Raw genomic sequence first — 60,948 nt, 5'->3', positions numbered from 1 at the left:
TGATGGAGACACTTCGAAATTATTTTTAAATAATGAAAGACCTAATAAGGTGAATGTTTCGGAATCTACTGATGGTGTTAATCAGTCATCTAGTAAAACTGTTACTACAAAAGACAATTTAGATCTTGTTCAGAATGAGGATCCATCGGCAATTGAGATTCCAGAATCTGAGAGTGTTAAGAAGAACAGTACTCGCAAAAGAAATAAGAATCGTAGAAGAAAGAAGAAAAGGGTGGATAATGTGACGGAATCCTCAAAAAATGTTAGTGTCTTGGAAAAACTAGATGATGTTAGTCCTTCGGGAGTGAATTGTTCGTCGAACGACAATGAACGTAAGGATGCGGTGTTAAACCATAGTAGTGGTTCCGAAGCGTCTGACGTTGACCTAGAACAGTCTGAAAATTTCCATAAATTAATTCAGCGGAATCGGAAGTTTCAGCCTCCTGACCTTTCATCTAATCAACGGGTAATGGCTCAGAATAACACACGGGTGAAGAATCAACCTAACATACAGGTGAAAAATCAGAATTTAGTGCAAGACTCGTGGAAGTTCGATAACCCTGAGATTGTTGCTTTCATCGACTCAATGAAAACTAAATATTCCGATGTAATTTCCGATAGGGTTGGATGTGTAAAAGGGTTCGTTGGTCGACTCCATTTAAAGGAGAATAAACCTTTCAAGGATACCCCCTTTCCAGTTCCTAAAAATAAGGAGAAAATTTTTTATGATCAAATTGAAGAACTTGTTAAGGAGGGGATTTTAGAAGAGGTTGACCATGCTAACTATGGCAGTAGTTGTTTTCTAGTGAAAAATAAGAACAATACATATCGAATAGTAGGGAATTACATTAAGGCTAATAGCTTAATTGTGAATGACGTATATCCATCCCCGAATTTAGAAGCGTGTCTGACAGGCCTTGCGAATAAGAAACTGTACTCTAAATTTGATTTAAAGCGGGCCTACAACCAAATCTACCTTGATAAATCATCACGTGAGATTACTACCTTGGTTACTCCCAAGGGATGTTATCAGTACACCCGAGTTCCGGTCGGAATAAAAACTGGGAGCAACATTTTGTCAAGGGCGATGGAAAAGGTATTAGGTGATCTAACAGATAAGGGTGTCAAAATTTATTTTGACGACGTCCTGGTAGCTAGCGATACAATTGAAGAACACATGTTAATGGTTGAAAAGGTGTTACAGAGGTTCAAAGATTATAACATAACTGTATCTCCTGACAAATGTTTCATGTTTTATAAAAAGATCAATTATCTGGGGTATATTATTCAAGGAGACCAGATGGAAATTGACCCAGGCAGAGTATCTGCTATACGAAATATTCCTCCACCTCGTAATAGGCGTGGATTGTTGAAAATACTAGGAGTATTTAGTTATTATTCTAAGTTTGCGTCGGAGCTCCAACAGCTAATGGCTCCGCTTAGTGCCTTGAAATCTCCTAAGATTAAATTTGTTTGGACTCAAGAACATCAACAAATTCTAGATAAATTAAAAAATATTTTGATAGATAACGTAGTTTTAAAGACTCCAGACCTTAGCAAACGTTTTGTAGTCCACGTAGACGGCAGTGGAAAAAGTATTGCCGGATGTATTTCCCAAAGGAATGCGAATGGGGACCTTCAACCTGTGTGCTTCTATAGCAAGAAACTCTCAGAGGCGGATAAACACCGCAGTATTTATGAGATAGAATTTATAAGTCTTGTAAAAACAATATCTCGTTATAGACACTACTTGGTTAATGAGTTTGACGTGTTAACAGACAATAAAGCCTTGTCCTGGATACTTAACAACAGTAAAAGGCTCTTAAAGTACGGTCCTTTCGTCGAAACGCTTTGTCAGTTTAATTTTAAGATACGCCATATAAAGTCAGCGGAGAATATAGTAGCGGATTTCTTGACACGAATCTACGATCCGTTTGAATTCAGTATATTGGATGGACCGGTAGGATTAGCTGCATTTAGAAGAAATATGAATATAGTGCATCTTTGGAATTTGCCATTAATTAAGGATCCTATCGATAAATTACAACGAGAAGATCCAGATTTAGATAATATTATCAGAAGAATTGAGAACGGTGAGGATGTTCAAGGGTATCTCCTTAATAAGAATATTCTGCTAAAAAGAACTAATTCGGCGATTAACCCATATAAGATAGTAATCCCGAAAGATTTAAGGAAGGTGCTTATTGAATATCATCATGAAGATGCGTTGATTGGTGGTCATGCTGGTGTGTCAAGAACATTAGCTAAACTGATGAAGAAATTTACCTGGGAAGGATTGAAAGAAGACGTCAAAAATTTCGTAAGTACGTGTGATGTGTGCCAAAAGGTTAAGGAATCGAATCAAAAGAAAATGGGACATTTAATTTCTGATTTCAGTAAGAGAGTTAATTCTCACTGGATGTTTGACATAGTAGGTGCATTACCAAATTCGAATGGATTTAAATTTATACTTATAGGTGTTGATAACGCCAGCCGATTTGTGGTTTTGGAGCGTTTGAGAACCATAAGTTCCAGTGTGGTTGCTAACAAGATGATGGAAATATTCAGTCGACTAGGTTTTCCGGAGGCCCTGTCCACTGACAATGCTTCAATTTTTGTTTCCGAACACTTCAAGAAATTCCTGTTTAGTTTGGGTATCAAGCACATACGGCTGAGCCCCTATCACCCTGGTGGTAATGCGGCTGAAAGATTTATAAAAACCCTGAAGGCATCCCTTAGAGCTTACATCTCGACGAAGCAACATCTGTGGTCAACTCTTGTGCCGGAGCTCCAATTCACCTTAAATATAAGCGAGCACTCAGGATTAAAGATGTCGCCCATCGAAGTATATTTTGGACGTCCATATAATACACCGTTAGGAAACCGATGGAGCATCAATGATTCTGATTTTGGTGGAAAATCATCTGCTCAGATATGGAAAGAAGCTATTCAGAATATGGAGAAAAGTTGGGCAACAAGGCGTAAGTTGATGTTAAGAAGAAGAAATCCCGTTAATTTAGACATAGGACAAAGTGTCCTCTTAAAGGCACACGTTAAATCATCATTAAGAGATAAGGTAGCGAAATCTTTAAGCGACAAGTGGTATGGTCCATTTGTGATTAGGAAATTTTTGACACCGAATACCGTCTTAGTTTCTGATGAGAATGACACGCCAGACTCATATCGCCGTTCGCATGTCTCAGAATTGAAGGTCTATAGGAGTAGGAGAGATTAAGATTAATATTGTCAGAACTTAGTTGTCCTGGTCTTGAAAAATAGTGTTGATTTGTTTGTATATATAGTTATGATATAAGAACATTTTGACTGAATTAACTGTGATATTTGTCGAGCATTTGCTAGTATTGTTGTTTGTTATATACTTATTTATTCATTATGGCCATAATGAACAAAAAATGTAAATAATTGAGTATTTATTGTTGTTTTAGCATTTGCTATTATCATTTATTTTGCATTTGTTGCTGTCTATATTGTTATGAACGTTACTTATGATATTTATATATTCCGTAGCTATCCAGTGCTGTAGACGAAAAATTTCTTGATGGAGAATTTTTCTTTTTTCGACGAAGGCCAGCCTGTAACGATCCCGTTACTATGAGTTGGAGACGAAGAAATAATGGAAAAACTATGTAAAAAAAGAAGAAAATGTTTATAATTATGTAATATCGATGATTAACTTTTCTCTGATTTGTAAAAACTAACTAGAATTAGTAACCTTTCCTCGTTTGCTTCTTTTTTTAAAAAAAAAATGCAAAAAAAATAATGTGAATCTACGATTGTGGTGAGTGAGAGAGAGAGAAATACATTCCTTTTCTGTTTGGTCAATTCAAGGTCGCTTGCGCGGTAGGTGACGTGCCTTATCGCGATCGTAGCGCCGCTGTCCTTCGTGGGAGCTCGCAGCCTTTCCGGCTGCGAACTGACGTATTAATTTGGAAGGAAGGAGGACGTTTTCCTGCAGTCTCCTAGCAGGCGGATAATTTATCGTCGATGAGCTCCCTCGTAGCTAAGCGGTTAGCGTACGCGCCTTTGGCGTGGGAGACCCGGGTTCGATTCCTGGCGGGAGCTCATGTGGTTCGGAGTCCACGTTAATCAGTAGGTCCACGTCTCATATAGCCTCGCTGCTGAACGGGACGCTAAACTAAAATCAACTCAACAATTTATCGTCGATGTTAGAATATGGGACGCGTGTCTTGTTCGTTTGACTTAGTTTGTAGTGTCTGCTATTTTTTGCATTAGTTATATCTGGAAGGAGTTGATTCAATATACAAGAATAAAAGTGCAAGTTGTGTTGTGTTTCGTAATTTTCTTTCTTCTTGAAAAGAAAGGAAGAAAAATAGTGATACGAAAAGTTGCAAACGGAAGGTTGGTGTTTGACCATGTGCATTGGTGCTGTCTGAGTAAAATTGAAGAGGTTAGATTATGCTCTGTGATTATCCAGTGTCTAAATGGTGCTCGAAGTATTGAGTGAAATTTGTATTTGTTCATATTTCCATACTTTTAAGTCAGACAAGTTTGTTTCGTGTTCAGGTGTGCAGGGGCATTTGATGAATTCAATTAGTAACGTAGAAATCTGTATAGTTGACCTAAGTCTTGGTCAATAAGTCGCTATTTCTTTCCTCGCCAAAATCTATCGTATTTTATCGAGAGTGTTAAATGGTGTATTTCTATGTGGGTTCCTTTCGGCAGGAAGATTAGATGTGCTAGTGAGTAAAATAAATCTGTTCTTGGCTGTTGCCTTAAAAATAGCATGTTATGCATGCATTAATACTCGTAATATCCAGAATCTGAGGTGGTTTTTCTTTTGTTGGTGGAATGATAAAGTGGGATATTTCGAGTGAGAACAGAGGTTTGCTCCCCATTGCACGTTGGAACGTATAGTCTTGCATTATAATAATATTCCCTGCAATCGTAGCAACGACCACTCTCTGGGTTCAATTGTCTGACGGATTGGTGGAATGATAATGTGGAAAACGAGGGAGAGCATTTCAATTTGTTGAAACCAGACCTAAGTTTGGTCATAGTGGTTTTAGCGAATCTGGAAACAGAGCGTGACTTTCGATCTTTGAATGGAAATTAGTTTGGCGGAATGGGGGAATGAGAATGTTGAAGATTGAGGTGAGAGTAGTGGTGAATGTCGTTTGGTAAGAGACACTATACCTTATCCTGGGTTTGTCTCGTAGTATCACTGATTACTTTAGTGACTCGCGATGTTTTGTGGTCCGAGAGAGAGCCGACTGAATCAGTGATAGAACTAGTTACATTCGGACGTTTTCGGTTTTCAGACCTAAGCATTGGTCTTTGAGTTACTTTTTCGATCACTGCCTAAGCACGTTTATTCTTGTAATTTGATAAAGAACAGACGACAAGCAGACTGAGAGCGAGGTAGTAAATACCAAAGAAAGGTAAAAAAAAAGAAGAATATAAGAGGTGAGTGTTCATTAATATATATATTATAGTTGATTGTCCTTTGTTTGTGTTCTATGTTTGTGGGTCGTCATTCTTGATTCCAAAATAGTCGATTAATAGATTATTTCTTTGGACCGCGTTAATAATTACGTGAATTTCGATTGATAATTCAGCATTGTATTTTTGGTAAGCGGGCTAAAACCCGATGCATATAGTAATTGTTTATAATCTGCTTTATTTTCAGCATATATTAATGCGATTAGTATTGAAATTGAGCCAGATAGTTTTTGAACAATTTTTTGAGATTTATCCTGTTGCTTGCTATTGTAGGCGAACGGTGCGGTGAGGCACGGCACTCAAAATTTGCTGAAAGATTTTGACATACTTGTTAATTTAATTATTATTGTTGTTTTCAACATAAACCTAACGGATCTCTCGATATTGGAGATTTCCCCCCCCCCAAAAAGGATTTTTCTTGATCTTTTTTCTAGTTTTTTTTTTCTCCTGAGAACTTTGATTTAAGATTCTGAAATTCGATTTAAGGAATTTATTCTCTCTACTCTGGTCAAGTAAATTGAAATTGATAAAAGAAAAAGGAATTATAAATATTATTTACGAAATTCATATTGAGATTAAATTGTTATTGTTCCTGGATAGGCTTATTATTCCGATAAGAGTTGAACTATAATATGATCAATGACTGAATATTATCGTTGAATCTATATTACGAACAGACGTCGAAGGAATAAAGAATCGTTTGTTGCTCAACATTTTTTTTCCCGAAATAATATTGTATATTATTATAATAAATTATATACACTTGAATTGTTGTTGTTGTTATTATTTATTTATATATATATTTACATATATTTATGACTGGTAATTGGTATTTACATTTACTTATTGTTGATTATGCTGAATTATCCATCTGTACCTGCCGTATGACTCGGAATTGCGTTCTTCTTCGTAGATCCCTCTGAGGTCGGACTTGGGTAGTGTTGATTGGTCAACATTGCATGAGCTTTGGTATCCATGAATGTTGTCCTTTTAACATCGGCTCTTGTCCTGATAGCGGATGGGAACGCTACACGTTTCCTTCTACTTTCTTCATTCCACCATTTCATTCATTTCCCATCAACACCGTCTCCTTTACCCTAGCCAGCATAACCGTGAGACGTAGAAGATTTCATTCCATTTTTTTCAACTATCTACCAGCATAAACAGTAAACACTCATAACTTAAAAAAAACTCATAGCATAAACGGGGTACACAATTATATCTAAGAATTCCTCAGTTATATAAACAATATGTACAGTCACATTCAACAACATTAGAACAGTGTAAATAGTGTATACTAAACAGTTACAGTAAAGAATATTCCAATAATACAAGTGTTTACAATTAGATATGAGAATCTATCAACTGTATAAACAATGTATAGAGTTACATCCAGCAATCTTTCAATTGCTTAAACAGTGTATACAGTTACATCCAAGAAATTTCCAGCCAAATAAAGACTGTATATCGATACATATCGATACATCTAAGATCTCCTGACTGTATAAACAGCATATACATTTACATCCAGGAATCTTTCAACCATATAGACAATATATACAGTTACATCCGAGAATCTTCCAACATATGCTATATATGATGTATAGAGCTATGTCAAATAATACTCAAACAGTGTAAATAGTATATACATTTGTTTCCAACAATCCCGCAACAGTATAAACAGTGTACCTAATAAACAGTTTCACCGAAGAATCTCCTAACCGTATAAACAGTACATTTAGGCAAACATTATAATAAGGTTAACAGTTTTCAACAATTTCTCAAATGTATAAAAAGTACATCAAGGTAAACTGTTACATTTAGCAATCTCCTAACAGTACAAATAGTGTATATCTTGCACCCAACACTTTAACACCAAAAGTATAAATAGTTATATCCAACGATATCACAAGAGTACAAACTTATAGTTACTTCTAAGAATGCTCCAATACTATAAGCAACTATACACAGTTACATCCAACAATCCTAACAGCACGAATATTGTGTACAGTTACACCCTACAATTACATCTCCAACAGTATAAATAATGTATTGATATAGTTATACTCAACGTAGATCCAATAGTTAAAATTCCTCTATGAGATCAATACGTTTGATTGAAACGAGATTTGTTATTTTCTATCTCTTTTACATCTGACAACTTTAAGTAATTGTGCAAACGTTATCTTTGTATGCATATTAGTAATTAGTTTCGATTTGTGTCGTTTTAAGCATGGATATATTACTTCTATAGAGAAAACAACAGATGATAAAACAAGGCCAGACAGCAACAAAACAAATGATGTTGACAAATGAGAGATATTAGCTTGAGTAACAGAGCTTAATTCATCTTCATCAAACATACGGATGTTTGCTGTTTCATCCCTTTCCCATTTATAAATAATACCTGCTTCACGAAGTCTTATGATAGCTTCGTTTAAATTCGTTTGCAGAAATGTTCCTTTCTGAAGATAGAAAATTGAATAATATGTTGTAATCACCTGGTCCACTATATGAATTTCTTTCCCTACATCAGGAAACGCTGAATAAATAAAAAAATCCATAGCACATTTGTCTAAAGCAAACGCAAAATCTAGTTGGTTGACTACCCGCCTCAATGAATTCTCAATAAGCAGCGTTGGTTGCCAATGATTAAACATTGTGTAGTCAATCATATCTGTTTGATCCACGAAGAAACCACGAATATTTGGCGGTCCTCCAAAAGATAATTTAGAAGCAATTATTTCCTTAAGTGTGTTAATCTCTGGATAGTAAATAGGGACAGTAAGGAAACTTACAAGAACTCCAACGTAAGCTGAGCACACAATTAAGGAATATACAATAAAAATTACATAAATAAGTCTAAATATACTAGAATTTGGACTTTTCTGAGTGGAGATACCCAGAAAAGAAGACCATATAAAAGATAATGGGAAGTCACTGCTTTTGAACAATTTTCGTTCGCGATCTGGAAACAGTGATTTGAATATTTTGAACACAATAGATACTATTAAAAGCAATGTGCAAATTAGTATCCATATTGGATATCGAAATGGTAGTATCATATTTTTCCAGTGAGGAATTCGTGTTGCTCTCGGCACCGCGTAAACCATATACTGTACAGATATAGGGACTGATGTGTCTAGTACAGCTAAGTGATTAGGAATAGTAAAATAAGCTGCAAACCCAAAATTTGCACGATTATATAGTACATCACCTAGTATACCAGTATATGTTCCATTCTCCAATCCTTGTCCCCATTTTTCATTATCATCTGGAGGTTTTCCAGAGATATTGAAGTTCATTACTTTTGCTGCAGAATTCAGGACGTTTCCTTCTACGCCACTGATCTTAAATTTACCATCAGGTTGTGGCACCAATCTTGAATGAGGTGGAAACGTGAAAGTTGAGGCTCTAAGATCGCATCCATGGAGGTTTCTAGCTTTATCAGGAAATAGATTTGCTCCATACAGAAATCTTTCACCATCCCAAATATCCAGGACATAAGTTTGAAATTCTTGAGCACAATTATTTTCTGAAAATGGAAAGTAAGTGTATAACGTTGCAAAGAATCTGGAATTATCCAATTTTAATATTCCAGTTTTGTTAGTTTGAGGAACAAGAACAACTATATTGATAACGAAATCTGAATACAAATTTCTGAACATCGTTGAACAACCACGGCAATTAGATTCGTCAGTAATCACTACCACGACTCTTGATCGAGGGTTCCAATTAGTTGAACACTTTAATGCCTTTAATGTTCTTGCAGCTTCTGAGGAACTTCTTACAAAGAGCACACACTCTTTATATGCAAGGTCTTGTTTACGTTTCATGTATGATAGTTTTTTGTCGTATATAATTACAGGTGTATCTACTTTTCTAGTAAGCAGCGTATTATAATCAACAAAGTCAGCATCAAACCAGAGAAGTAATCCTTTACTTTCACTGAAATAATAACTCCAAATCGCGTTAGTTACCTCGAATAAAGGATCTTTTGGTAGGCCAATTACAGATTGAAAGTTGGGTATAAGAATATTTCTGTTGCTTATTAATTTACCGTAGATAGACATGATAAGGTTTAGAATTACGAATATATGACACATCTTAAATGATTGGCAGTCACTGAATATCTTCTAGACCAAGGAAGAAATAACCAAATAGTTTCTGTGTCACTAACAGAAGTATTTTTGTTATTAGTAATGTTGCAAGTAATACAAATGATTTTTTCGTATGTGTTAGTAAGAATTATTGAAGTTGTCATAGTATCCGCATCTCAACCGTTCTCTAAATAGATTAAATCAACATAATGTTATTTATTTTTTCTGGTGTTTTTCTTGTCTCTAAGAAGTTATATACTTGGTTAACTGTAATGTACTCAATCACTCGGCAAAACAAATAATGTGAATCAATAGTAATTAATGTAGAGTAAGATGTACGAAATATGTACTGAAACGAATAGGATGAAAGAAATTGTTCAAATCAAGATCTACAAGAAATATATTACTAGACTCTTACTTTTTCCACTTGGAACATAATTCAAATGTACATACTGAGATAATCAATAATTACTTTGATATTTCTTGTACGATACATTAATTAATACAAATATTTGAAGAGAGAGAAAGGAACATAATTAGTGAGGTTACAAAAGTGTTTTTTTACTTTATCATACAATCAGAGCAGTCTAAACAACATTATGAGTTTCTGGGTAAACCAGTACGTTGGGGCCCTACGACTAAATATTAGTCCTAATACAAGTATTCTGGTGGGAGTTCATGTGGTTTGGATCCCACCTTAAGCTGTGACATGAAGACTCGCTGCTCAAAAAGACACTACATCTCAAACAAACAAAAAATACATGTATTCCATACATATAATACTGCTACTGTAGCTCTCTATGCTCTTGTGGCATCTCAGCAAGTGACCACCGGACTTATACGTTAAGACTGCCCCGCATGTAACTAGGCAGATACTCTATCTTTAGTTAAAAGTTTTACTTGTGTCTTTGACTTATGTTCTGAGCGGTTAGTTGAAAACGTGTTCAAATTTTATTCAGCAAATAGTTTCAGAAATTGTTATTGAATAAACTATTCCGTCTAAACTCTATTTTATAGAAATAAAAAGGATGCACAATCATACATTTTGCTGTGTCTTCTTTTACGAAACATAAGGCTTTGACAAACGTAGTAATAATAAGAAAAGATAATAGACATTTTCATTTAAAAAAAACAGTAAGAAAGAATTGATCTTCTCACTGGATCAAAAGAGCGAATATATTTCAAGCAAAAATTTTCTTGTAGGCCTTATATCTGGAGAACTACATATAGTGTAGCTAAACTCAAACTATCACTTAACTCAGTATGATGTGGTTATTCCGTAAAATATACGAAAACTCGATTTAGGGACCGTTCAAAAATGTTGTGGCCCCTGACCCAAAAACTAATTATTGGCAAAGATCGCAATCTTTTTATGCATTTTTGGATCATTCCTAAAATTCTTGTTTAATCATTATTAAGTGCAACAATTTTGAAAGGGTTAATCACAATAACGGTGATGCTGAGTAAACGTAGGTAAATAAAGTACTTTGTTGTAAAGGGAGTTTCTCAATACTTTTTGACACCACCTCGTATATCGAAGAAAAATTGAAATTTTTCTTCTATTTTATTTGGGTATAGTAGTCACACGCAAAAGAAACGTCACTGACACCTCGATAAGTGTAAGAAAATCAACAGTGATATAGTTTTATTATGGACTAAATATTAAATATCTTTGTATACAGTAAAATAATTTCTAGTATGTGTAACTACAGTCTAATCATTATTAACATGATATTGCATATGACAATAAACTCTTTATTTACTGACTACTAAATGTATATGGCCCATTCGAAGGAAAACAAAAATGTCGCTTTCTACTTATATAAATAGATTTTCGAAACCTATAGTAGTAAAGTATCTTTATTCAGCTACAACACTTTATTGTTTAAAAAAAAAGTTGATATAAGTCTTTAAATTTTTAAGTATTTTATATATGTACTTAGGATATTTAATATGCATTGTATTTTACTGTGAGAAACAAGCATAAATATTAACTCATCATTTTAACAAAAGTGAATCGAAATGGATTTGATGGAAAATTAATTTCTATGATAAAAGTCAATGCAAGTCAATACTTAATTAATTTATTATTATTTTTTGTAGAAATTTATTCTATTTTAGTAGTATTCTATCAGTAGTATTCTATTCTATTATATCAGTATTTCAACTCTGACTTTCTGATTAAGAACATGATAATTCAGTATAGGGCACTCGCCTCTGGTGTCAGAAGTACCTGGTTCGATCCCAGACGTGGTGGACAACAGCGTTTCCATGGGTTTCCTCGAGGAACTCCCGTTTCAATTTATTCCACAGTCTCATTTTACCAATCTTCACACAATCCTTCATATTTATTAATCATCCATCTCTATTAGCTACAGGACACAGCCGTGAGACTTTCGGTTTTTTTTTCTTAGTTTTCGTTTATACGAGAGTCGTTCGGAAAGTAACCTCCGATTGGTTAAAAAAAGAAACACCAAAGTAGATAAGAATAATTTATTATATACATCTGAAACCTACTTCTTTTCTCTATTTTTCAACATAGTTTCCATAATTATTCAAGCACTCACCGTGCCTCTGTACTAGTTTAGAAATTCCATCAGCATAAAAATCTCCTGCCTGTGTCTTAAGGCATAGTACTTTCTGTAGCCTAACCTCTGTGTCACTACGCCATATAACACAGTCCTGGAAATTTTGTGGAAATTCGTCGGAAAGCTCGAGATTCTGAGACGTCATTTTCACGAACTTTTCCATCAATTTTCTGAACAATCAACGCCCACTGATGAGCTCCAACTCCTCTCTTCGTCACTTTTAAATGAACGAACTCATTCACGAACAACTCCTTCACTCATCACACTTGGTCCATACACGGCATAAAGTTCCCGATGAAAACCTGGTCTAGAATATTGTTTTGCCGTAAGCAAATGCTTAACAACTCGCGCCTCGCACTTGGCGGAATTTTCTACTGCAGCACACATTTTGAGACTCTACAAAATTGGAACTAATGGTCAGACGACCTTCACTCTACCACTGCTGGATGCAGACTGCTCTACCGCGTACGTCTGTGCAAAGACGGTAGAGCTGCTCCTACTACTTCAAACACAGTGACCAATTGGAGGTTATTTTCCGAGTGTGCCTCGGACATTAGACATTAGAAGACATTAGAAGTGAAAAAATTAATTACGAAAGTTACGAAGTTAAGTAAAGTATATTAAGGAAAAAAATATTTTCTATTTTCAACTTCATCTACCTTCACTATCACTTTTCTAGTGAAAAAACTTACTTGTGCAGTTTTAAGAGGAATAATATACGTATACCGTAGTGCCGAGAGGAAATTCGGCTCCATCCTTCAATATGTGGTCATTATTAAGTATGGACTTCTCAAAATCAAGAAGACAATTATTCCTCATGCCCTTCCCAATCTATACCACTGAGTGCAATACCTCAGAAATACAACTGAACAATACTTTAAATATAATCCAATTCGCGTTTCTACACATATAATTAGTTAGTAATTAGTTCTAAGTAAAATCTACTTTAGCAAACTACGTTGAATCAAGCTATGATATATCAATTCACTGAAAAATACAGTTGTTGACAAAGCTATTCCTGATAAAATTAAAGCAAACACTCCAGACAAATGAGACAGAGAAAATTGTTCTTCCATATAAGATGCAAGCATAATACCTTTTGAATAATGTATTTCAAACGTCTCCCACCTGTCCCATATTTCAATAAATCCACTTTCGAAAATTCTTGTGAACAGTTTGTTTAAAGGATCTTCAAGATAAGATCCCTTTTGCAAATATATAATAGAATGGAAGGTCAGTATTGATTCGGTCATTATATGAATGTTGTTTCTCAGTTTCGGATATTTCACGTACAGGTAATATTGAGCGGAAACCTTATCTAAAGCAAATGCAAAATCTCTTTTGAACGCCACTCTTTTTAAAGAATCTTCAATCAAAAGGGTATTCTGCCAGTTTGAATACATAAATATATCCACTTTGTGAGGATTACCCTCAAAGAAATTGCGTATATTAGGCGGTCCGCCTATAGACAAGTCTGAGCTAACTAATTCTTCTATAGTGTCCATGTCTGGGTAATACGTAGGTACTGTTAGGAAACTAACAAGTGATCCGATATAAACAGAGCATATTGTTAAGGAGTAGAACTGAAATAATGTGTGAAATGCCTTCAGTATTGAAGACGTGGGCAGTTTGTTTACAGCTATTCCCAATAATGATGACCACATATAAAGCCAGGGAAAACCATTTCTGTAAAACTTTTGGTCTGTCTCGGGAACGAATATTTTGACAGCTTGTAAAAGAGTAGGGATTATCAAAATTACCAAGCATACACATATCCAAAGTGGATATTCGAAAGGTAAGATAATGTTCATCCATTGAGGAATCTCTACAGCACTTGGTACGCAGAAAATCATGTTTTGTGTGCTAACAGGAACAGTTACATCCACAACGGATAGATACTGTGGGATAGCAAAGTAATTGGCAAATCCAATGTCTGCACGACCATACACTAAATCACCTAATAACCCTGTGTATGTACCATTATCTAGTCTTCGTCCCCATTTCTCATTGTCGTCAGGAGGTTTTGGTCGTGAAGTAAAATTTAAGATAGCAGACACTGTGTTTATCATGGTTCCTTCCACTCCTTTCATTGTATTGGTTCCGTCTTCAAGAATCACATGAGGAGGAAATGTAAATGTTGACATTCTAAGAGGACAACCATATAAGTTACCCACTTTATCAGGAAATAAATTGACTTTGTGGAGCCACTTATGTTCATTCCATTTATCCAATATAATGGTCTCCAGATCATCACCACAAGAAATTTGTGAAAATGGGAGGTACGTATGAACCGTTATAACATGAGCTAACTTTATCACAATTACATTCAATAACTTATTACGAAAAAATTTTCTGAAAGCTTCTAATATTGTATTTGAACCATTATTTTTCAGTAAAACAAAAATTAATTTTGATTTATTTATGAATTGCCGTAATATGTGCAAAGAATTTATTATAGTTAGAATATTACTCTGTCTACAGATGAATAAATAGACTCTTTTCGATGATACGTCTTTGGGTACTGTCATTGTTGAGACGTTGTAGTGCACAATAACGGGACTACTTAAAGATAAAAATTGAAGTAATTTATTATCATCCAGTTCACTTTTGTCTATGATTACTGACAAAAGATGATCAGGTCTCGAATGTTTGTTTAATATGTCCAATACAAGACATCGTAACTCAGTCGAATCATGTTCATCGTTCAAGTGATTTAAAATGGCAATGTTCTCACCTTCAATAACACGAAATATAATGAGCATCCCTATCACCGTTGTAACATACACTCTGTTCTTGAGCTTCATTATTCATAAGCTGTAAATACATAATAGAGTTATTAAACTTTTATAATATAAACACAATTGTTATTGAAACAAAGCAAATATTAGATATGTTTTATTCATATAATTCGTGCTGCATTAAGCTCTTTGCTAAGATAACTACCATGATTTTCTATTTTAGTGAATGCTATAAACAGAATTTAGAAATTTAGAAAGTGAGCCAAATAACTGCGAGATACTATTATATGAACTAATTAATACCTTTCGTACAATTTATAAATTTGGTTTCAAATAATTATGAAGTCATAAACTGTGTACTCAAATTTCTGGTCTTTAAGGAAATGTTTATGAAACTTACATTACTACTGATATTTTATAACCGAGTATTAGACACAAAGAAATTATAAGATCGTTTTCTAACCCTCCTGGAGAGATTATAGTGCCTAGAGCGTGAGCCTTTGTGCACGAAGTCGTGGGTTCGATTATCGTTGAGAAACAAGGGTGCCGAATCTGGGGGGTCCTAGGGGGCCCGGGACCCCCAAAGGTCATGTGGGCCCCTATTGTATTTCTAAATATACAATATTTGGCATAATTTGACTGCAATTTGTCTTAAAACCTTCTGCATCTGAATTCCCCCCCCCCTATTTTACAGAGAAATCGGCGCCCTTGGTGAGAGCACAATTTACTTTCACTATCATTAACTTTTATTAGTTATCCTTCTCCTTTAGCTTTCTAACAAGTTCCCCAAAGTTTCTAAGTCTTCATCTTTACCTTAGAAAGAGTACATTACACAATATGGTTAGTGATGTGCAGCCAAATATTATAATCAATTGCTAAAAAGTATTTTTCTTCAATTAATTTATGCACTGTATTAATAGTAAAATACACAATTAACTAGAAGATTGTTGTTTGTATTTTCCTATTGAACATGCACACTCCTTTACCCGTACACTACTATTAAAGATATCTTTCAACTTTCGACCCAAAATGATCAGTATGTCATTAGGTATTACTACATGGTCCCTTTACACTATCACTATCTGTACCATAATTGTGAACTAGTTTAATTATATTGTTGGCACTATGCGTTGCACAATAGTGTCGAAATAGCAACAGAGCGTGCAATAAAACCAAGAATTGCTTGTCATAGAAACCTACAAGTTAAATAATTATATATGCCTGACTTACTGCAATTCTAATAATACAAACGTTTTATAGTTTTTTATCTTTCTTTTGGTGAAATATGCATATAAATTCAATCAACATTCAAGTTCTACAGTGAACAGTTACAAATCTATATTCAATCTACTAAAACAAGTTTCCTTGAGAAACATTTGACAATCAATCATGACTATGACTATATATAAGTAATTAACATATATTAATCAAGTGACTTTATTGAAAGACTCGGTATAATTTCAGGCAGTACGACACTTTGTTCATGTCAATAATAAAATTCGAAAAAAAAGTAATATACCAATGAAATGTGTTAAATACATTATAAAAATAATTTTCAATGGCTGAACTTTTCATGCAAATGGCGGCGGTCACCACATTATACATTACAGTAAGAAAATACGAAGCACACTAATCAATCATAATCATAGCTCAATAAAAGTATGTTATTACTGTCATCATGAAAATGTGTAACATTCACAATATATTGTTAAACAATTTAAACATAAATCCATTAAACATTTGTATTTAATATTCATTTTTAGCACACTAGAACGTGATGTCTGGTGCACTGTGTATAACACCGTTAATAGCAAGGATGTTATAAATAGAGGATCTGCCCATTTGTATCTTAATCCTATTAAATCGATGAAGCCAAAAAACAACCGAGCATAGGGACGTCTGATTGGCTACTCACGTTTCCGCTATCGTCTGATTGGCTACTTTCGTTTCCGCCATGCTTGTTGGCTCAAAACATTGCGATCCTATTGTGCAGAGTGGGCAGAGTAGGGGTGGAAAAACTGTGACGTATGGCTTCAAGATTTTGTTGTAAGGGCAGATCTTCTATTTTATAAGATCTTTGGTTAATAGTGAATAAATAAATAAATAAATAAATAAATAATATAGCAGAAGAAGAGTTGATCGTAAGCTACTATTAGATATACTACAATAAAATCTTACTTACTTTTAATATGTAACGTTTATACAATATGTTATATCTTAGAGATTCGAAAGGAAAATCCTTATCCTTCAATATTGTGATTAGGATATAAGGCAATGTTTTCTTCGTTGTGGACTGACCATTATTTAAAGAGAGTGAGATACAGAGAGAAGCAGGTCTTTTAAGTACAACACAAATCGAGTATTCTAGAACAAATGACAATATAATATGCGTTTATTGAACAAAGTTTGTCTACAATGTAATTTTATAAAATGCAACAACTTTTAAGTACGTTCATATAAACTTTCCTTATTAGCCATTCTGATGAGAACATTCATAGAAAAAAAAAAGGAATATTTTCTTCTTCGGATAAATTGTTCCAACAACTGTAATACAAAAAATATGACATCTTTTTTTTTTTCTAACACATTCATCAAGAAAATTAGTTTTTAAAATAGGAGTGAAATCGTCCTTGGCCGTATAATACTTGTATTCTGTCTAATTGTTGTCTCAGTATGTCTTTTCTCACAATACGCACATAGCATTTTTTAAATGCAATTTTCGTTGATGACATTAATGTAATAAGTGTAGTTTAAAAAGTTTGACGAACATCTCAATCCTTCTATAAACATTTACAACAAAAGCCCAAATTGAGGAAATTCCAAACTTTACAATAAGTGAAATATATTTTTAAAAAGTGTATCTGTGTTGACCTGAACTAAACCAAATAAAAATAAGGGTCATTTGCATACACTTCAATAAATAGTTAAATATTGTGCAGAAGAATAGACTGAGAAATTGAACTGTAAAATCTATGATAGTATTAGCGCACCACAAATACCAAATTGTCCGAAGATTGGACACATATCAACAGACAGAAGGCATTTAGCTGAACAAAATGGCATGTGTGAAAGAAAAACTTATACGTAGTTTTTGACGAAATTACCAGAAAAAAAATTTTTATGACTGTAGAAAAACAAGCAGTAGTGTCGCGTGTACGTATATCACATATGAAAAACTGTGGTTTCTTCGATTGGATATTTTCTAAATTAATATTGAAACCCGATTTTGTATAAATCTTCCACCACTTCCTATGTAAGAGACGAAATAAATTCTCCTTGGTCTTAATTCATTCCAGGAAATCACTTCTCGCTATGTATCAACGTTGAAACTGGAAATAAATTACTTGTACCACTTCCGGTTACAAAATCATTTTCCAGCAACGAACCTGATTCCTAACCTTTGACTCTCTACACCCTGGCCAAAATTCATGGTGTTCCAGGAAGTAGCTCTTGAGATCTCTTCTCTCCCGGACGGACCAATAGACATGGTAAGTATACAGGGTGTTTCATTACAACACCGACAACGTTTGGCAGCTGATTCCTGACACCAAGATAAGACAAAAAGTATAGAGCAACCTGGGTGCACAAATGCTTTCTTTCGGAGTTATAGGCTGCCCAAAACATGAGAAAATGAACATTAAAGGCCCATAACTCCAAAACTATGGGACCTACCGTAGTCGATTCAAGAATTCAGTTAGGAACTAGTTTGTGCCCTATTCAAATATCCATGTTTCAGAATCCTGTAGTACTTCCGCAACAATTTTTGTAGAGACTGTTTGGCTACGCGCATATAATGTGAAGTACTTGCCAACTACCTTTATAAAAATTGTTGCAGAAGTATCGCAGAATTCTGAAAAATTGATATTTGGATAGGGCACATACTAGTTCTTAAGTGAAGTCTTGAACCGACTACGGTAGGCCCCATAGTTGTGGAGCTATTGACCTTTAAATTTCATTTTTTCATGTTTTCGGCAGCTTATAGCTCCGAAAGGAAGGCATTCGTGCACCCAGGTTGGTCTATACTTTTTGTTCTATCTTGGTGTCAGGAATCACCTCTCAAACGTTGTCGGTGTTGTTTTGAAAACCCTGTATAAAGGAGTTTTGGTAAACTTAACTTTAAAATATGTCGTTCGTTTAATAATAGGCTGAGGCTCAGTAGTACACCACGTATTAAGATGAGACTGGTACTATAACATGCCATGTCAAGATTTCATTATGACAGTAATAATAGGAAGAAAATGAAGGAATGTGTCACGAAATTCATGATCCGTGACTTGGAAGTCAGACTCATGACAACCAGACCTGTTAACCAGGCCTATGGCCCGGGTTGACCCGTTATCACCCAGAGAAAACGAAACTTCATCACATACATGGGAATGCTTGTGAGGTTAATAATGTAATTTTTACGACTATCACTCCCTCCTGTCTCATTGTCTTCTCACTAACTATAATTTTCTTCCTCGTTTGTTTATATATATATATATATATATATATATATATATATATATATATATATATATATATATGTGTGTGTGTGTGTGTGTGTGTGTGTGTGTGTGTTTGTGTGTGTGTGTGTGAAGGCATTGCACCGAAACATAACTACAAGGTTTATAGTGTATAAATGCAGAATCACTGTAAAGATAAGCTACCTGTGTTTCTTCTGAGGGATTCTCAACGTTTAATCAATCTGCAAACCTTGTAATTTAGAATATAAAATATAAGGCTGTGAAAAACAGTGTTGTATTAAATCTTTTTGTATATCTATGTTTAAAAACCTTGTAAGCGAAGACGAATAGACACGAAATTACACCAATACATGGAATCTTGATTAAGAAAAAACACACGGAGAACCAAACAAATGAATATTTGAGCTTGAGTGGTGAACAACATTAATAAACTATAAAATTATGTAGTAATATGCTGCAGTGCTGATGTTTCGGCTAGTTCTCGGTCGCAGAACTGTTCGGGTAGACTACCATGCACCAGCGCACAAAGAAGTAAGTATGCACTCATAGCATATAATGTATATCACGTGCGCACAACATCCAATGCTGCGTTGCCACATGTTGATTTTTAACAAAAGTACGAGTAGATAAGAAGTTAGATTATTTTTGTTATATAAAAAGCAAATACCAAGAAAAACTAAAATGAAATGAAATCTTTCAGTTTCACGTCCCACTATTATGCTGAATAGGCTACAGGAGACGATCATGATGAGAAATGAGTGGAATGAATAAAGTGGGACTAAAAGTTAGAATCCTGAGAAAACCTATGCACACGGTGTTTCTCCAGCACTAAGTTCACTAGTAGAGAGTTGGGATCGAACCGTGGATATCAAGAAGTATAAAGAGGGGACGTTTATTATAACACAACCAATGCATTTATTTGAAGTTAAATTGTTAACATTAGATAGATATCAAACAACTTTAAGGAATCCAGAAAGTATTGAATAGCTTTCCCCGATGATCTAAATACGAATATCCTTGCATTAATTCTTTCCTTCGGAGATAATTCTTCCTTCTTTCATTCTAACAGAGTTGTTGGAATTTTTCCCGGCCCAAAATTCCCCACTTTTTGAGAAAACCCACAATAAAATCCAAAAACCCCACTTCCAAAAAATATACTTAAAAACTTGGGTTGAAATAATAACCTTAATGTGATTAGGATATATAGTTACTTTCTACAATCGTGTTTATTAGTATATGCCTATATTCAGAATTGGCTTGAACTATGTACTTATCAAGAGAACATCGTCAGAACAGGATACCATTGAAAATATAAATGTTTGTGAATCATAAACTATTCTTGTTTGCGCTAGATCAAATTCGTTGTTAACACTATTCAACTGTAATCTATTATATAAAATGAAAATAGTCTTATTTGTGATCTCACCACGGGAAAACAGTTAAACTGTTAGGAATGAAGTTTTAGATTAGTTATCAGTACTTCGAATTGTGTTTTGAATCATGTTACTTCGATTAAAATGTGCATTCTTACGGGTGAGCGGACAGTCAAAATCTATGCGAAAAATTTAATATTTCACGATTGTCAATTTAGGAAGATGAAACTTGTTTATATAACCTCCTCATTAAGAATAAGTGGAACCCCGTCCCAGCATTTTTGAGAATTTCTGTTTTAACGGAGAAGGGGACATTCTCTATAATTTCTTTCTTCGCACTGAATGCAATGTTGCCTGTTCTTACTGATCGCATCACGTGGAAACGGTTGAATAGTTTCAAATGTATTTTAGATCATGGTTAGTAACTATCATGAGCTGGGTTTGCAATACGCTACTTTGATCAAAGAGCATATCCTAAGAGGGTAAAGAAAGTTCCAGATTTATGCCAAAAATACAGTATCTCACAAGCCAGTCAAGTTAGGAAGATAAAACTGGGAATATAGGTTTTTCAATAAAAATAAAAGGCACATGTCCCAGCGTTTTTCAATATTCGTACTTCAAGGGAGGGGCATTTTCTATAATTCCATTCTTCACACTGCAAGTGATTTTGCCCGTTGTTTGTGACCGTATCATGGAGAAATGGTTGAACAGTTTCAAGTGAAATTTGCAATATAGTTAGTAGCTACTTGAGCTGTTTTCTTACATTGTCATACTTGGTGCATCTTAGGGGAGAAGAGGTTAAAAATTCATGTCAAAAATAGAATATCATTGACATGTGTATGATATGAGTACTTTCATTGATATGCGAATCCTAAGCGGGGCAGGAAACTTCAATATTTTCCTTGAAACCTAATTCTGAGCTCTCTATTAGCTAACTAACGTACATGCCTTTGGTGTGGGAATCCTGTGTCTGATTCCCGACGAGAGCTCATGTGGTTCAAATTTCAGGTTAAGCTGTAACTTAGGTTCATGTCTCATGTAGCCTCGCTGCTGAAAGAGATGCTAAACTGAAAAGCAAACCAAATTAAATTAAACTTAATTCCTCTTGTGAAAAGAACAGGCATTTGAGCAAATCTCAAATAAAAAGTAATGCAACGATATTTCCTCTGTTTTTACAGTGTATATTTGCGTATTGGTATAAAACTAAACTAACTAACTCTATGGCCTATGGAACCCGGAGGTTCAATGCCGCGTTCACAAAAGCTCTCCACGGACTTCTATCCTTAGCTAACTGCATCCAGATTCTACTTTGTATTTCAATCTCTGCGAGATCCATCTTAATATTGTCCTCCCATCTGCGCCTAGGTCTTCCTAATGGTCGTTTTCCGATTGGTTTTCCAGTCAAAACTTTGAAAGCGTTTCTATTTTCTTCCACTCTAGCTACATGACCTGCCCATCTAAGCCTCCTAGACTTGACGACCCTAACAATGTTGGGTAAACCGTATAAATTATGTAGTTCCTCGTTATGAAGTTTCCGCCATTCCCCATTCCCGTTCCTCTTGGGCCGAATATTCGTCTCAGGATCTTGTATTCCTCGACAGAATTCGCGACGACAAGAGATTTTGAACCGAATAGTAACACGAAGTTCCTGTTTTCAGTCGACATTTAATTTCTTCGTGAATATGATTTTCGTATGTTAATATTGATCGTAAATATTTGAAAGTATCCACTTTATCAAAAGCATGCAGACTGTGTTTGTCCACCACAAAGCCCACTTTGCGGGACCTGAGATTGAACAAGCAACCCACGCCAGAAATGAGCCACCGCGGTCACACAAGGGAATCCCGTAGTTACATGTGTGCAATACAAAATTAATTCTTAAATGATATTTTAAGCAAAAATATGGTTTTAAAAGTACGTAAGTACAAAATATAATAAAACCCAATTTTGTCCCATAAAACTCAATTATACCCAAGAAAACCCATTGAGCTGTTTTTATTTTTATTTTTTAAAAAAAAAGACTGGGTTTTTTAGAAACTAGTAGCCCAATGACCTTTCTGGATAGAAATATGTCTATAGGGATTTGTGTGAAACGAGGTTTCGTCTTAAAAATAAGACGACACAAACTTTCTAGAATTCGAGACCAAACAAAAGATGCTTCGTAAAATATATCGTCTTGTCTCCAATGCCTCGAAAACAGAATCTAATTTTTAAAATTATTTCGATGGAAGTATTCACTCAAAAAGAGCTACGTGTCTTGGAATCAATAAACTACCTTATTACTTTGAAAGGGAAGGAAAGATCTGAACTATATAGTTAACGTTTCAAAATCAAGCTTTATTAATTATTATGTAAAAATGATGATGAGGGTGCATTGAGAAATAATACACGTTTAAGTGCTATTATTATTATCGTTATTTAAGAAATTATCGGTCTGAACAAATCATTGATAAAATTGTGAGTACGCCTATGGTATATAGTATAATGTGCAAATACGCTTGAAATTACGTTTACACGTGTGGAAATTGATTAGTTGGTCGTTTTGTGCGTCCCTCTCAGCACCGAGGCTTTGATAGGTGTGGACATACAGTTTAACATCGAATGCAAACCACATGAGCGATCCTGAGAAAAATATAGGTCGTATGCTAACCATACCTCCACTTTCTGTGTCAATGTCAAGTGCGTGCGTGCCAACACACCGAGTGTAGGTCTATCGATTATATGCTGGCGACAACCACTTGTGACATCATAATTGTCTTCGCATCAAACTTATTTGCATAAATCACTCTGAAATCAGTGTCTTCCTAGCAACTTATGATTTATGCATTTGAGCCTCAGGTATTATCAGTATCATCCGCGTTTGTTTTCTAAATAGCTCAGAAATGCAAGAATAATGCTATTATTTCTTTGTGTATAACTGAAACTATGTAACTGTAAACTAGTGGTCGATACATGCACTTATTTCGGAAATCGAAGCCGCCGTGCAGTATTAAAACAAAGCTTTTGGGGTAGACGTTGTCAACGAAGTTGCTATTGGACTTTTTATTAACAAAAGGTTTTTGCACAAAACTCTCACCGTCAGAGCCGAAGAATGACTAGCGTGCCAAGCGTTGGGCACCGAGTAAAGACAAAATGTGGTTTGCCACGATTGGCTAGTTTTTTGCACGTTATTAATATTTCTTTTCTGCTATTACAAAAATTGATCAATGATTGAAGTTGGTTCCCAAAGTTCTGCTGGACCAGGGCCGCCCACAAGGGGGATGTATGGCGCAATCTGCGCCATTGAGAAAAATTTTGGGGGGGATTTTACTCTACTTTCGAACTAGCAATTTTACTGTCGGAATAGCATTAAAACACGATTTTCAGAAGCTAATTTTCAAAAATTTTCCCGGTTGAACCCCCGTACCCCCTGCTTCGATACCCGATGAATGAAGTACCGCGCAAGTAGCCGTATGAAAGGAAAGGTTGGTTGGTTTTAAGAGAGAAGGGCCGCCCACAGGAGGGATGAATGGCGCAAGTTGTGCCATCGAGAAAAAAAATTGGAGGGAATAAAAAAATTGGGGAAGAATTTTACTCTAATGTCGAATAAGTAATTTTGCTGTCGTCAGAATGACATTGGAACACAATGCGATTATTTTTTTAATCTCGAGAATGAATCCCCCTACCCCCTGCTTAGAAACTCTATGAATGAAGTACCGCGCAATTTGCTATATGAAAGAATGGCGCCAAGTTCTGGTGAACAACAGTTACAAACCCTCAAGGAATCACTTTCAAATTTAGATTTGAAACTTGCCTATGTTGTCTGTTGAAAATTATAAAGTAGTTTGACATAATTGTGAGCTAATGGTAACCATACAGACAACAGCCAAGTTTCAAATCTAAATTTGAAAGTGATTCCTTGAGTGTTTGTAACTGTTGTCCACCAGAACTTGGCGCCTATTTTTGTGATTTCAATTCTTTTTAAGGCCACTCGTACTTGGCTCTTTTACAGGAATGTTTTTTGTTGGATATCACTTCTTTTTGTAGGCTAATTTCGAGGACAACATTTTCTTTTGGTATCAAACTCAATAACTTGTAACTTGCGTCTTACTTTTCATGTACAAGGAAATTATATCAATATTTTGTAAAGAAAAAAATAATACTACTAATTGTAAAAAAAGAATACCTGTGCCATACACAGTGTGTAGAAGTTTTTATACCCTTCAATATCCTTATAGAACATATTTAGTATTGTACACTACCAAGACTACTAATAAAAGTAATGCCATTTTTATAATTACTACTGCCCCTACTACTACCACAAGCATTATATAATACTACTACAGGAAATAAAAACAACAAAAATAACAATTACTAGTACTATAAAAACTACTGCTACACTGGGCAATTGTTTTTAGAGGACTTGAGTTTTGAGAAGGAAAGAGATTATTAGTTTTGGGGGGGAGTGCGCCATCAGCTTTGGGGGGGATGGGCACCCCTGTGCTGGACTAAAGCTGAAAGTGCGTGAGAATGCGAATTTTGGCTGAAATGCTGAACAAAATATCCTTTGTTTTCGAGTATAGTAGTATTAGGTTTACCAAAGTTCACCAGTACCAGAAATACTACTTAAGAAACAAAATGTTCACTATAAATTAAGATAAATGTTTCGTGCATGAAGAAAAAAAAATAATTTTGAATGAAATTTTGTAAGTTCTCTGCCGTTGAAAATTTTGAGCTATTGGGTTGTATTAGCACAAGCAATGAAATGTCATCGTACTCCTACTAAAACCTCTTATAATGTTATCCTCGTCGTACTGCAATTGTATTGCAGAACTGAAGAAACGATACTATTTATATCAGTGAGTTGCAGATTAAGTTACATATTCAGTCACACTAGGGAAGAGAAAGAAACTCGATGTACGTACACAACAAGCAAAACAATTATCTATTTTATCTTTTGTTCCTTGAGTATTCCATTAGCTTCGAAATACAAAGTAGCATTTTCGTTTTATATCTAATCTACAGAGCAATTTATGGTTTAATAAACGAGATAACTTTATTTTTTTCGAGAATCAAGACGAGATTAGATTTTTATGATACTTCTCATCTCGAATTCGAGACTAAAACTGTTACGTTTCTCGTCTCGTCTCCGTTTGAAAATGCATTTCTTGCTTCGAATCTCGTTTCGTTTCCTCACAATACTAAAACTTCTCCTTCTGGACTTTTTCATGCAAAGTGATTTATGCTATATTCAAGAGTGGTTAATGGAATATTTATTTGTAAAGTAAGATCTAAGTCAAGTACGCTATTTTTGAGAAAATCGTCCGAAAGAAAAGAAAACTCCAAAGAATAAACTATCCCTTTTGAACTTTTTCATGCAAAATAATTTTTTATGTATTGTAGGATTGAAAATGAATCATCGTATACAACTGAAGAAGTAGAGGAAAACTATGAGAAAATAGAACAGGGAGAAGAGGGAGTGCATGCGTAGTTGTAATGAGAGATTTCAATGTAGTTGTGGAAGAAAAACGGGAAGTTAATGTTGTAGGCAAATATTGTTTAAGCGAAAGAAATGAAAGAGGAGAGGAACTGGTCAATTTCTATAGACAGAATTCACTACTAATTGGGAACACTTGGTTCAATCAACACAAGAGAAGATATACCTGGAAATCCTCAATAGATAACCCAAGATATCAGGTAGACTATGTTATTATGATTCATGACAGGTATCGAAATAGCATGAAGAACGCTAGGAGTTTCCCCAGGGCCGACATTTTCTCTTATTATAACCTTGTTCTGTCAGAAGTGGTTTCAGTGGATATTCAACTGAAAATTGTCGGCAGAAGAAAAGTAGACAACAAGATGTAAACGAGGAAGTAATAAATCTTTTTGTTGAAAAATACGAAGAGAAATACTCAAACGAGGAAAGGATAGGTTTAGGTAGTAACAGACAGTGGGAGTATATTAAACTTAGCATAGGGGGCTGAAGAGGAAGTAGTAGGTTACAGTGAACACAAAATGACTAAGAAATCGTGAGTTACAGAACAGATATGGAAGAAAATGAGAGAAATTAAAATATGGACACATGTTGAAAGAGAAAGGGTGCAAAAAGTTAAACAACGAGTTAAGGAGAAAAAGTCAGACCAAAGGAAGAGTTTTACAAAAGAAAATGCGAGGACATAGAAGAATTAGAAAGATTTGGGAAATATGCGGAAATGAACAAAGAGGTAATATCTGTGAAACTTCGGAAGAAACAAAGGGTATTACGATGGCAGTAGAAAAAAATAATGGGAAGGTAGTCAGTGAAAGAGGTGAAGTCTTAGGAAGATGATAAGGATATGTTGAGGACTTATATGAGAATAGAGATAGATCGTGCGGCCATTGTTGAAGTAGAAAATGAAGTAGGCGACGATTATAAAGGTGTAGTATTTTTCGGGATGAGTTTCATTCCGAGATTAGGAATGAGAAAGCTACCAATCGAATTCATTAAAAATGTGGGAGACAAGGACAAGAAAGCATTGTCCCAACTGTGCAATGAAATATATCAAACAGGAGAATGGCCAGGAGACTTTCTGAAGACGATCATGATACCGATGGCTAAAAAATCGAACCCAGAGAGATGTGAGGACTAAAGAACTATTAGTCTTATATCTCATGCAGCAAAAATTTTGCTTCGGAAACTGAAGAGAATGTTGTTTGGAAGAACAAATGACAAAGTTGGGGAGAAACACTTCGGGTTCAGCAGAGGAAAGGACACAAGAGATATAATTGAATTATTAAGGGTGATCGGTGAAAAATTTATAAAAAATGGAAAAGAGGTGTATGTTGCATTTATTGATCTAGAAAGGGCTTTAGACCACGTGCATTGGAAATTGTTGTTGAAAGTTCCATGGAAAATTGTGTTAGAATGGAAAGATCGAGGACTCATAACAAACTTATATATGGACCGACAAGTAAATGTTAGACTAGGGGTGGAAATGGTAGAGAAGTGTGCAATTGGAAAGGGAATTCGACAAGGATGCTGTCTCTCGCTTATTTATTTAATATCTATCTAGAAGAGATAGTGAAAAATGATGAAGACTGCATTTCGGTGGGAGGTAGAATTATTAGATGTATAGGGTTTATAGATGGTATGTCACTTGTGGCAGAATCTGAAAAGAAAATGAACAAGATGTTAGAAAATTTGAGGAGAGGCTGTGAAGAATATGAGGTGAAAATAAATGTAAGAAAGACGAAAGCCATTGTAATTGGAACGAAGCAATCGATGTCAAATATAGAAATGGGAAGAGAGAAAATAGAACAGATAACTAGTTTTCGATACTGAGTAGTATTATTAGTGATTTTATGAAGTGCAAATGTGAAATAAAAGCAAGGCAATAGAAATAGCGAAAGAAGTCTTTACGAGGAAGAAAAGCCTGTTTTGTGGGACTTTGAACAAAGGGTTTAGAAAAAGACTCATAAAATACTTCGTGTAGAGTATTGCACTGTATGGGGCAGAAACATGGACATTGTGCAAGGATGAAGAAAAACGATTGCAAGCTTTCGAAATATGGGTGTGTGGAAGAGTGGAAAGTATTAGTTGGGTCGAGAGGGAAAAAGTGAGAGGGTTTTAGAAATGGCGGGAGAGAAAAGAACAGTTTTAGATATTATTGAGAAGAAGCGAGAGCGGTTGGGACGTTGACTAAGAAGGACTTATATTATGAGGGACATTTTAGAGAGTATGATGGCAGGAAAAAGAGGGAGAGTGAAGAAGACTACAATTAATGGACGGTATCAAAACAGAAAAATCATACATGAAGTCAAAGAGGTTAGCGGAAGATCGTATGAAGCATGGAAGCTTCTCAGTTGCAGCAAGTGATCTACCAATAATGACAGAATACCTATGTGATTATGGTTTATTTATTAGGCATAAACAAATTTGTCTGAGTCAGTTTCGAAAATTTCTGAGTGCACGCCTGGAACAAACAGAAAGACATCGTAATATAAATTTTCTGTACCATTGAATAAATTTTCAGGGCCATTGAATGTAAATTCAATGAAATCCGAATTCGACTTTTTTTTCTCTCAGAAACGCAATAATTTCTTGTCTTTTAAGGTCTCTCTCTCTAAGGAAAAAGTTACTTGTTGTTTTCAGTACAAAGTTAACATGTTGTTCGACAGAGGGCAGGTAATACCTGGTTTGGTTGGAGTGATGATTCTGCCATCTATTTTTATGCATTTAACTTAAACATCAACCAACAAACACGAGGAAACAAAACGAGACTTTTTTTTCGTTTTCGCGTTCATTATTTTACTCGTCTTATTCCTATATGCATACGACGAAGTTGCGAACTAATTTTCTTCTTTACAAATAACGTTAGCCATATGACACAATTTCCAGAGCGATTGCTTTCACGTGAGGTTTTTTCATGTTTGTTTTTGTTTAAAGAAATAAAAAGAAAAGAAAAGAACATGCTGAGACGAATCACGGCCATCATTTTGAGACGAACAAGTATTACATTTTAATTACTAGCATAATAATATACCAATGGAAAACGTGAAACTTACACCAGAGAACCTTCCCTCTCTATTCTACTCTCCAAGCCAAACTTGAAATAATGCTAGTCAACCGAATAAGGTTTGTATGACAGCACTCGTGTACATATTTTAAATTGTTTTGCGCTTACGTAAATGTCGGCTAACTTAATTTTCCTATTTGAAAATAGAACTTAAATAGCATTAATGAGTGTTTAAAAAGCATTAACTCTTAATGGTCTATGTCAAACCTTCCTGTTACCGCGCGCCACTACATTAACAAAATAGTACGTCGTTTGATACCGTACGCCATTATATTGGTGTAGTCTATAGTGCAGTGGCGGCTAATGTTGGTGTTGCAGCGTTGCGCAACGACCAAAGTATTTCAAGAGATAATATTATTAGCAAGAGTAGTAAAGAACAGAAAAAATAACTTCTAATACTCCCATACATACTTTAAATAACATATTTTTTACTTCTCTAACTGTTCGTTTCGTTAATCCGTTTTACAAAGCGAAAAATAATCCGTCACAGAATCTCTAATTTATATTGTGTTGCAGCGAGCATACAACGACCAAATTCCTTCAGCGCGGCAATTCCAGTGAATGTTAAGTCTCCTTTTCCTTATCTCAGAAGTTAAAGGCTCTGGTCGTTGCAGTGCTTTTGCAACAAAGCATGGTTTCCAGTGAATGAGAAGGTTTTTCGCGCTAAATAAGATTTCCAAATTTTATTTCACTAGCAATTAAGAAATGAAATTTGTTTCTATGCATTCATATTTTTAAATTACGGGACTTATACTGAAGCAAATCAATATAATGACAATTTAAAAAAGTGATAGCAGGATTAGAAAATAAGAAAGAAAATATGTAGTAGGGCAGAAAACAAATGAAAGTAGACCCGCAATTACAAGTTAATTCTTAGCTTTTATGTATAATGAAGACTTCTTCTACAGTAATTTGTGAACCAAATATTAGTAAGTCAATATGTAGAATCCCCTCCCCTCTGTGGATAGTATTTTAGTATATACATATTTGTTTTATAAAATAAGTATATTTTATACTCTTGATAATTTCCACATAAACTGCATGATTGGGAACACCACATTGAATTTGGGACTAGTTAGCAATGCTCAGGAACGTAGCCACGAGGGGAGTCCATGGGTCCGGACCTGCCAACAATTTTGAAGCATTTGTAGACTTTCCTAACGAACTGTACTTGTTTAACAGAGAAATGATTGATGTACGCTAAATATTTTATTCTACGCCTCATCATGTACTCTTTCTTTTCTTATAAAAATAATCCTTCCATCATTTTTTTCTAAAAACATAGGTGACAGTTATTAAGAATTACTTATCATCTTTTCGGGTGTAGTATAAGACAGGTTCGATATCACGTAGACGTATTGGACCTCCCTCAAATACTTTGGACTCCTCCCAGTTAACATGCTGTTCCTACATCTGGCAGGTTTTAAGTAGGGTTGCCAACTGGCCGGTTTTTGACCGACCTGGCCGGAAATATTGCTCTTATTTTGATTAAAGCCGGTGACCGATACAAACTCCTTATCAACCCTTTTATGACCGGTTTTTGTCACATTTGTATCTAATTCGAAACAATTTCATCTAGTTCGAAGTATAGATTTAAAAAATAACTTTCATTCTGAAAATCAAAAACAGTCACCTTTCACCATCTATCAACGATTAATATATTTTGTTCATCTGTTTAGATAATTTTAAAGAAGTGGCAGTTACTACTAAATACAATAAAATGATCAATGCCAATTTCAGTTTCTCATTTATAGCACAATGTATCTACTAAGCTTATTAGTGAATGACCAAGCATATGCAGAATACAGCTGTGCTAATGCACTTTTGCTCAAGATAGTACATGGGTCCGAACAAAGAAACTTCACATTTAGACCTATATCATAGGGAATTTTAAGGGGGGTGCTGGGTTTTTTACTTTTCAATGTTGGCAACCATAGCTTCAAGGTTGCTTTCCAGAACGTATGACATTGATAAACATTGTTTCGCCTTATGTGGAAGTATATTGTGTTCATCGTGCATTGCGTAACAACCAAGAGGGATGATTTAGAATCTAGTTTTTTTTTCTTTTGCGCACATGTGAGTGTGTCTGTTGATGTATGAATACGGTTGCCACCTCTGCAAAATAAAAGAACCGGACCTCCTTAAACTTCCCTATGATATAGGTCTAAGCGTGAAGTATCTCTGTTCGGACCTATTCATGGAAAGGAAATGTACTATCGTCAACAAAAATGCATTAACACATATATTCTATATGTCCTTAGAATATTCACTAATAAGCTTAATAAATATATTGTGCTACAAATGAGAAACTGAAATTGATCAATCGGCATTGATCAATTTATTGTATTTGTCTGTAGCTACCATTTCTTCAAAATTATCGAAATAAATAAACAAAAGTATAATAATCTTTACGTGACAATTTTGGGTTTGGAAAATGAAATTCATTCTTTAAACATATAGTCTCTACTTCTACTATAGGAAATTACTTTAAGAAGTCCTTTTTCACTCTTAATAAATGTATAAAATTCCTTGAAAGTAAATTTCAAATTTTCCCTGATAAAGTCTCTGTCATTTCTCTAAAATTATCTAAACAGGTGAACAAAATATATTAATCGTTGATAGATGGTGAAAGGTAACAGTCTTGGGTTTACAGAATGACAGCTACTTTTCAATATCTATACTTCGAACTAGATACAAATTTGAAAGAAAAACAGTCATAAAAGGGCTGGTGAGAAGTTTGTACCCGTCACCGGCTTTAATCAAAATAACAGCAATTTTCCCGGCCAGGCCGATGAAAAGCCGGCCAGTTGGCAGCCCTATGTATGAATATTTGACATTCGCAATTCATATACCAGTACCTCTCTTTTATCAGCTGTTTTGGTTATTAGTTATTAGATTTAATTTTGTTGTGTGTGCTTTAATTCTGTACATAACCTGCAATTCTGAATAAATTGCATACCATGACTTCTGTAAATAACTTACCAAAAAAAAAAAAATGCCCAGCTTTCAACTGAGGAAAAACTTGCAATTAAGGCTTAGACAAAACAAGCAAAGTGCAATTCAGGAGAATGTTCGAAAAAACCGGTTTAAATTTACAGGACATCTTATGGCAGTAGTATTGTATGCACAAGATACATTTCCACAATTTATTTTAAATTTTTCTAGATAAATTGTGAATAATGCGTGTTCAATATAGATTTTTTATAACACTATTCTGCTACGAACTCTCTTCAGTCTACACTGAAGAGGAATTCGGATCACTCTCAAGGACTGAGTTTGCTAGAATGAATTGTTCGCAATAATCTAGAAAAAATATTTAGTGAACCTACAAAGCTTCTGAAATTAATATTAACTGTAGCTATGGAGTCAGCAAAAGAAGAAAAGTTTCTTCACATCAAAAAGAAAAATGAAATGAAATGAAATCTTTAAGTTTAACGTCCCACGGTTATGCCGGTTAGGCTAAAGGAGACGGTGATAATGAGAGATGAGTGAAATGGTGGAATGAAGAAAGTGGGAGGAAACGGGAGAACCCCGAGAAAACCCATGAGCACGGTGTTTGTCCACCACAAAGTCCACACGACATCAAAAAGAATTGACACTTTCAAGAAATTGAATGTCCCAAGAAAGGTTATCACCATTGGTTATGCTTTCCATCGAAAAAGACCTGACAATAAGAATACTAGATTTCAACCAGCATGTATTAGGCAGATTTATTCCAATCAAAGAGAGACGAATGAACTTACTAATTAAATAAGGTGATTAATCGGATTCAATGTTCTGCATTTTTTATTTTTTAAAACCCAAAATTTTATTTAATTTAACATGTCACATAGCATTTTCATCTAAAGTTATGCTGATTAGTCAATGAGTCCAGTTTATATCTTCTGTCTCCTATCGTTCGTACTGCAACACCCGAAATTACAATCCACCGGCCGCCACTGCTATAGTGTATGAAACAAGAGCGTGTAGCATCACTTCTATTGTGCATAGAGACACGAAGTAAAAAGTATTTTGTTGTCTAGGGTCTCTACTTTAATTTTTGGTGGCATTCATGACATTTTTTTCAAATTCAAGGGGCACTGGGGACAAGAGCCCAAAATTCTAGAAAGAAAGATAAGTTTTGAAGGGAAACACCCCCGTTTTCAATTCGGTTTGTAAATAATTTTATTTGAAATGCAGCTACAACCTTCCCAATGCAAAATCGGTTTGGTTTAGGTGTTTGGATGAAATAGTATTATTACTTTTACAAACCATATTGAAAACGGGGGTGTATCCCCAAAAAACATCCTTTTTTCTAGAGTTTTCGGCTTTTCCCCCCCGTGAATTTGAAAAAAATATCATGAATGCCACAAAAAATTAAACTAGAGGCCCTAGAGAACAAAATATTTTTTACTTCATGTCTCTATGAACAATAGAAGTGATGCTATACGCTTTTGTTTCATACACTATAGACTGTTAAAAATCATTTAAATGGCCCGCGGAATCGCGAAACATACTGGGTGATGGCGGGCGGTAGCAGGAGGATTTCATATGCTACTTCGAAGAAGCACACACAAACATAATCATATAGAAGGCGATGTACTAATCACCCGTCAGCAATGACGACACCAGATTCACCAGATTCTGCAAGCGGAAGGGCAGAGACGTTTGGAGGATAGGCTATTTTTTTCTAACATACCGAAAAGGATAGTTTCATATTGCTTAAATTACATTAAAAAACACATTGGGCCTTACGCATAGTCATTTTGACGTATGATTAGCATCATACTAAAGACCTGACTACTGCAGGAAATACTAAAGGCCTGACTACTGCAGGAAACATAAGTTAGTCAAACTCTTTAGTAGAGCACTAATCACGCGCCAGAACGACTCTGCATAAGGCGCATTATATCTTGGGGAGAGTTAGCTTCAGGGAACTACTTCCTTGCCCTCTCTGCTATCGTCACTCTTTGTCACCGGGTGAAATGTTTGCTGTATGAGCGGCCCAAGTCTTTCATGTATTCTTGCGATTCATTTCAGTACACAGAGATGAAAATGGTTAGAGAAGAGATCTAAAGAAGATACACTCTTTTTAGTTTTCTTCGGTTGCATGGCTTTGAAATACTAATGAAATTAGTTAATAGGTAGAAAGAAGTACTGAACTTCCTCCTTATCTTATAACTCATGAAGAGCTATTGTTACACGTTTCACTGGGTAATGCGTGATCAGGGCATCAGCTCTCAGGTGTCACTATTTCTAACTTTCTGAGCTGGAATTCGTTACTTCTTAATACACATAGTTCGTCAATTACCTCGTGATGTAAAAACTAAATTAAACCGTCAAGTCGTATTTCCCACAATTATGCTTTGCAGGCTAGAAGATACGCCGAATGCTGCTAGGAATGACTGAAAGTACACATAGTAGGAATTCGCAGGTATGTCCCAAATTTCCTACATAAGAAGGTGATTATGGTTGTTAGTGATTCTAACATTCTGACTACGAAACTTACATACATATACAGCCTACAGGTAGAAAGAAAACATACAGTACTCATCTTAACAGTATGTGTAACAATTATGAGTGGCCACACAACCGAGAATGTGCAGATGTTGGACGTAAAAACGCTGAATGTGTATACAGAGCATAGTATCTTATGCTTACTGACGAGGAAACGGTCCCAAGTATAAACAACCGATTTGGCTGGGGTCCGGATATGTGTTACGGGAGACCAAAGTGGGAGACATGTATTTTGTCGTTTGGGCCCATACGCAGAAATTTTCGAAATACGGGGCCACAAAGTGGCCCTACATGCTATAACAAGGAAGTGAATGACGTTACTTGTACACAACCGATTTGGCTGGGGTCCAGATATGTGTTACGGGAGACCATAGTAGGAGACACGTATTTTGAGGTTTGGGCCCATACGCAGAAATTTCCGAAATACGGGGCCCCAAAGTATCCCTACATGCTATAACTAGGAAGCGAATGACGTTACTTGTACACAACCGATTTGGTTGGGGTCCGGATACGTGTTACGGGAGACCAAAGTAGGAGACACGTGTTTTGGCGTTTGGGCCCAAACGCACAAATTTTCGAAATACGGAGCCTCAAAGTGGCCCTACATGCTATAACTAGGAAGCGAATGACGTTACTTGTACACAACCGATTTGGCTGGGGTCCGGATACGGGTTACGGGAGACCAAAGTAGGAGATACGTATTTCGACGTTTGGGCCCATACGCAGAAATTTCCGAAATACGGGACCACAAATTGGCCCTACATGCTAAAACTAGGAAGCGAATGACGTTACTTGTAGGCAACCGATTAGACTTGGGTCCGGATATGTGTTACGGGAGACCAAAGTAGGAGATACTTATTTCAACGTTTGGGCCCATACGCAGAAATTTCTGAAATACGGGGCCCCAAAGCGGCCCTACATGCTATAACTAGGAAGCGAATGACATTACTTGTAGACAACCGATTTGGCTTGGGTCCGGATATGTGTTGCGGGAGACCAAAGTAGAAGACACGTATTTTGAGGTTTGGGCCCACACGCAGAAATTTCCAAAATACGGGGCCCCAACGTAGTCCTATATACCATAACTAGGAAGCTTATGACGTTGCTTGTACAGAATGTTGGCTTGGGTTGGAATATGTTGCAATATATCCGAAAGTATGAGACTTGTGTTTGTTCTTAGGTCCCACAAAAAGGAATGTCAAATATACTGGGTCCCGTATTGCTAGATTTTCAATAAGGCCATGAAGTTGGCGTATGTGCTACAAATACAATTCTGAACAGATTTTCAGCTGGCACGAGCAGTCGAGGGGGGATCTGATGACCATGAGGGTCTCCCGTAACACATATCCGGACCCCAGCCAAAACGGTTGTCTACAAGTAACGTCATTCGCTTCCTAGTTATAGAATGTAGAGCCACTTTGGGGCCCCATATTTCGGAAATTTCTGCGTATGGGCCCAAACGCCAAAATAAGTGTCTCCTACTTTGGTCTCCCGAAACACATATTCGGACCCCAGCCAAATCGGTTGTATACAAGTAACGACGTTCGCTTTTTAGTTATAGCATGTAGGGCCACTTTGGGGCCTCATATTTCGGAAATTTCTGGGTATGGGCCCAAACGCCAAAATACGTGTCTCCTACTTTGGTCTCCCGTAACACATATCTGGACCACAGCCAAATCGGTTGTGTACAAGTAACGTCGTTCGCTTCCTAGTTATAGCATGTAGGGATACTTTGTGGCCCCGTATTTCGAAAATTTCTGCGTATTGACCCAAATGCCAAAATACGTGTCTCCTACTTTGGTCTCCCGTAAAACATATCCGGATCCCAGCCAAATCGATTGTTTACTCTAGGGACCGTTTGCTCGTGGGTCTTGGGGCAGCTGGATGGTAGTCGTTGCTGGCAATCAGCTTGTTTTCATTCGCTGTCGCACCATCCTAGATAAATCTTAGATTTGGGGATTTAGAAGGCAAAGTACAAAGTATATCGAGCAGAGCACGCTGAGTTTCCACGTAGTTTGGAGACTCGAGTTACCTTGGTAGAATATGATGTCCAGATAAATACAGAGATTGATTCAGTTATATTGAACTGAATTTGAATGTGCTTCTTATGTAATAAGTGCCGTATTTCCATCACCAGTTGTATTTGATCTGGAGTGCACTTCTACTGACTATTGCCTGGGTTAGAAGTTTCCATTGCAATAGACTGCGTTGCAGCTGGACTATGGGTATTCCATCTCACTCACCTTGACATGCTTTCCAAAGGCCAGAGATAGTGTAGACTCGGCAATGGGGAAGGCGTCATTTAAGGAGTCCGAAAACACAATAGCCTATTGGGCTGACATTTGGATTTTTGACAGGAAAGTCAGAGATGGGAATTGCCACAATTCCAGTTTTCTGTTCCATACGGTGAAGAATTTCAGTGATATTTTCACCATGTGGCTGAACGCCTTGCCTTTGTGCAGCTCAACCTGGTTCAAGTCTTGTCCGTAGAATGCTGGGATCTCATACTAGTACATTTCAGTCAGGACTTGAGTCTAGTAATAGCAGCATTGATTTTGAAATTTCTCTCAACCTTTCGAAGACACAGTTTGCCCTTGTACGCGAAAAAGTCCACAATCATGAACACTTTTTGGAAACGGTTCTAGCTGCTAGCTTCGGTGTGATGGGCCAAGGACTATGCCACATATTCCCGTATAATATGATTCACAGTGGCACTATCTACACAAAAATTAAATATTTTACTCATTTCTACGATGCGTGAAGCCTGAACATAGCGTCGGAAAGGACTACAATGAACACCTCCCAGAATCTGTTTAGTGTCGGTGACATCAGACTACACTCGACTACGCTGATCTACTGCGTGACTAAAGATATACTGTAGCTTGCCTCGTGGCAATAGCACGGCGATTGGCTGCTCGGTACGATTGCCTATTGAATTTGGCTCAGTATAACTGAATCAATCTTTGTACTCACGTAACAGAATTGGTTATGCCACACACGTGAATGATATATGTGATATGATTCTACATGGCAAGTGGAAACACGTCTGGAACAATCTCTTGTGTTCATGAGTTCGCACGGAAGGCCATGTTGGTTCTGTTGCTACTGGAAGGCGACGTCTTGTTACTTAGAATGGCCCGAACTATCCTTCTTTCCACGGATCTCTTGGTACAATTGGGAGGATAAATTTGCTATCGTAAATCTCTGCCTCCTATCGTATAATCCTCCGATGAATCTGACATGTCATGAGTCAAGCGAGTAGAAATCCAATGGCTCTTACAGCTTCTCTATATACCTCCTGAAGTCGCTTTTCGCACAGTAGACTTCATACTGTCATTGCAGAAATCGATTTAAATCAAGAACCAACTGATTCGTACATAAACTACACTCGTTATGTCTTACTACGACCCGAACTTCTAAGCATATATCCTCTACAAATACTTTGACGAGCATTCCCCTTACAGTGGCTGTTGTACTGGCACCTTCAAACTAAGATCAACATACTCATATAAATAGAGGTTATGTATAATTACATTACATATATGTAGAGATGCAAAAAAAGCCGGCTTTTTTGAATCGATGGTTTTTTCACATAAAAAGCCGGCTTTTTTGGGAAAAAAACGAGAATTTTGGAAATTTTGGCTTTTTTCAACTTCATGATTTTTCTATCTAAATAGCTTTCTTATAGTATATTCTATAGTTAGATAAGAATTCCATGACCTGAATGTGATATTTCGCTCTGAAATTCAACATCAAGATGGATGGAGCACATGTTTTACGAATTAAAGCTAACATGAAGAATGTAGTATTTGAGGGTAATTTTAGAGGCTATTTAACTTTATTTTAACTTTTGAGTTATCGACATCTTTTTTCTTCTCTAGTTTGTCATCCGTGTTTCATTTCTAAGAGCTTTTAGTACTCTAGCTTCTAGCGCAAAAGTTAAATTTGCCCGTTTTTCTATTTATCCGTCAAAGCGTACGTTTTTCAATATATCCGTCAAACCGTACTTCCACATTTCTGTTATACTGTAGCTGTGAAGTGATTTAGCAATAATTTTCCGGACACAACCTTGAATACCAATTTATACAAATAATCAGTAGCGGATTTAGAAAAGTACTTTAGGAGTTTTTTTTTCTGATTGTTTCGTTTCCTAAAAAGTCCTAATTTTATTTGGGAAGTGCTTGAAGTTTATGAGTACAGGCATAACTAATATTTCGTTTCGTTTATATGTTTAGCAATAATCTTCCGGATACAACTTTAAAAATCATTTTATACTGAGAATCAGTGGCGGATTTAGAAAAGTATTTTGGGAAGGATTTCTTACTAATGTTTAGTTTTTTTAAACATTCGTAATTTTTATTTGACGGGAGCTTAAAGTTTATGAGTAAAGGCATAAATAATAGATATTTAGTTTGTTGCAGACATTCCGTAACTTTGGGGAACGGGCTTCAGTCCGAAAGACTGCCCCCCTAACCTTCGCAAAACCGTCACTGCTGGTAATTAGTAATAATAACGATTTAAAAACAATAAAAAAGGAAGTCGCCCAACTCACAGTACACGCACTATTTCTACATTCACAGATGGAATGGAGAAAAGCTTTGTCAGAATGGTCGAATGCTGGTTGAATCCCGGACTTCCCGTTAGAAGCGCAAAAGCTAATCACTCAGTCATGTTTGTTGTGCAGTTGTATTTATCTTAACTTAAATATATTCCGTAGTCTTTTTTGGGGGGGGGAGGGGAGAGTTCCGTAATGATATGTTGAATCCCTCTTGTTAAAAATTCAGAAAACTTGAGGATTGGGTAAACTGTGATGGTGGTTCTATAAAACTTAACTGTAGAATTTCAAGAATATACAGAACCAAAAGCTCTAGATGTGCAGCCTTTAAGTGTATCATATAAATCTAAGTATTTCTCTTATGTTTTATTTTAATTTTATTTTGTTTCAAAAAGAGGGTATGGAATATTTTGAAGTAAAAATACTACATACTATTTTGCTAGTTATTTGTGTATTCTTTAAAAAGAAGTGTTTACTTTTAGGGTTGGCTGGTTTACACCAACTTTTTTTTTAATAACTGGTTTAAACCACAAAAATAAAAAGAATGAAAAATGCGAATCGTGTGAACTTCATGGTAACGTTTCCAGATATCAAACCACCTGCAATAGTTTTATTTCCCTTTCACCTTTTAATCAAGGTGTCCCATGTTCAATTCTCGGTCGAACCACAAACCTTTTTTCATGCGTAACCCAAGTAGCGGTTCGGATGTCAGTTTAAGCGAAAGTCTTCTCCTTGATAACCTCGGTATTTCGTAAGGGTGTTAAGCCTAAATATACGAAACAAACCAAATTGTATATTTTTACATGCCTAAATGCGTGTTGTTTTATAAAGAAGCCAATATTGCTTAAATATATTGATAGAAATTGGCAAAATTTATCGATTGCCTACGTAGCTTCCAACATTAGCTTGGATTGGACTTTCAATGATATCTACGTACCGGTACTAAATTTGTAATTTAATACCTCAGTTTTAGCGTACTGATTATGGTACGTTGACCTTTAAATTTTACATGCAAAGCAATAAGAGGATTTTCCCGTTATTGTCTTGCATTTCAAGTAATGACGGGATTTTCCCAATGGCTAGGGCGGGAGATTCTCAACTTAAGAAATTTACTGACCGCACTTCTTTAAGCTTATGGGAGTTCTTCCGGCATAACCCCGCTGTTGCATAATAACATCAAGGCGAAACAAACTTATTTCTGTGAATATGTAATATAAATACATAAAGCAAAAAATCTAAGTCAAAAAAGCCTGGTTTAAACCAAAAATCCTGGTTTAAACATCCCCCCAAAAACGGGTTTTTGGCATTTTCAAAAACAACCACGGTTCTTGCCAACTCTGCTTACTTTTGTATATAGGAGGTTAAAAAATTCTTATTATATACATTGGTTAATCCTGTGGAATTCATAATGTAAATATATTGAAGAAAAATTGTTTGAAATATTTTTTCGAAATTCATAGTTTATTTTCGATGTTTTATATTATTATCAGCATCAACCACTAATTAAATGATTTTTTGTGTTATAGAGAAGCGATACAAAGTCTGTTTTATCAATTTAAAGCAGTATTTTGAAAAAAAAAAAAAAAGCCCAAAATTTCCGAAGCAAAAAAGCAAAGCAGAAAAAACCGAGTTTTTTTCCAAAAAAGCCGGGTTTTTTTTCGAGCCCTTGCATCTCTATATATATGTGTTTCCTTAAACGCATTTATAGCATTGCTATTAAATAATGCTAGTGAAAAACTATGTTCGTGATTAACATCTTTACAAGTTACACTTTAATCTGTTATTTTTACTCTCTTTTCTGACTACTAAACATTGGTTCACATGTAAGTTTCTTCTGAATTTTCGATCTTCCTGTTCCATCCTATGCTTTAGCACTCCCATCAAAATTACTCAGTCCATGCAATTAAAAGTTCTTTCTAACAAATCCCTGTCTAAAATAACAAATACTACATATAATTTTGTCAAAAAATGCTGCATCTATTACTCGACACAATCTATTGTATTTGTAGTTTTCTTTACCTTTCCAGCAGAGTTGTTGTTCTTCAACTTCATTTCTTCTCCTACATTGACTATATTCTGTCTGTAATCTTAGGTGCAGAAGTTTTCCTCATTCGAAGTCACTCGTCAGATTAAAATAGTTCCAGTGTTTCAAAACGTTTTGCATTCAATTTTCTAGTTAATAGTCCTTAACTATCTCCAGAAAATCTTAGTGACTCTCATGCTTCATGTATTTCATTTAGTGTTGTCCACAAAAGGACCCTCACCCCTTCTTCTTTCATAGTGATAGGAAACAGTGAATATTTCAACTGAGGACCAATTTGTGTTTAGTATTAATACTCTTTGCCTCCTTATTTCGCCAGTATTGAAGATAATAATTGAAATCAAATTAGCATGACAACAAATTATCTGAGAAAGATGGTAATTTCTTGTTATGTTACGTTTTTATATTTCATTTCATCTTTAACTTGTTTTGAATTTAACGTACTTCTCAGTGTTCAAGTTAACGTAGAATCCGAATCAAATGAGCTCCCATTTGAAATCCAACCTGGGTCTTCGACATTGAAAGTGAGAATGCTGATCATTTATGACCTATTATGTTCTTAAAAGTGAACATATAGACTAGAATATTTATCTTTAACAAACACAAATATACAAGGAAAACTGCAAAATTATGAATTTTTACATAAGCATAATGTAATAGTTGGTTAATGATATTTCTGGCGTTATCTTTTAAATTTTATCTCCGTTTATCCTATGGCATATTCCATATAGAAAAGTTTGCTGCTGAGCTAGTCAGACGTCCTACTATAATATGATACCACGATCCAAAACCTGATATGATTCTCAGCTGCTAACTTAAAATTATTCCATGCAATACTTTATGTTTTGTTATACATATATATTTCCGATATATAAAACAAATGTTTTGCTATTATGAAGTTATGTGTGCATACTTTCACATATGTGCGGCTCGGAGAAAGATGTGTGTTACCACTACCGACAAAATTGAGTTATTAGGTGAAATGGCTTGGGGTTGGACCACAGAATGGAAGCTTGTTTGGAATGAGTAATTGCATTGCATTGCATGAGAATGTTGATTATTTTTTAATATAGGAGACTTGTTTTTGTCTGTTACTATGACAATCAGCGACATTTCATTATATTCAAACAAATACACCATCACTTATTAAAACACAAATGAAGGGCGGTCCATCCAAAATTGGCTGTTGTTTTATTTCTATGCATACCTGAGGAATTCTTACTTCAAATCTGATTATTCTTAAACACATGAACGTTCAGTTTCTTGTTTTCTTAATAATCGCAAATAAATTTGAAAAACACAGAAGCCTACTCACTAAAAAATATTTCACATCCAAACCAAAATAGCATTTTTCGGAAATTATATAATCTAGCAGTGGATGTTAGATATTTCACTGTCTTCTGAGCGCAGAAATCTCTAAACTTTCATTAACTTGGTAGCCTTGTCTACCTCAAGTCTATTCCGCATTTTACTCCAAATGAATGCGAAAGAAGAAGAAACACCTTTCTATTGATGTCGATGGTATTGAAACTGAATGAAGGGAAGCGAAGAAATTGCAGAACACACTTTTGGCAAAGGACCCCGCACTTTTCTTATGGAAAGTGGCTTTCGGCTAATGTTGTTGAAATTTCGCTGGTTGATAGTTCTTAACATGTGGATCAAAAGTCTCAATGAGCAAAAAGACCGAAATCCACTCCTCCCCCCCCAAAACCGCCTCCAAGTAGCTGGGGGGATTGAACTGATTTCAGCATGTAAAACAATTTGTTGTTTTAATCAACTCAACAAGAACCCCAAACAACCACATGTTAGACTATCAAACTACCCCACTTGACACCGCCCTTTTCCCCCCACATATCCCCCCCCGCGAATTACCTTACGGATGTTCCATACTACTGTAGTTTATAGTTGCGCGTATCTGTTGAAATACCTACAGTTTTGGTCTCACCGACGATATAATGGGTTTCACGTATCGCTGATTACGAATCTGAGGTGAGAGTTCTAGAATTCAAGATGGAGGATCAATATGGCGGATCAAAAACACGAAACTCCTGAATGTAGCCACAAATAGCTGTTTACTAGGGTATTTTGGGTGGTTGGTTACGAATCTGAGGTCAAAATTCTTGAATTCAAGATTGCAGATCCAATATGGTGGATAAAAACGTCGAAGCCACAAATCGTAGTAGACTAGAGTGTTTTTAGATCGCTGTTTAAGTACGCAACATTCCTTGATACTTCAGCCACCATATAGACTTATTCTGTACCCTTACCCTTTACCAAAACCCACCACAGATATCTTAATGCTGAACGGTGTTAAAATAATTCATCAATTATCTGTTCATTATTTTCATCATTTCGGATTGCAGCATCTAATGTGGTACTTAGCAATGAGTCATCGGGATATCTAATATTCTGTAAATATCGTGCATGGCCTAAATACCACAAGACACTTGCAGCGTGCGCACATGTACCTAATGTACGAGCACCACTTTGACATATACAGTAGTAACCTTGAATAACATTTTGATAATAATCCTGGTCATCTTCATCATTGGCTGCATATGCTATGAAAACTTGATGCTTAGTTGCATTGCGGAACCTTGAGTAGAGACGTATGCGCAGGAATCCCGGTTCAGTTACGTTTTCGTCAAGCTGGAATTGCTCATCCTTATCTCGTATTAGTTTATCTTGGACGTAAGAGGATGAGAGATCTACCTGATATGTGCCTACAGTCAAATCTCGTAAGTAGTTTAAGTTAAGTACAGAGAAATCAATTAGGCTTTGATCATTCAGCGGTACCCATTGACCGTTACTTCTAATAAGATTATCTACCTCCACTCTTGTTTTAACAACGTTCGGCATAATTGACCTATTTCCCATTTCTCTAGCTAATTCAATGGTTGCATCTTGCATGAAAATAACGGGATGGTATCTGTTCAAAATAGCTCCAGCTATGCGATAGAACTATTCAGTTTCTTTGCATGTTGCAGATTCAATCTTTGTGCTAGAAACTTAAAAACAGATCTTAGATGCCTGTTTCTTGCCTCGACTATCCATCGACTTTTAGTAACTAGTCGAGAAGTATTCGCATCTTCTGTTGATAGTTGTCTTTCACGTGGTAGTAGGAGTGCGGGCATTCTATGATCAATTCCTAAATATTCCAGTAAAGGAATTGCATCGCGGTATCCTCTGTCTACTAACACAATGACCAGGATTATGATCAAAATGTTATTCAAGGTTACTACTGTACATGTCAAAGCGGTGCTCGTACATTAGGTACATGTGCGCACGCTGCAAGTGTCTTGTGGTATTTAGGCCATGCACGACATTTACAGAATATTAGATATCCCGATGACTCATTGCTAAGTACCACATTAGATGCTGCAATCCGAAATGATGAAAATAATGAACAGATAATTGATGAATTATTTTAACACCGTTCAGCATTAAGATATCTGTGGTGGGTTTTGGTAAAGGGTAAGGGTACAGAATAAGTCTATATGGTGGCTGAAGTATCAAGGAATGTTGCGTACTTAAACAGCGATCTAAAAACACTCTAGTCTACTACGATTTGTGGCTTCGACGTTTTTATCCACCATATTGGATCTGCAATCTTGAATTCAAGAATTTTGACCTCAGATTCGTAACCAACCACCCAAAATACCCTAGTAAACAGCTATTTGTGGCTACATTCAGGAGTTTCGTGTTTTTGATCCGCCATATTGATCCTCCATCTTGAATTCTAGAACTCTCACCTCAGATTCGTAATCAGCGATACGTGAAACCCATTATATCGTCGGTGAGACCAAAACTGTAGGTATTTCAACAGATACGCGCAACTATAAACTACAGTAGTATGGAACATCCGTAAGGTAATTCGCGGGGGGGGATATGTGGGGGGAAAAGGGCGGTGTCAAGTGGGGTAGTTTGATAGTCTAACATGTGGTTGTTTGGGGTCCTTGTTGAGTTGATTAAAACAACAAATTGTTTTACATGCTGAAATCAGTTCAATCCCCCCAGCTACTTGGAGGCGGTTTTGGGGGGGGGAGGAGTGGATTTCGGTCTTTTTGCCCATTGAGACTTTTGATCCACATGTTAAGAACTATCAACCAGCGAAGTTTCAACAACATTAGCCGAAAGCCACTTTCCATAAGAAAAGTGCGGGGTCCTTTGAACACTTCTCGGGTTTCAACTCCATGCTTCTTGACCACTTTGCAGAGGGAAATTGCTTTATCACACTTTCTTGCAGATGGGGCGAAATACTCACTAGGGATGATTCCATATCGGGACCAAGTACCTGGATAAAACCTATATATCGTCTGAAAGCTCTTGCCATGAAGAGTACGAAACCGTTTTCAAATCACGGGCAAACCCACAACTTCACCCTACAAGGGGCCAGTTTGTTGGTATTTGTGACCCTATGTATGACATGTTCGACAGAAGTAAAAATGAATGTTACGATCCTTAATACGTAAGCATCTGAACCCATTATGTTCCTTTCTGGCTCGTTGCTAGAAAGTGGCTCCGGAAAGGGTTTGGTAATATCACTTTGCACCCAGACGTACCCATTTGGTCAGTGTTGCCAACGAATTGTAAATATAATGTGGCAAATGGTTCCTCTACCACTGGACGTATATTCATGTAACGTGGCATAAACATCATTCGTCACTAGAGAAAATATACTGTGGACGTATTCCTCTCTTAAGGACCCTAGTTTGTTAGTGTTGCCAACCAATTGTAAAAATGAGAAGGTGTAAAACAGGTTCATATGATGAGAATTTTATACACCAACCTTGGTAGAAAAATCAAACGAAACATCACATCATATAGCAAAAAGACGTTGATTGTGACCATTTCCCAACCATTCTAGGTTGTCAGTCTTGCCAACCAAATGTGAACATCACGATGTTGCAAGTGGCGTGCTTGCAATTGCACCAATATATAACAAATGTGACATAAGCAACATTGGACAATGGAAAACCTAGCATGGGTCATAGTCTAATCATGTTTGCCAATGCTGTAGACTTCATGCAATAATCTTGAATGTTCGCATTAGTTGGCAACACTGCTAAACTGGGATGCTTGTTAGACGGGGACCCTCACACTATGTTTTCCATTATCTAATGCTGCTTCTGTCACATTTGTTTTATATTCGTTCCATGGCAAGCACGCCATTTGCAACATTGTGATGTTTACACTTCGTTGGCAACACTGACACCTTGAATGGTTGGGAGATGGTCACACTCAACGCCTTTGTGCTATAGTATCGTGTGATATTTCTGCCAAGCTTGGTGTGTAAACGTCTTATCGTACGGAACCTGTTTTACACTTTCTCATTTTTACAATTGGTTGGCAACACTGACAAACTGGAGTCCTTTAGAGAGGAATACGTCCACAGTAGATTTTCTCTAGTGACGAATGATGTTTATGCCACGTTACATGGATATACGTCCAGTGGTAGAGAAACCATTTGCCACATTATATTTACAGTTCGTTGGCAATACTGACCAAATGGGTACGTCTGGGTGCAGAGCGATATTACCAAACTCTTGCCGGAGTCACTTTCAAGCAATGAGTTAAAAAGGATCATGATGGACTCAGGCACTTACTCGTGATGCATCGTAACATTCATTTTTACTTCTGTCGGATATGCCTTACATAGGGTCACAAATATAGTGTCACGTGCAAACTGGCTCCTTATAGGGTCAGGTTGTGGGTTTGCCCGTGATTTGAAAACGGTTTCGTACTTATCATGGCAAGAGCTTTCAGACGATATATTGGTTTTATCCAGGTACTTGGTCCCGGTATGGAATCATCTCTAGTCAGTAAAGTCATTTCCCCTGGGGAAGGGGGTATTTCGGATTTTTTTCGGAAATCCATTCTTTTGCTATGAGTTCTTGTTCATTTTTCAATTGATATCACGTGTAATCAATCATATTGGGAAGAAAATGGAAGTGTTTGAGTGGTTGATTAAGTGACTATGATATGGTAGTAGCACTTCTTCTTGTAATCAATCCAACCACACTTCAGGAGCACTTGATAACGTTGACCCACATTGTAGCTGTGCCCAAAGCAGCTAAAACACTTTAGAACTGTTTCTCCAAATCCAAAGCCTCGGTGTAAATACCAGGATTGTCTATTTTTTTATGTATTCTTATATCAATTTCATGTTCATGTTCAAGAGTTATTTCCCTATACTTGTAGTAGTTGCCAATGAACGTGTTGCTAAAATCAGGATGAGAATTACATCGAGTGTCATCAGGAATAAGTGGCATCAGTTCACTTTTTTTACGTTCAGTCATCCATAAGCCTGAAGTATATTTCGAAATTATTTTTGTACTTAAACAACATATTTGAGGACTGACTAAGAGTTCTTTTCAACTAAATTTTAAAAATAGGCTAAGCACCCGTACATAATAATGTGCGGATATTTTTCTTTTAGAACTTCCTACATTTTTCATTTTCTTCTCATTGTCCGTCATCACTGCGAAAACCTTGATCTCAATTTACCATTCATATATTGTAATTGCAAACTCCATTACAGCCGCACATTTTTGTCTCTTTTTTTCAGAACCGGAATCATATGCACTTAATTGAGATCTTTAGGTTTCTGTATGGATGCTAACTTCTTGTATTCGATTATTTCGAACACTGGACCAACCACTTAAGGCAACGTGTAAAGATAATCCGTATAAATATATAATTGTTGTAATGCACAACGGTCTGGTACGTATGATGTCGTTCTCTTTTGTGGCCAGACTTGGATATTTATGTTGTTAGGTTTTGTAGCCAGACAGATTTCTAGGTAATTAAGATGTTATCTAAAAAGACGTCATTGTGAAGGCGTGTATGTTCATATTAAAAGAAAGAAATCTAGTAAAAATAAGGTGAAAAAGTCTGCGGAATATACGTAAATTTGTTTTATTTTTTATATATATATTATCATTGAACATGTATTGAGTGGATTGCACATTAGGTAGTTTAATAATCTGACTATATTCTGACGAGCTTAGGGCAAATATGTAACTAAATGTCCAACAATTATAGTTGAAGTTGGAATAAATGTTACAAACGTTCCTAGACTACAAACGTTCCTAGACTTTAGTGATTCTCCCATCTGTACTTCAATTTCTTCTGCGACACAATCTAACAGTTTTCCAAAAATTACTTTTGCGCAAGGAAGATTACAAACCAGGTCTCAATATGTTGATCATTGTTTTAAACTGATTTAATTGCAACAATGAAAAAAAAAAGTTTAGAAAAAATGCTATAGCGGTATCCAACATATCATTTTGTCTTTCAGTGGTTTTTACTACAAATTCACTCATTGAACGTTGCACTTTGCTGAGAAGGATTGAGCATACACTAGAAATGGAAGAACTAAGTGGGGAGGTTACTTCATCTTTTCCTCTACGAATTTCACATTTAATCAAATGAGCTTTTATTCTTTCAATCTTACAACTGATTTCACTGTAGCAGTGTTTACAGTTGCATTTAGAGGTCGCCTTAAGATTTTAACACTTCAATGCACTCATTGCTAGTTTTCCTGCAGCCCCACCATTTTCGGGATTTTGTATCTGCAATGATGAAACAACTAATTACTGGAATGAATTTCACACAATGAATCTTTATTTCATCCACAGAAATGAAGAATAAGTGAAAAAACAATGTAAATTTTTCGAAATTTGAAATGATTTTCAACAAATTTATTATGTACATAATATGGGATGGGGAAGGGGATTTGCTTTGCTTATTTCTAAATGTGGACCTGGATTCTGATTGTTACGAATCCCGCTGGTGATCAGAGTACTCACCTTCGAAACGCGTGATTACAGGTTGAAAACTACTAGGAGTCCTGTTGAACGCAGTGGTTTGGATTCCACTTTGCCAGTAACTTTACGCCTCGTTAAATGTTATTCAGCTCTTTCGGAACGATAAGAACAATTTTCAAAAACAAAACTACAAGTATCACGAGCTCTTTTGGTGCAAACAAATACCTGCATGATGTATAGTGAGAGGCGGTATGCGATCCTTGATGTGAAAGCCAATTGAATAAGGTGGGCGCTTGTGAGAGAATGGAAACAAGTCTACCGAGATGCTTACTTGTATTTTGAGCTTGTGAGACTCTCAGAAAACAAGTAGTCACCTTAAGCCACCATTATTGTTGATGTAGACCGTAAGGTCTCCCTCTACTATTCAGACAGTGGTCTTCTTCCACAGCTGGAAAGATCATCTGTCTTTGTGGGTCCCATGAACTATTATGCAGGAATATTTGCGGTAGAGACAAAAAAAAATGGAGACTCTTCAATGAATTTTTTACATTGATAATAATCAAAATAGTCCCTATGTAAATCTATTCTAAAGCTGTTAATAAAAAAATTACCCGATTTAAAGATGTACATAGGTCTCATAGTTCATGTGGCTTACCTTGAGAGACTTCAACGTTGTGACTCATATGCTACGAGTGTAGTAGCGTGCCCACCTAAAGTGGGAAAAGGAGTCAAAGTTTAAAAACAGATTACTCATTTATACGGCGGTAATATTTACAGTCATCTGTTTAGAACCACCGACCTGAAATAGAAAACATGATCATACACTGTATGCACATTGTACTCAACCCTCTTCAGATCAACGTACCAGAACATCAGAATGTACTCCAGAAATAAAAAGAATTCCAAAGTAGGTGTGATGGGTTAAATTTTAATTTCACTTAAAGAAAAAAAACTAATATTTCACACTGCATACTGTACATTTCTTCATGTAAACGCAAAGGAAAATATTAATGATAAATTTTTGTAGTTTTTCAAAATGAAAAAAAAAAAAAAAATCTGTGGCCACACTTGATCTATTTTTAACGATGAATTGTCCTACTTGTGTATGGTGTCCTCTTCTTGGCGTTGTCTTCTTATGACATATACTCTTTCCTTTTGTACATGCACTCACTTCTTCCCACTAGGAAAGCCATGAAAGTCTGTTGCTATGAAGAATGTCGATCCGTATACAGCATCTGCAGTTTCTTGTCAACTATTTGCTGCACATCTTCCCCGATGATATATTGCTTAGAAAGTAACTACTAAGCAATAATATTGTTCTTGTAGTCGATTTACAGCTTGTATGACACAGTTTGATGACATGTTATTACTGTGATGATGCCAGTGGTAAACAAGATTAACAAAACTATAGGGTCGAATTCACAACACTTATGATGACCATACTTAATAAATCAACTATCTCACTCCCGGGCTCAATACTTGTATTCGTACCATTGCGCTAACATGATGCCTAAGTCGATAGGGTGATATATTGGAGATAGGGCCAATATATATATAAGTATCGTAAAAATTACTTAAAGTGGTACGAAATCCACCTTCGCAGGTTCGTATCTCGCACCGAAGCGTCTTATAACTAGTGTTGCCAACACTCAACAATTAAAAATGGCTAAAACCAATAGCTACAAATGGCCAGAAATGGCTAGAAAGAAACAAGGTTTCACGCTGACACAAAGATATAGTCTAGCAGCTAGGAGAGTCCTGTTGGGAGTTCGAGAGCCAGAAGGTTTGTTTGTTTTACCGAGTTCTACTATCTTTAGTGTTTTAAAAAAAATTGGTCACATGTTCTGAATCATGGTCATTATTGCGCAATGGCCGCCATCTTGAATATTCCTTTCGTATTCACTACATTTTTCTTAAATACATCTAGCTCAAGCTGTAATTGTCGCAAAGTTATCAGTTATACCTCGTTCGATTTGCAATAGTATAGGCTTTTAGGTGACGTTATTCACTTGTCAGTAATACACACAAGAGGGAAGTAAAGGAGGGAAATTTTGAAAATTTCCCTCAAAATTTTCCCTTTTACCGATTTTTTCCTATTGTTATATGGCAACGCTGGGTTTTAGGCGAGAAAGAAAAATTAAACACATTTCCTGTAATGTGATAAATATATGCTGAAAGTTTTGTCTTGATTGATTCACTAGCAGAGGAGTAATAGAATATTTTGTATTTTATGATTTTTGTCGCTCTAACAATCTTTGGATTTAATGAAAGTACTTTTGTCACATAGAAAGACCTCCAGCTCAGACTGTAATTGCCGCAGAGGTATAAATAATATTTCGTTTTATAATTTGTTTGATTAGAGTAATAAATGGTGTGGATTAATCTAACATATGTGCCATTATAACTTATGACAAGGAAGTATAAGGGAAATAAAAATAAAATTCATACGAAATATTTTCATTAATTTCGATCGTGTCTGAAGAAGGATATGCTAGATATCCGAAACAGTAACAAATTATAATTTAAAATAAAGTAAAGTTTTAAGCTTTGGTCAGTGTCTCTTTTGTTGAAATATTTTCCTTTAATGATGTGGAAACACTAAAAGATAGAAGTGGAACTACTAGAAATTCACTAAACACTAATACCCAATATTTAATTCACAAGTGAAGACATAGATTTAAAAAAATCGTAACATTTCATGTTTCGTAATTAAGAAATGTGTTCCAAATTTGATATCAAGTGATATTTTCAAACAGCAATTTATTCTTCTTCTTACATAACAGTCCACAAATGTCTGATAAACTGACACTTTCATCCCACATTTACATACATATTCTTCACTTTACATTTACAGAATGGACAACACGGTATTTGTTTCACTCTGCAAGGACAAACATTAACTTTTGTACGTGTCTTGCACATACGAGGAGAGACAAATTCAGGAGGTCTGAAATATCCAGTCGTTATTATTGGCTTAAGATATCCTGCTTCTTCTATGTAACCATACTCTAGTGGATTCAGTGGCTGGGCTTCATCCTGCACAGTCATCCATATGTAGCACTGAAGATATGCACGCTGTATATGAAAGACTATCGTTGATGATGGTGGACATAGTTGAGAAAAGTTGATAGCTTTTGCTTTGTGGTATTGTTAAAATCGTACCATATCACAGTTTGTTTTTGATGAACCAAGTACTTTTGCGATAAAAAGCTCGGCATTTTGTATCATTCCTTCATCCAAGGGAGCAACCCAAAAATTGTTCAACAGGGTTCCTGATGTCATTGCTGTTTTAAGTGCCATAAGTTTTGTCCCAATCTTACTTATGGTATCGCAACCAGTTAAACTGTGAACAGCAGGAAGAACATATAAAAGTGTGTCGTCCATGTTCTCCGTCATTTTGTGAAGTGGTATGTACCTCATAGATGGCCGTGTGTCTTTGACAACCCACAGTTCTTTCAGGCCACATTTTTCATAACTCTTTTTGAAATGATATAGTGCGGAAATCATAACATTGTATCTACTGCGGCAATCATAACTCTTTCAGTTTCGACCATGTGTTGGATGTGTTTCATAATTCTATTATCAGCTTCCTCACATTCACAGTAAAGATCTGGTACCGAACTAACAGATCCTTCGGTTAATTTCAGTCATAGCTTTGGGTTATGTTTGTGACCTCCTCCCAAATACAAAGATTTTATAGAATTTCCTTGATCGACAATCCACTCAATTAAGAGTTCTTGCAAACGTGCTTTGTTCTGGCTTGAAGCCCAAAAAGTATCCATGTTGACAGGAAGGGGTGAATTTGGGTTACTAGGAATCACATCAATAGGATCAACATTTTTTTGTCGCCTCAGTCGCTCCTAGTTTTTGATACTTTTATCTTGATACAAGTCAAACACTATGTCAGTGCGCAAACAACCTTCGGAGAGTTTTAAAAATATTTTCCACAAATAGTCAAAGTAGTCTCCAAACGTCTTACACATAAGTCGTTTGACATAGACTTTTCGCGCGTACACCATAAAGTCAATCACCATTGCTGATCTCGTTTCCTGCGTTGGTAGATGACTAACTACATCATTCTTATTTAAAAAGTGTTTTTCAAGTTCTTTGCTGAGTTGTGCTTTATCTGCTTTCTTTAAGAACCCATCATCTGTTAGATAATACTTTGTAGATGTAAGCTCGTATTTTAGTACTGTCTCAATATCGAAATTTCTTGAACATGCTATTTCTATGGACCGAATAGCATTATTTGTTTCTTGGAGTGCCGTCTCGGTTGCAGATATGTGTTTCTTTGTCTTTGGAAATTGTTTATGTATGGGATCTAGAATACCTTTGGATCTGTCAATAAGCCTTTCTTGAACGAAGTTTTTGTAGCTAGTATCTCCTTTTCCTTGTATAGAGAGTAAGTACTCAGCTATTACCTGATCAATTTTTGTTCCACTTATAATGTTAGAAATTCCGCAACTATCAACTTTCGAAAAGGGATTTCCTCTCTCAAGCACAAGAGTTACCATCTCTGAAATATTTTGCTGCTCTTGAATTGTTAAAGACTTCGAAAACTCATGATGAAGAGCATATTCATCGTCTTCATTAAGGCCACAAAACCGTCTCAAAAAGTATGTTATATTTTCTTTCTCATGTTTGATAAGACCGTATTTTGTCACGGCTTCTTTTCGTCTGGTTACTCCGATTATGCTTCCAGATCCCTTGGCTGCCTTATTGTAGTGTTGCTCTAGTTCTTGATCTAATGCAATGCTGCTAAATCTATTGTTACTATGTTGAACTTTGAAATAACCGTTCCTAAATTCATTATAGATCAGAGGATGTTCTTGTTCTAGTTTTAAGCAATCGTGGTAATATAGAGTACACCACCGTGCATAATTTGTTCTGTCAAGTGAGAAGAAAAGTGGCAAACACTCTCTTAGGCTGCACACATGCAAGTCCCAGTTATTTCCTCTGTCCGCTCGAATTAAGTCTCGGAGAAAAGGAGCAAATGTGGAGACAAACTGATCCCAATAAGCAAACATTTCACTTTTTTGTGCTCCACTTTCTCTAAATTTCTCAAAGTCCATTCTGATGGCACTCAGGTTTTCGATAGCACATTTAGTTTCTTTAGATAAACTTTGTTCTTCATACACTGATAATTGTATGCGTTTTACTATTGAGAACAATTCGGAGTATTTAGTTATGTTAATCTGTTCCATGAACGCCTTCCACTCCAGTGTTTCCATTACTTCACAAAGCATTCCTATTGCTCTAACTCCCCTGCTATAGTGGTTTCCTTTTAAAGCGCTTTCAGCAGTGTGTGGACCCATGGTTTCAGTCTGAACAAGAATTTCCAAAGCTCCACTGCTCTTGAGGTATAGACCAATACATGCAAGCACGACTTTATGAAGAAGAAATCCTCCAAGGCCAAGAAATATGTTGGTAAACTTTTCGGGTTGAAGAAGCTGAATTTCTTTAGCTATATGATATACGCCTTCGTCACACCACAGTGAACTCTTTTCGATATTTAACTGGTGCAAGATATCTTGGAAATTACACATTGCTGTATAAATAGAGTCATACTGAGTTGCAGGATAGGGTAGTATTGGAGTATATCCCGTAATGGTCCTGTGAGATAGATTTTTAGACAGTGCACTCATAAAAGCGTTTCTAGATGGAATCTCAACTTCCTGAAGGAATCTAATTGAGGTACGTTGGATTTTTTTAAAGAAATCTTGAAAGAAACCACATGATATCTAAATTTCTGCCTGGCTGTTTCATTTCATTTGCTGTAATTGGGTCATTGCTAGGAACGAAAGTACTGAGGATACTGCACCTTGTTTTTGGCTTTGTGTAGTACAATAGTTTTTGGGCACCTATATCTTTAGTGAGAGTTCGTGAAGTGACACCAATGCCAAACGTTCCCAGGTATCTTTCTGGACTATCAGGTTCTTCTAACGAGACGTTAAGTTTATCACTCAGATGATGGTCTTGAAACAAGACAAGTACTGTGTCGTGTGTTCCATGCATTCCTGAAAATGTAGCTTCTTCTATGTCGAAATTGTCCATAGCACCTCGAACAGGAATGTTGGGTTTTATTGATGGAGGCAGGGGTGCCCACAAGGGGGGGGGCTATGACGCAAACTGCGTCATTGAAATATTTGGGGGGGGGTTAAAAATCTATATAAATATGCTTGAGGGTGTGTAAAAATTAATCGAAAAGATTTTTTTTCATGCAAGAACACCTACGGATAGACAATTGAGGGGGGGGTGCGTCATGGACATGAGGGGGGGTGGGCACCACTGATGGAGGTATGGGAACACGGTGTCCTTTAGCCCTAATAAGAGTCCTGTTTGCTAGCATTTGATCTTGACGTAGTACATCATCATAACTGCAGCATAGCCCTTGACGGTTCAACATGGTGATGAGAGTTTTGGATCTACTTAAATGGTGTATTGCTTGAGTATTAGTATAAATAAAATTCATGTTACTCATTATAGTATCCCTACGATTACTATTCCCCGATTGTCTCCACTCTTATCATTGCTACTCATATTCACATATTTTATTCCAATTTGCAACACTGTTGGCATATCAACCTGAGGCGTACACCATGCCTTGTAAACAAAAGGCAAAGCACTTTGAGATATAAACCGTATTTAAGCTATATTTCGTAAATTTTGAACTTCGGTCAATGTGATATATTTTATAGATTAAGATTAACAACCAGTACTTTATAAGGAAAAACATCTTGAATCACTTACCTTTAAATCATTAATCTTCGCTTTATTGACGGCTTCGACGTTAACCTCGACTTTTGGTCATAGTCAAGACTCCAACAGTGCTGCTAACCTACGCACCAAGAAATTTCCTCTTGTATTTACTGTGCTACAGAGAAAAATAGAAACTTTTAAGCGTATTTTCCACACTTTTTGATCCTTTGCGCTTCTGGCAAGCCACCTAAAGGCCTATATCATTAATAGTAGATCTTGATATTATTTGTATCTCTGCGGCAATTACAGTCTGAGCTGGAGGTCTTTCTATGTGACAAAAGTACTTTCATTAAATCCAAAGATTGTTAGAGCGACAAAAATCATAAAATACAAAATATTTTATTACTCCTCTGCTAGTGAATCAATCAAGACAAAACTTTCAGCATATATTTATCACATTACAGGAAATGTGTTTAATTTTTCTTTCTCGCCTAGAACCCAGCGTTGCCATATAACAATAGCAAAAAATCGGTAAAAGGGAAATTTTGAGGGAAATTTTCAAAATTTCCCTCCTTTACTTCCCTCTTGTGTGTATTACTGACAAGTGAATAACGTCACCTAAAAGCCTATACTATTGCAAATCGAACGAGGTATAACTGATAACTTTGCGACAATTACAGCTTGAGCTAGATGTATTTAAGAAAAATGTAGTGAATACGAAAAGAATATTCAAGATGGCGGCCATTGCGCAATAATGACCATGATTCAGAACATGTGACCAACTTTTTTTAAAACACTAAAGATAGTAGAACTCGGTAAAACAAACAAACCTTCTGGCTCTCAAACTCCCAACAGGACTTTCCTAGCTGCTGGATTAATAAGTAAATCCGAATCCTATAACAACATGAAATTAAAGCAAAACTCCTCTCACTGAGATATCATCACCTGCTCCTTCAAGTTCAGGTGACGCTTCTTTTGTCTCGGTTGTTTGTACTGAACTGCTTTTGTTTCAACTATGTAGTTGCAAAACTGTGACTGGAATTTCGTATAGAGAATAACTCTTTTACACGCGGCACAACCAAAATCTCACCATTAAAATTAAAGAAAGTGTTTTCGTTTTCAACCTGTTCCTGAGCCTGTTCTTGACTTTACTCACATGATAGAATACACGCTTCGTTTCCGCATTCAAATGTGGAAGCATTAGCATAAAAAAAAAAACCGAAACAAAACTAATTCTGAAAATAGATTCTCTCCTCCAGCATCTTTGTAGCGATTTACTTCTTGCAAAAATTCAATTGAAGACTTATTCCATGAAATTTATGTTCGGCACTCTCGATATTACCTTGAAATTTCAAAGTGAAAGCTGCAGCTAAATCAGTAGAAGATTGTTTCACCGGTTTCAAGTCCTTATTGACACTGAAAGGAGACTTTTCTAAAGGGTGGATACATTATCAGGAAGTCTATTTTAAATTTCTTTAAAGAGGCTTTTACTAAAACTTACATATCTTCCCTGAAAATTTTACTCAACGTCTACTGGAAACCTACAGGTTTTGAGCTCATTCTCTGCTGTGTAACCAAGATATGAGGAAGAATCAACATAACTATCAATGTTTTATTTTATGGAGACAATTCTAGCAGTGGGATTTAGAATGTTATCACCTAGAGACCACATCAAACTTCAAAAAATAGTAAAATAACACACAGAATATATCAAAAAGTACCTAAACTCAGAAAATGGCTAGAAATGGCTAAAAGCAAAGAGCATATGACTAGAAAAGCCACTAGTGGCTTTTTGTAAAATTTGTGGCTAGCCAGGTTCTCAAAGTGGCCAGATCTAGCCACAAAATGGCTAAAATGGCAATCCTACTTATGACCGCCCCGTCAACCGTAGATATTCAGGTGCTAGGAGCTCCTAAAAGGTAGACTCACTTTCTATGTGCAATTTTCGGTATGTACCAACGGTTTTGCCCTGACAATAATTTCGGTTTTCTGAAATAAGGTCATGACTGAACGTTAATATCTTACTTACATGATTTGTGTTGTAATTAAATGTCTCACCATATACATACATCTTTTCTTAAAAAAGAAACACACATATATTTTGACACACTAACAATGCTTTATAATATATATACGACATTAAAAGAAAAAACATAAAAACTTTCAACTTCCCCACTTCACAAATAACAAGATAGACAGGTGAAGACACCTATGCGAAAAAGTACAACGATAACGTCCTATTATAAAATTTACCTGTGCCAATTTACAAGAAAAAGAATCAGAGGCGAATTATGTGAGCAATTTTATATAATGAAAAGAGATTGCTATCCAACGTGGCAACGTGTCGTCGGTTCTTGACACCTTACCACATGGAAAAGAACTAGATGAGATATTTCTTCTCTAACACAGAGGACAATACTGAACATTTGTACAACTGGACGACGTGCTATGCAAGTAGGGTGTGGTGTCATTGGATGGCGTGGAAAGGCAGGCAGTGGCACTGGATGTGATGCCGTTGATAGGTGGTTTTCTACCCCTTCCTTTGGTTCGACTATCGAAATATGTTTCCTGTTGAATTAGTTATTTTTTCTTAATTGTTTCATAAATTTATTTAATAAATGTGCCATTTTTATTGTTTGTTGTTTGCGCAACATGTAGGCTACATTTCCTGATAATTTTGTTTTCATATACAGTTTGTTATAATTTCATTTATATTTCTTTATGTCATATAGGTTCATAAGTTTCTCATGTATTCTGGTTTGAAATTTACTCAGTTTGATTGTTATTTCTTTCGTATATTGTTAATAATTTATATTATGATATTACGTACAGTAAAAATTATATAATATGTCAAAAAAATTAAATTGAAATTTGTAAACTAAATAATATATTAAAAATATAATAATAACTTTAAAAAAATGAAAAGAGATATATGTAAATTATTTTCGATTGTCAATTTTTCATATATAGTTGCTATGGTTACGATGAAAATGTAATGAAGAATAAGTCAAAATATACGGCTACGTGTGTTTGTCTATTGTCAAGTTATGATAATGATTTCATGATTGCAAACAGAGACGCCATTTTAAGAACCAAATCTTATAGTCCAAAACTCCATGGAAGTATTACTGAGTTTGTGGTATCAACGTACAATGAGCTAAGATCTCTAAATCCTACTTATCCTGAATCCCGTATTATAGCATCCATCCGAATTTTGCTGCCATACAGGTTACAACAATTGTTAATGTCTGCGCAGTGTATTAGCTTCAATCATTTGATCATGCTTGTTCAAAGCTATGAAAGTCAGTCAATAATTCATAATAATAATAATAATAATAATAATAGAATCCAGGATAGAGGTCAGGTTAATTCTAGACGTAATCCAATTCAGTATGCTTCTGTTAGTAATATTAATGTGCAACCTGAGAATCATTCTAATGTAACTGGTTTTAATAATAGAGGGAATAACTATAATGGTACCGGTAATCAAACACAATCTAGTTGCAGAAATAGAATTATAAACTTTAGAAATGGCAATAGAAATTTCAACAGAAATAACAATTATCGCAGATTTTCTCAAAATCGATTTGCAGAGGGCAGGAGTTTTGTAAATAGAAATCCAAATAATGTAACTGTGCCTAATCGTCATGGAAATACTATAGATTGTGGGATACAATGTTGCTTAAGTGAGCCCTTCGAACGTATAACTTGAACTATCCAAAAAGGCGTCCGATGGATTTGTATTAAATTGACCTTTGCTTACGTCTATGGTTAATATGTTCTTCAGTCGAAAAACATATGTAATTATGAAATATTTTGATTATGGGTAAAACTCATTATTTACGGAATATTGACGAAGTTAATTTATGGCAATTAACTGAAAATATTATTGAATTTATTCCTTAAAGTTTAGTTACAATTTCCTTTTATAACTTTAATTTGAGGAATTGTTAATTTGTACGATTACATCCTCAAAGTGACGCCGCATTAAAGAGGATATACAAGTTTTGTGAGTTGTATGCCGGACCTTATTTATGCACTAAACAATTTAGTCCTAAAGTATTTGAACTTATGGATATAAAGACAGGCAAAACTTTAGGATTACGAAACATCGATGAAATTAAGTCGTGGAAACCTACTGAGAAGACTAGAAAACGGTGGTTGGACTTACAGTCGACGAGAACTATCTTGGCAGTGACGTCAACGCTCTCAGTTGCAAGGCTACCAACTTACGCTATTCACAAATAGTACTTAGATGGCACACTGAACGCTTCGCACTCACGTTCGTAACTACAGTTTAAAATAATGCTGGTAGCGAACTAGAGAGAATTTAGATAACAATGTATTTGAATAATACTAGCATATATATGTGCATTGTTACGACAAAGAAAGAAAAAATAAGATTAGACCCTATATTTATGTCGTCAAAAGACAATATATTTCCTTTCAAAAAGCAGTTTTCTATTTCCAATAGATTTTTTTAAAACTAAATCCCTACTTGTGCAGTATATGTTATAATGCCCACTCAAAACCTTTGAAGTCAATGCTTTTTTTAAGTTCGCACAATAATTTATTTAAGGTGGCGACATGCCTTCAGCATAGAGATTGTGAATTGTTCTACGAACTACTACTTCATCGAAAGAATCTTGTCTTTTCTGTGTATTTGGCCTCGCTTTACAGGGTGTTACGACGGGTTGTCCAGATTTTATTCCTTCTCTTTCACAATTGGCCACACGGATCTCTCACTGACACATGTTGCTCGGGAGGTTCTATGAACACTGTCAGATTTATTATTGTTTGCTGCAAGAAGAGTTGTAAACATTAAAAACAATGTCTCCTGCATCACAATGCAACGGCTTGCCTTTCTTTAAGGTACTATGACCCATTCTTATACACAAAATTTCGAGAACGAGAATAAAACAAAGGATTGACAACTTTCACCAGTCAGCACAGACTGTACAGCCCTACACAAAGAAAACATGTGCTTTTCAGTTCATTTCATTTCGCTTTTGTTTTTTTAATTTGTTTGTGTGTTTATCCTGGAAGTGCTATTCTTATGTCCTATTGGTAAATGTTATATTTTTCAAAGCTACATTCACTAACCA

At 35.8% G+C, this 60,948-nt stretch overlaps 2 protein-coding genes across 2 annotated transcripts; both read right to left on the bottom strand.

Moving 5' to 3' along the window:
* Positions 1-7,613: 7,613 nt before the first annotated feature.
* LOC145660890 (ionotropic receptor 21a-like) lies at positions 7,614-9,317 on the bottom strand. Its single transcript, XM_081726321.1, has one exon. The coding sequence runs from the start codon at positions 9,315-9,317 to the stop codon at positions 7,614-7,616; it is 1,704 nt and encodes a 567-aa protein (XP_081582447.1).
* Positions 9,318-13,110: 3,793 nt separating this feature from the next.
* On the bottom strand, positions 13,111-14,313 carry LOC145660889 (glutamate receptor 1-like). Its single transcript, XM_081726320.1, has one exon. The coding sequence runs from the start codon at positions 14,311-14,313 to the stop codon at positions 13,111-13,113; it is 1,203 nt and encodes a 400-aa protein (XP_081582446.1).
* Positions 14,314-60,948: the final 46,635 nt, after the last annotated feature.

The sequence above is a fragment of the Thermobia domestica genome, chromosome 9 (assembly GCF_964235325.1).
Source record: "Thermobia domestica chromosome 9, izTheDome1.hap1.1, whole genome shotgun sequence".
NCBI classification, from domain to species: domain Eukaryota; kingdom Metazoa; phylum Arthropoda; class Insecta; order Zygentoma; family Lepismatidae; genus Thermobia; species Thermobia domestica.
The sequence above is the reverse complement of the archived record's forward strand: the minus strand, read 5'-3'. Positions and strand labels throughout refer to the sequence as shown.

What these genes read in the sequence shown, in the direction of transcription:
- LOC145660890 (XM_081726321.1), bottom strand. Translation starts at nt 9,317, where the DNA reads ATGAAACGTAAACAAGACCTTGCATATAAAGAGTGTGTGCTCTTTGTA.
- LOC145660889 (XM_081726320.1), bottom strand. Translation starts at nt 14,313, where the DNA reads ATGTCAACATTTACATTTCCTCCTCATGTGATTCTTGAAGACGGAACC.